The sequence below is a fragment of the Chenopodium album genome, chromosome 6 (genome assembly GCF_948465745.1).
Source record: "Chenopodium album chromosome 6, dcCheAlbu1.1, whole genome shotgun sequence".
Taxonomy (NCBI): domain Eukaryota; kingdom Viridiplantae; phylum Streptophyta; class Magnoliopsida; order Caryophyllales; family Amaranthaceae; genus Chenopodium; species Chenopodium album.
Genome location: NC_137839.1, coordinates 29,191,743 through 29,263,831, shown reverse-complemented (window position 1 = coordinate 29,263,831; position 72,089 = coordinate 29,191,743). Strand labels below are relative to the sequence as shown.

Below are 72,089 nucleotides of genomic sequence, written 5' to 3'. Positions count from 1 at the left end.
TCTGCTCCCCAATATTACAAGTGTAAAAATTGGATCGTCACATGGTCATTGAAAGATGAAGGCTATGACTTAAGAAAGACACACAAAGCACGCAATCAGGAAAGCTGAGTACATACAAGCTGTAAAACATAAAACAAATCCCTAACATGCTATTAATAGTAAATCATCACCCATCATTAGTTTATAGACTCGACACATGACTCAACTATTTATATTACTAAGACTCCATTAATTAATAATAGGTAAATCATTATTTTTATTCATTGGATTACGCAATAGACAAGGTTGTCCAACCCATGTCCCATTTGGAACATCAATATAAGAAAAACCCCATGCCTCCTTTCGGAAACATCAATAAACATCCAAAGACCACGGGCGCAACTCCGTGACCGTAGTTAGTATGAGATCTCACCTAACTCCTAGTTTTAAAAAAAAAATATTTGAAATAGGAGACTCGTAGATCAGACGGCCTCGATAAAAGTACGCGGCTAATACCCCGTGTACCCCAACCCCTGATTGTCATTACTCCAGAAGTGCACCAATCTAGAGTTTTATTGCTAATCCATCTTGCACATTACGTGATTTACAGGTTTAGACTTGGTGATGACTCATATGCAAACAATACAATCAATCCAATATCAATTCAATCAAGTAAAACAACTTTCCAATTTCAATTCTTGATTTATTAGTGACAAGCAACATTTATTATTTATTCCTTTACTACCTCGGTGTATAAACACCTTGAGTGCATAAGGCACCCCAAAACCTTAACCTCGTCTTATAAGACTAAATTCTTCCTTTACTCATCCTGCTTGCATAATCATGAATGAGTAATAAATTAATCATTACACCAATCATATACCTTTGCCTCTAAGCGCACCTTGCATAATTAGAGCACAAATAATACTTGCAATATAAAATAGTGCACGTCATACGAAATTCACTATGTATAACCAAACAATTTAACTCAGTCATCCCTATACATGATACTAAGTTCTCGATCCGTCCTTAAACATGCACCTAAAAGAAAGGTTTCGTAACTTGTACGTACCTTGAGCAAAGGGATTGGTATGCCACTTTACTAACTAGAAATCACCTTCAATAAACTCATCTCCTAAACCAAATAATAACATCTCAATCAATACCCAATCAATCAAATTTACAGCAATACTAACTTACTTTAAAACCTTCAAAATCCAAGTCAAACAACACTTTAAAACCTTCCCTTTAGTTAAAATTAAAAGCTTATATATAGTTATTTAAATTTTCTTCATAAAAACCTTAAAATACACTCTTATACATGAAATTACAGCAAGTTTAAAGTTTAATAAAAATCTTAAAATTATTTAAAAACCCCTAATAATCTCCCTTTTTAATGGGTGATTAAACCCTCTTTATAAAACATCAAAAGTAGTACTTAGAAACTATTTCCAACACTTAAAACTTCAATAAAAACATATATTTATGCTTAATTAACTTTAAACATAATTAATTTTATTAATCAAAGTCAAGGATAATATTTTAAGTATAAAAAAACTTCGTTAAAATCAAAAACTGCCCGAAAATCATATTTAGAGGCAGAATTTGGCCACGAGAGGGTGGTGTTTACTACCAAAGGTGGTGAGTCTTTCTTAAAATGTTGTTTCTGTTTTGGGTGTTTTTGTCCCTTGGGAGAGTTATGTCACGAAGTCTGATCTGGCTGAGCTGTACCTGCAAAATAACGGAAACTCCGGGTGGTTGGAGCTCCGCCTCCGACGGTCAAGTTAGTAACTTGAAACGGAATAAAGAGAACGGAAATTTAGGTGGGTATCTGCTCGGATTCCAAGCTCAGGTCTTTCTCTGATGTGAGAGAATAAATGTGTAATAAATGATTGAATGTGTCCCCAAAATGGGGGAATATCTCCCTATTTATAGGGTCGTTGGAGAATGTGCCCCTATCTAGGTCATTTGACCTAGATTTTAGTGGGCTGCTGATATGTCTATTTTATATAGTGTTTTTACCCCCGTCCCGTGGTCATTATTAGTAGTGTTTTTGGCTCTTTCGAGCCACTTTTATTACTAATATGTGTTTTCTAGTGTTTTCGTAGTTTTGGTTGAGTTTTGCAGGGAATTTCACCTTTGGAGCCTTTTCCCGGGATTTTTATGAAGCGACTACGAGCATTGGAGGAACACGACCACTTTTGGAGCCCAAGGCCGGCTAGAGCCATCGAGCCGGTGATTAAGGGCTCGGTATTTGGAATATCGAGGTTTGACCGAGTATTCACGACCCGAAGAGGAGATCCGGATTGGGCCGGGGAGTCGAGCCCAATCGGAAGTCCAAAGCCTCGAAGAGCCACAAGGCCCGATCGGGCAAGCTTAGCTCGATCGGGCAAGAAGCGCAGCAAGCCAAGGACGAGTGGCCCAAGGCCCGCCCGATCGTGCGAGGGTTAGCACGATCGGGCGGTGCTGCTGAGGAGAATGTGCTAGCAAAAAGGCGCGCCCAATCGGGCGGCCTCGCCCGATCGGGCGCGTGTTTCTGGGAGGGTCTTTTGGACGAGCAATTAATTTCTAATTAGGAGTTGTTTTGGTTTTGTTTTAAATACGTTTTTGTACGGAATAAAAAAGGACTTCTTCTTCTTCTCTTAATCCTTCTCTCTTAGACTTTCTCTCTCTACTTAGTTTTCTCTCTCTTAATCTCTCTCAAAACTTTTGTTCTTAATTCTTTCATTAATTCCAGATTTATTTCGGTAACGATTTCTCTTCCCTTAATCTTAGTTATTTATTTTATTCCTTTAATCATGATTTATTTTATTACTTTGATTAGTTTAGTTTTTATTATGTGTGAGTAGTTTAATTTCTAGGGTTTATGGGGATCTAATAAATAATACGAAGGGGTAAATTATTGTTGTTGATTATCAATGCTAGATTAATTTCCTATTGATTGATTTAATGCTCTGTGACTAGATTAGGCCTATCTTTTATGCATGAGTTTGACAATATTGATTCAAGAATCAAGAGATGAGAATTAATGTTTAGGTCTAGTTTCAATAGGCAAGTTAATTTATAAATGGTTAAGTCAAGATTCGAGAGATGAGATTTAATACCGGTAAATTAATTGTGTGATTGTAATACATAGCGAGAGCCCTTTACAATCTGGTTAATTGATGCATTGATGATTGACTATTATTGATTGTTGGTATTGCATTATAATTTCTTATTGGATTGTTTTAATGTTTTACAATTGCGGCTTGTAAAAGTATAGCAATATTAAATTGATGAATCGAGCAGATGTTAATTTGATATTAAAGGCTATTTTCGATAAGAGCTTAGATCTAGTAAATTGCGAGAGCCTGTTAGATCTATGTTGATTAATAAATTGCAAGAGCCTGTTAATCATGTTATTTATGCAATGTTAATGATTGATTACTATGTTTTTACCCTGGAGTATTATTTATTGGTGAACCTATGCCCTAGATCCCTTTATATATTGTTTTCTTCCTACTCTTATTCTTTGTAGTTTAGTTTCATACTTAATTATAAAAATTGGTTACTTAAATAATTTAGATTATAATAATTAATTAGGAGTAAAAAGACTTGTTTCCCTGTGGAGATCGACCCTACTTCCCTATCTACCTTAGTTAGTGATTTAGGTAATTATTTTTGAATAGGGGATACGACTTTACCCTGTCAAAATTTGGCGTCGTTGCCGGGGAAACGGTTTTATTTTTATTTCTGATTGTTTTTGTAGTTTAGATTATTTCTCTTTTTTGTCTCAGAGAGCGTTAGTTCTCTGAGACAAATCTCATATTTGCTTCTAGTTTTTGTTTATGCCCAGGTGTTCCAGATCAGGTTACATCCCTTTCGATCCTGAGATCGAACGTTCCTTCCATAGACAGAAAAACTTCTACAAGCAAATCCTGGCGGATTCTGGTGATAATAACAATAATCACCGAGATCTTCCAACTGATTCTAGCAATTCAGAGACATCATCAGACACAGAATCAGAGATGGCGGCTCCAAAGAAGCTTAGTGATTATTCACAACCAAAGCTTACGGATTTTCCACATCTCACCCCTACTCCGGCTCTTGACGGAGTTCAATTTGAAATTAAGCCTCAATTTATAACGATGATAGAGAGGAAGCAATTTAGTGGAGCCAAGGGTGAAGACCCAAATCTTCACATTGCCGACTATTGTCAATATTGCAACACCATCAGGCAAGCCGGGGTTACTCAAGACCAAATCAGGGAGATTCTCTTTCCCTTCTCTTTAACTGGAAAAGCTAAATTGTGGTTTAATGGCTTAAATAGAACTACACTTGGTATAACTGACTGGGAAACTCTTGTTTTGAATTTTTATAACAAATATTATCCTGCAGAGAGAACAGCAGTACTACGGAGTGCAATTCAGAACTTCGCTCAAGAAGCCGATGAGTCTTTATATGAGGCTTGGGAGAGGTTCGAGGACTTACAAAGAGAATGCCCCCACCATAATTTAGCACAATGGCAGCTAATCCAAGCCTTTTATAACGGCATTGGAAATTCTTCTAGAATAATTTTAGACTCTGCAGCTAGTGGGAGATTCATGAATCTTAATGTTGATGATGCAGGTCAAGTTATTGAAGATATGGCGATACACAATTCCCAATATGGGAATCCCAGAGGATTTGCTAACAAAGGGAAACATAGTGTCGACTCTGTATCCTTTTTGCAAGCTCAACTGACCTCTATTTGCCAAAAATTAGATAATCTGAGCACTGCTAATGTAGCTAATGTTTCTGCAATTAATAATAATTCTAATGAGGCTTTCTGTGAAAATTGTGGTATTGTAGATCATTGGGAGCAGGATTGCAGGAGTTCCGTGGAGCAAGTTAATGCCTTTCAAGCTTATAGGCAGAATAACCCATACTCCAACACTTACAATCCGGGATATCGGAATCATCCATACCTTTCCTACCGGAGCACTAATGTTCAAAATCCACCACCACAAGAACCACAGGTGCCACAGCAACAGCAGCAAATATACTATCATCCCAATGCTAGCCAGAAGAATCAACCACAACAACCCCCCTCTTCTTCCGACCCTTCTTTGGGGGAAATTAGAGCAATGTTGGTCAATATGCAAAAGCACATGGAGAGCAGAGATGCGACAATTGATCAAATTCTAGCGCATAATAAAATTGTAGATAATCAAATTGCGCAACTCTCCGCTACTCTACAAGCACGCCAACAGGGAGCCCTACCAGCACAGCCGACTAGGCCTACGGATCAAGCATTTGCAATTACTCTAAGGAGTGGTTCAAACTATGAAGGACCCTCTATGCCTAGAGTTGATGAACCTATTTTATTAAATAATGCTAATCTTGATTCCATTAAACCAAACAATGTAGCTGCTAGCCCTGCAGGGCTAGAGAATAATACTAACATATCTAATTCTACATTGCAGGGTAAAACTCCAGAGAAGGTGGCTACTCCGGACAAGGAGAAGAATGCTCAAAAGCCAATTATCAAACATCCTTTCCCCAATCGTCAATTGAAGACAAACTTGGATAAGCAGTTTGGTAAGTTCCTGGAGGTGGTTAAAGATTTGAAGGTAACAGTTCCCTTTACTGAATTGATCACACAAATCCCCTCATATGCAAAATTTATGAAAGAAATTTTGACGAGAAAAAGGCCTATTAGTGAGGTAGAGACAGTAGCTTTCACTGCAGAGTGTAGTGCCGTACTTCAAAATAAGTCTCCACCTAAGTTAAAAGATCCGGGTAGTTTTTCTATCCCTTGTCATATTGGTAATCTCTTGATTGATAATGCATTATGTGATTTGGGTGCTAGTGTTAGCGTCATGCCATTATCTGTGTTTTCTAAGTTGAATATGGGTAAATTAAAAGCTACCAATATAACTCTGCAAATGGCCGACCGTTCTTTCAAATACCCCCTAGGTGTTTTGGAGGATGTTCCCGTCAGAGTAGGTAAATTTTATATACCTGTGGATTTTGTTGTTCTTGATATGGCTGAGGATATGAAAACCCCAATTATTTTGGGTAAACCATTCCTTAACACTGCAGGAGCAGTCATAGATGTTAGAAGTGGTAAGTTAACATTATAAGTAGGGGACGATAAAGTTGTTTTTAATCTGAATAATGCCCCCAAAAGCTCCATGACTGAGGAGAAATGTTTCAGTGTCAATGTGGTTGTAAATTATTCTAATAAGCCCCAAGCTCTTGGAAAAGATCCCTTGGAGGCGGTATCTTGTGTTGCATCCTTTTCAGATGAGATAGACAAATGGCAGAAGGAAGTCGATGCAATAGGAAGAGCACTCTACAATGTTGGCCTTGGTTTCGAGGATGAACAAGTGGAACCGATCGAGCAAGTTGTGCGAATCGAGCCTACGGTAAGTGTTCCGCCAGATCGAGTTGCAAGTGTTGAACGCAATGACAAGTTGAAGCAACATTCGATCGAAGAAGGGTTTTTAGTGCGTAGCATTGAAAATCCCCCTTTCCAAGTCAAGGAGGATCCACTAGATAAGGCGACTTGGCGTCCCATAGGTTATATCAGGAAGCCGCATCGCAGCCTAAACATCGCTAGACCGGGTTAGAAACCACCCGATCAAGCGTTAGGTAAAGGGTCCTAGGAATTATACTTGGTAAGAAGGTCGTGCGGGACCTATATAAACCAGCGCTTTGCGGGAGGCAACCCGTATTTTATGCTTTCTAGATTATTTTTCCTTTTCTCTTATTTTATTTTTATTTTAGAGAGGTGAGGAGAGTGATATTTTACTATTTTTTAGTGTTGTTATACAGGTATGAATTTGACAGGTAAAAAGACTTAGAAAAAAAATTGAAGAAGAAAAGAATTCGGAGAAACTCTAGGGCTTGGTACGGGCCCGATCGGACGAGGCTCGCCCGATCGGGCGCGCAAGTGAGGCAAAAATCGGAGAAAAATTCGCCCGATCGGGCGAATCTTCCCGATCGGGCGCGCACGCATAGCTGATCTCTTGGCTAATTTCGCCCGATCGGGCGCGGCTGCCCGATCGGGCGCGAGAGGAGAGCTGGAAACGAGTTCAACTTTCGCCCGATCGGACGCGGTCGCCCGATCGGACGCGGTCGCCCGATCGGGCGCTCATCGAGTGAGAAGAAAAGAAATATCGGGCGGAGCTCGCCCGATCGGGCGCGCAACTTGTATTTTAGAATTTCACACTTTCGCCCGATCGGGCGAGGCTCGCCCGATCGGGCGCGCCTTCAGGCCGTCCCCCCTTTATTTTCTTTTCTCTTCTTTCTTTCCTCATTTTCTCCTTATTTCATCTCCTTCATTCACTTTCTCTCTCTAAAACCTCCATTTTCAAACCTTCAACTCACACTTCAATCCAAGATCTCTTCCAATTCTTCCATCCAAACTTAAAAATTCTTACATTTTCCAACTCCTCTCATCTTCCTCTACAATCTACACTAAATTTTCAACACTTTCTCTCAATTTCTTCTCAAACCCTAAGAGAGAGAAAGCTTTAATTCCTACTATTTTCACTCTAAAATGGCTTTCAAGAGGTCTAGGACTGTTAGGGGTGAAGGATCGAGGCAACAAGCACCTACCATTGACCCGAAGCTGCAAATTCCGGGGTGGGAGAGGGTGGTCATCACCACCCAAGAGCAAAGGCAAAGGATGCTCAACCTCGTCACACGGCAGGTAATTCCTACCCGTTTTATTCATCACCCTACGCTTTCTAGACTAGGAATTGATAAATATGCTGAAAAATTGTTCAAAGGAATTGGCATGAGTGGTTTGTTCCAATTACATTATGATACATATGATTATTTGACTTTAGAATTCATTTCTAGTTTTAACGTCATAAAATCAAATGCTCTAATCTCTCATGTTCAATTTCGCTTGTTTAACAAAGATATTAGATTGTCCTTGAAGGATTTTGGAATTTTGTTTGAATTGAAAGCCGATAGACCAATTGAACCACCCCAAGACAACATTACTTTTGTCTACCGTGCTCTAACAGGGAATCCTAACTTAAACCTCCAACATGCCAAGGGCACTTGGATTCAACATCCCGTCCCAAAACTTTGGCAACGGTTTGTTGGCCTCACCATCTTTGGGAGGCATGAACCGGCTAATGTGAGGAGAGATGAACTAGAACTATTGGGATCATACATGATTCCTAAGAATGACAAGCTTAACATAGTTCATAGGATGGCCCAACACTTTCATAGGGTGGCCAATGCGGCCGAATCGGGTAGGTCTAGGGTCCCAATTTACTTTGGTGGGTTAGTAACCCACATTGCGGTCAAATACCTTAGTTGGACCCCTAACGATGATGGTAAGGTAGCCGGACCGACCTTAATGGACGCACCCTACTTAGGAGGCCTTAATTGGATAAATGTGATAGGGGGTGAGACTTGGTGGGTGATTCATAGGGAGTCAGGTAGGAAAGACAACGCTTTCACCTTGCCTAACCCGGCCTTGACCAAATTCGAGAAGGGTCTTCCCTCCTATACCTTTGAATTAGGAGACCAAGGGGAGGCCCAAGCACACCACCAAGCACCTCCCTCACCACGACAACATTTCCACCAACCATCACCCCAACACTACACACATAACATTCCCACTTCCTCAACCAACTACAACATCGACCCTAACGCTCCATATGACTTTTCGGCTTTTAGAAGCCAATTGGATAGGATAGAGAGTGGGCAAGGGAGGATGGAGGGTATGGTTAGGAATTTGGACTCTAGGGTAGGAGCCCTAGATGCTAGGGTTGGGGTTGTGGAGAGGAACCTAGGGCGGGGTTTAAACCCCATGTACGATGATTATGCCCGTCGGGGGGCTATTCCCCCCGATTCACTTGCCCCTGATTGGTTCCAATATCCGCAGGGTGGATATACGAACCCAAGTGCTTTTAGTACCTACGTCGACTACTCATCGGTCCATGGTTATGGGACCGATGTACCTTTTGGCGGGCTTGGGGGGAACGTGGACCCTAACTACTATACTGGTGGTTCGGGGTATGGTGGTGGTGGCTCTAGCCATGGAGGAGCCGGTTCTAGCCATGGCGGGGGTTATTCTAGGATGGATGAGGATGAGGAGTAGGCTACTCTCCCAAGTCAATGAGGGCATTGCTTGATTTGGCTTGGGGGGGTGTTCTTTCACTTGGAAATTCTCTTCCTTCTCTATTTTTATTTGCTTTCTAGGATAGATTTCTTTCTTTCCTAGTGTAGTTTTTATTGCTTTCTTATATATGGAAAATACAAAAAAAAAATTGAAAAAATAAAAAATCCAAAAATACGTTCCAATGAATTGTAAATCATGCTTCCCTGTGCCCCATACTTGAGAAAATTTGTTTTGATTCTTGGTATTTGATGATGAATATTGTGGATTTGTTGGTCATGATTTGAAGTCTAATTGTTTGGATACATTTACATGCGTCAATTTTGTCCAACTACTTGTGAATATAGTGCTTGACTAGTTGATTTGGTTAGGAAATGTGTGATAGTTCCATAATTCCTGGTATGTCAATGAATTTGAGTATTGATTTACAACTATGAGTAGTGTTTCATGACTTATTATTATGCACATGAGGAGGACGAAGGCGTTCATTCTTTTAGGTAGCCTTCAGAGTATTTAGGTACATTTGTTCCCTTCTTGTCACCCATGTTGTTGCTTGTGCCCTTTTATTGTTTATAGCTACATTACAAGCCTTAATTGCCCCATTGGTTACTAGTCCCAAGCTTGGCTTGGGGGAGCTATTAGTGAGTGAGGTGAGGGAGTTTGTAGTGTGCACATTATTTGCACAATTTGGGTGGGTTTTGAGAAGTAATTTGTTCTTGATCATATTTTTGTTTTTATGAGTTTGAAAGTTGTATATATTTGAGAGAAAAATAAAAGTGTGATGAAAAAAAAAAAGAAAGTTCAAAAAAAGTGAGAAATTTGAAAAAAAGAAAGTGAACTTCTAAGAAAAAAAAGAGGAAAAATGTTTGATGTTCAAATGTTCTAAGTGAAGGTTAATCAAAAGAAAAGAAAAAAAGTTGAGTTTCAAGGTAAATATTTCAAGTTATGAGTTCAAAGTTTGTTATTCACTCTTGTTCTACATTATCATATTTTTATGAGTGAAATTGTGAGTGTTGGGATTGTTTCTATTGTGGAGTATATATTTGGTGGTTTGTTGTTGGAGTTGGTTATGTTGGAGATGTGTATGATCATTATTTATTTTGATCATGGGTTTATTAGGATTTGGCTCCCTCTTTGCATAGCTTTTCTCTCACATGATCCCAAATTTATCCTACCTTTACCCTAAGCCTTACATTACAAGCTTAAAAGACCTTCCGACCTTGTGCATAGAAGTTATGTAAATGTGAAAGTGTTGTTTTTCAATGCAAGTTATGACTTGACATATTTCGAGTCGACTAGTAGGATGAGCGTTCATTGTTTTATACACACGAGAGTGTGAGTTGGGAGGGCATTGTTCACATTAAAGGGGTTGGGATGGAGAGCGATCGAGTACATTCTTTACTCGCCACATAAATGAGAGTCGAGTGTGTGAGCACTAGTCTTGAATTCTATATGCTCTTGTGGTTTGCTCTACTTGACAATTGTTGGGGAGGAAGGGTGATTAGATGAATAAGATTGATTGATGTTGAAGCATGTTCATTTAATTTTACCTTAAATCGTTGGCTTTTGATTTGTTTAATTTTACCCTGGAGTATTATTTATTGGTGAACCTATGCCCTAGATCCCTTTATATATTGTTTTCTTCCTACTCTTATTCTTTGTAGTTTAGTTTCATAATTAATTATAAAAATTGGTTACTTAAATAATTTAGATTATAATAATTAATTAGGAGTAAAAAGACTTGTTTTCCTGTGGAGATCGACCCTACTTCCCTATCTACCTTAGTTAGTGATTTAGGTAGTTATTTTTTATTAGGGGATACGACTTTACCCTGTCAGCTGCGCCGTTTTACGGCGCTCCTAGGGATTTGGGCCCTTGAAGGCCGCCATTTCAGAGGCATATCTGAGGGCGCCAAGTGTCAAGAGGATGTTGAGCCACATGGGCCATCCTGACCTCGACACGTGGCATCCTCTCATTGGTCCACGTGTCTAGGGTATAAATACCCTAAACATTTGCCCCTCACAGGTCGCACGTGCATGTCACGTGGGGCCTGTGACACGTGTCCACCTTTCATAGGTGAACAGTAACGGATAAAATTTTTGAATTTCAAATCAAAAATTTTCCCCCCACTTTTACTTTCTATAAATAGAAAGTTACCCCCCTCTTTTTCACACCTTACGTTCACATTGACTTTTTAGAGAGAGAAAAAGAGAGATTCTAGAGAGAGATTTCTCTGCTCACACCTGCATCACAGCAAGTTTCAAGCTTCCGAGTGCTAGCAGTACATCACCCGGTTCACCGGCTGTAGCGATTTTCAGATTTCTAGAGTAAAAGCAAGGTAACCGCCTGTACCATTTTAGCTTTTCTCCCTTTCAATTTGTATACCATTTTTTCCGCTTGTATACCCGGCTTTTTTAGAGAATATAAATGAGTTCCCAATCCACCCACTCGGCATTGCCTAGGACACTCAGCCGATCCCCCGGAACGGCTGAGTCTAGAACAGGGGGTGCTTCTTCTGGACTGTCGGAACCAATATGCTCATCTCCGAATTCCTCCCTCTCTGTGTCTGTGCAGGACACAATGGCCAGAACGAAACAGACGGCCAGGCGGTCTAAGAGCCGGCGCACTATGAGAGTGCCAGCCGATGAGGTTTTCCCGGAAGGGGAACAGAGGGATTGGGAGGAGAGCGGATCTGACGAAGAGGCTCCCTCTAACTCCGGGAGCTCTGGAATAAGAGAGGTAGACGGCGAGGGAGCCGCCTCCTCTAATGAAGCCGGCGGTGCTGAGGCCGGCCAAGGATCAAGAGTCGAATCTTCCGGCTCCGATCAAAACAATTTTGCGGCTGACTATCAGCAGCCGCCCAAGGTTGCTGACAATCCCAACCCCAAAAAGACCCGGATGCTGCCAAGCAATATCGCCCTACTTAATAGCGGGTTCAGGGCTTTTAAAGAGAATCACCCCTTTGGAAGGGGTTTGGAGATTATTGTCCCTCCGGCTGATGTTGTAATGGCCTGGAGTGACGACATTGATCATGCAGATGATTACTTCATCTGCTACGAGGCGGTTATCGAAGCCGGCCTCCGGTTCCCCCTCCACCCCGGGATTAGGAAAATCCTCAAGGGGTACGATCTGGGGGTTTGGCAGCTCACCCCTAACTCGTGGGTGAATATATTAAGTTACATCGCCGCCTGCGAGTTTCAGAACTTGAACCCCAGTTTCTCTGCCTTCGCTCACATGCACTATTTGAGCAAGGCTCCAGGCGGTCATGGGGCATGGTATACACTGACTACCTTGCCCCAATACTTAATGACTTTGGACAAGGTGTCCAAATGGTCCGGGTGGAAGGACAAGTTTTATTTGATTTCTTCCCCCACCCTAAGACACAACCGGACACTGCGCCGGTACAATACTGAACCGGCTCTCCTGGGACGTAAATGCCCTCTCCCGGCACTATCTACTAAGGCCCGAGAGCAAATCATGGAGCCGGGATTCTTTGAAACAACAACTGAGCCCATGGGGGATGGGACTCATATTATTGTACCCAAGAACTGGATCCCCCATCCGGACTTCTTCAAGGACGAGTGCTTCTTGTCCGCCTGCGGGCTAAGTACCATGTTTCCAAGGGGTAGAATTCTCTTCATCCGGAATGATTGTTATTTTATTTTAATTGCATACTTGCCTTAATTTTCTCTAACTTTAAATTCTTGTTCTTGCAGACGAAGCCTTGAGGATGGTAGACCAAGAAAAGACTCCGGCTAAGTCCGCGGCGCTGCTGCGCAAGGAGGCGGCACTTGCCAAAAAGGCAGCCGTCGAGGCTAAGGATACGAAGAAAGGCGGGGTAAGACCGCCTGACTTTATGTGTTTGCATTTTTTTTTATATATATACCGGTTGGGTATACTTACATTTTGCTTCTCTCTCAGGAGTCCGTCAAGAGGATTCCACGATCATTCTCCAAGCTGCTCAAAAGGCAAGGAGATGATCTGGAGAAGGCTCCGGCTGCCAAAGCCGCCAAGAAGGACCCTCCTTCCCAGAAACAAACGTCTGCCCAATCCGGTCGTCCAACGACTGGGGGCAAGTCTCCTGCTATACTGAGAAAACTGAGCGAAAGCTCATAACGCTCACAGCAGAAAGCGCCGGATGTCTCTACGGCATCAAAGGGTGGCGAGCCACCTGAGGTTGCAGGCGGTGCGGCAACCACTAGGGAGGAGAGTAAGCCGGAGACCCATCCGTAAGCTCAAGGTAAGGAACGAACTGAAATACCTTGGCCACTTGATTTTATGAGAGTCAAGACCAAGGTTGATCCTTCAAAGGGGTCAGTCAGCAGCCGGCAACGGATGAATGCCGACTACGCTGCTTCTATCTCACAAAGCACTACTTTTGATGCAGATCTGACTTCTGACCAGCCGGATCTTGCAAGCTTCGCAAAGCGGATGGTGAGGACCCTCACCCGGTCTGAGAAGAACTCCATACCTGATCTGCAGGTCGTGGACTTCGACTTGATAATGGGTTCTCTAGCTGAGGTAAAAAAATCCCTTTACCCTGATATCTTTTATCTTTAATTTGGCTAAGTAACTCACAAACCGGTTGTTATTGTCTCAGGCTATGGTGAGAGTGGACAGTCTCTGGGGCCCCTTCAGGCGGAAGCAAGAAGAGGTAAATGACGCCAAACGGAGGGCCCTAGAAAACCTCAACTTTGCTGAACATTCTGATTATATGTGTAATTTAAAGATTAAAGCAGTAGAGTTGAAACAGGAGGAGCTGATCCGGAGTTTGACGGCTGCAAACGATGAAGCTAACAGCCGGGCTGATGACCTTGATAAGAAGCTAAAAGATGCCAAATCAAATCTCAAGGCATTGGAGGATGCTGACAAGGAGAATGCCCAACTCCGGACAGACAATAACCGCCTGAGGGTCGAGCTCATCAATCTGCCCAACAAGCAGTCGGACGAGCTGGCCCAGGAGCAGACCCGGCTGACTGAGGAGAATGAGCGGGACAACTTGGCCCGGCTGAAGATCACCTGGGGCCTCCTTTACCCAGAAATAGACTTTAGGGTCTATAAGCTGAGGTATGATTACGCCACTGCGGTGTATGATGCCCAGCAACTGGGTGATGCTCCACCGCCTCGCTTCAAAGACTGGGCTGCTGAGCAGGGATATGAAGTCTCTGATGATGAGGAGCCGGCGGCGGATGATCATCACGAGGGCCAAGCCAGCCAGACTTAGCCGGAGCAAACTCCACCTCAACCTTAGGCGGGCCTCCCCAATTTCTGCAGCAGTATGCCAATCATGTTCTTTACCGGCTTGTATGTCGTGTTTTGTTGTATCTTTTACCAACCATGGGGTTGGATTAACAACTTCTTTTTTATTTCCTCACCGGATGTAACTCTGGTTAACACAACTTCTGGCCTTTGAGCCATATTAATGAAGTATTCCGACTCAGTCGGTTCTTTTATACCTGTTTGCGTTTCAAAGTTTTGATTTTGAATTTTGCGTTATGTTTGCAATTCATTAATATTTTGCCTCACTTAAAAAAGCATGCGGCAGTTTGTAGTCTGGGTGCTCTTGCCCCTGGACGGCTGTGTGGTTGGTTTTATTTCAAGTTGATTGATTGGCTTGAAAACACTTTGATACTAGGAGAAGTATGGAGTGTTTTTAGGCCAATCAATCACAATGGTGATTGCCCCAAACCAAGTGCACAGCCGGCCATAAAAGCGGGTGCTTTGAGCTTACCCAGGCGGTTATATTCCGTCTGGGGTTAACGCGTAGCCATTACACAATCTTTTGCCCCAATAGGGGAAATGAGTGCAACTTTGGAATAAATAACCCAAGTAAGAATTTCAACCGATGACCGACTGATGCCTTAGGGCATCCGGTACTTGGTTACTTAATTGTTCTTCGTAGATTATTCTGGTCAGACAACTATGAGTTGACCAATTTGGTCGTTCAATTTTCGCCATCTGCATTTGCACCTAGAACCGACGAATAGTCTGTTCTCTGCGACGATTGCACCCGGAGGGGTGTCGCCGGACGCCTTTGTCCATATTGGGACAGGCGGTTTTATAAAATAAGCAACCATCCGGCCGTATTGGCCTTTGGTCTTGTTTGAGACCGGTTGTATAGCCACTAAGCGTTTTTGTGCTTAGTTTTTAATCGGATCATTGGCCGAGTAGTCCGCCTGAGTATTACCCAGGTGGTCAACAAATTTATTAAATTACACTATCAAACGTAATTAATTATATAAAGGGTCAGTCTGATTTACCCAGGCGGACTAGATTGCGCTAAGTATCAAACTTAATTATTCAAACAAAGAGTCCGTCTGAGTTTTACCCAGGCGGACAAACGGTTATAACATTCAACCAAACTAAGTATCAAACTTAGTAAATTAGACATAGGGTCCGTCTGGGTATTGCCTAAGCGGACGAACAATAAAAATGGCAAAATACCTCTGCAAACATAGCCTGAATTTTCATTAATTGACTTACTGTTTACAAAAATTATACATTCTCAGAAGTAGTACTTTTTTAGATTGTCTACATTCCAAGTTCTAAGCAGGCGGTGGCCGTCCGGGGTTTCTAGACGGTAGGTGCCGTTCCTGACTTCTTCATAAATCCGGTAGGGGCCTTCCCAATTAGGGGTTAGCTTCCCAGCCTCATTGGCCCTACCGGTTGCCTCCATTTTTCGTAACACAAAGTCATCCACTTTCAGGGGACGCTTGTGCACTCTCTTGTTATAAGCTCTGGTCATTCTCAGACGATATATCTCATGGCGCAGGGCAGCGTTGCCCCTGCGTTCCGGGAGGGAGTCCAATGCCAGCCGCATGGCCTCCCAATTTGCCTCTTCATCATAGAACATAACTCTGAGAGTCGGCTCATAATGCTCAATGGGCAAGACGGCTTCAGCACCGTATACCATAAGAAATGGGGTTTCTCCGGTTGCCCCTTTAGCAGTGGTCCGAATGGCCCACGGGACATGAATTAATTCTTCTGCCCATAAACCACCGGCTCTTTCAATTTTCTTTTTTATGCCGTTTGAGATGAGTTTGTTGAAGGCTTCAACTTGGCCGTTTGCTTGAGGTCGGCCGACTGATGCAAAACAATGTGAGATACCCTAATCTCCCAACCAAGTATTGAGCTGGGGGGTCTCAAACTGAGGGCCATTATCAAACACCATAGACATAGGTACCCCAAACCGGGTGATGATGTTCTTCCAGATGAAGGAGATGACATCCTTTGTCTTGATGTTCTTAACCGACTCAGCTTCTACCCATTTGGTGAAATAATCCACAGCCACCAAAATGTAGCGCTTTCCGCCTGGTGCAGGCATATATGGACCCAAGATATCCATGCCCCATTTGGCAAATGGGACTGGGCTGTGGATTGCCGTCAGATCAGTAGCCGGGCGGCGAATTAGTGGGCCAAACCTTTGGCACTTGTCGCATCTTTTGACTAACTCTTTGGCATCTGCTTCAAGAGTAGGCCAAAAGTAATGCCGCCTGGCTCTGACGGCTAAAGACCTGCCGCCTATATGAGAGGCGCAGTATCCGGCATGCAATTCTTCAAGAATTTCTTTCCCCTTTTCTAGGGTAACACACTTCAATAAAGGTTTGAGGAAACCTGCCTTGAAGAGTTTTCCATTTCTCAACTCGAAGTTTGATGCTCGCTTTTTCAGGACGGCTGCCTCCTGTGATGAATCAGGAAGTGTGCCGTCTGCTAAATATGCCCGGATGCCATCCATCCAGGTAGAGCTTCGGTCTAAGGTTCCAATGGGCTCTTCATGTATGCTTCTCTTTTCAAGAACTTCCCAAAAGACCGACCGAGGAGTATCACAGCAGGCGGAAGAAGCCAATTTAGACAATGCATCCGCCTGGTTGTTATCTGACCTAGGCACTTGATTTAGACGGAATTCCTCAAGTGCCCCAGTCTCTTCTTTGACTGCATAAAGATATTTGATCATAGCCGGATGAGTTGCCTCATATGCTCCTTCATACTGGCTAACGACCAATTGTGAATCAGAATAGGCGTCAATTTTAGTTTCCCCTGCTGCCTTACACATGCGGATTCCGGTTAGCAGGGCTTCATATTCTGCCTCGTTATTTGAGGCTTGAAACTTAAACCGCAGTGCATTTTCAAATTTGTCCCCCTTGGGGGACTCATATATAATTCCTGCACCGCAACCGTTCTTTGTTGAGCTTCCGTCTACATACACTTTCCAAACCTGGTCAACATTATCCGGTTGCAGCGGTCGTGTCATTTCAACAATGAAGTCGGCAAACGCCTGACCTTTCACTGCCTTTCTAGGTTCAAAAGTGATTTCAAGACTTTGCATTTCAATAGCCCATTTCAACATTCAGCCGAATGACTCCAAAGTAGACATTGGCCGCTTGAGGGGCTGGTCGGTGTAGATTACCACCGGATGAGCCAGGAAGTATGGTCTCAATTTCTTAAAAGCCACATACAGGGCAAGGACAAATTTTTCTACCATGGGGTACCGGAGCTCAGTATTTTTTAAGACATGGCTAATGAAATAAAGGCATTTATCACCTGACCGGCTGAGGAATCTCCCCAGGGCAGCCAGGCAACCGGTTAGTCTATGTGCTTCCTTGATAGTGCGGGGTGACTTCATGTCAATCACTTACTGTATCTTCTCAGGGTTAGCCCCTATCCCCCTTTGATCAATCAGGAATCCGAGAAAATTCCCAGACTCAACACCAAAGACGCATTTCTTAGGATTCAACATGACCTTATGCCGCCTGAGTGTGGTGAAGGTTTCTCGGAGATCAGCAAGGCGATCCGCCTGCTGTTTGGATTTGACTATCATGTAATCAATGTATGCCTCTACATTCCTCCCAATTTGATTAATAAAGACAGTATTAATCATCCATTGGAACGTAGCCGGCGCATTTTTCAAACCAAACGGCATCACCGTGTAACAGAATAGCCCCTGATCAGTGACGAAGGCCAACTTTTCTTGATCTTTCTTCCACAGGGGTATCTGATAGAAGCCGGAATATGCATCCATAAAGCTCATCAAGGCATGCTCGGCTGTTGAATCGACCAGACTGTCGATCTTAGGAAGCGGATAACTGTCCTTGGGACATGCCTTGTTGAGATCTGTGTAATCAACACACATCCGCCAAGTACCATTCGGCTTCTTTCCAAGCACAACATTCGCCACCCAGTCGGGGAAATTACATGGCCGAATGAACCCAGCATCCAACAGCTTTTTTACTTCGGCAACTGCCGCCTGACTTCTTTCCTCGCCGTGATTTCTTTTCTTTTGCCGGATGGGCTTCTTTTTAGGATCCACGGCGAGTTTGTGGACAGCAAGATCCGGGCTGACGCCTGGCATCTCTTCCACTTCAAAGGCAAAAATGTCTTTGAATTCTTTCAGCAGAAGGTGCAAGTCTGCACCTAACTTAGCAAAGGCAACCGTCCTTACCTTCACGGTACGCTCCGGACGGCTGTCGTCCAGAGGTATGTCAATATGTTCACCAGCCGGTTGGGGACGGAGCTCATCTGACCGTTCACCCGTCAGTGATTGCTATTTTTTTCTCCTTCTTCACCTCCACCAGCATAGGTGCCTTTCTTTTCTTTCCGGCTGCTGGTGGGGCAGGCGCTGGGTCAGCATCCTTGACATTGTCAAGGTCTATTGGTTCCTGGCCGCCTGGGGTTACAGTGTCTCTGACGGCTGAGAGATAGCACTCTCGGGCCGTCTTCTGATCCCCATTCAGGGAACCAACAGTGCCGTCATCCCTCTTATACTTGATGAGCATGAGAGATGGGATGATTACTGCCTTGGCTACGTTGAGGGTTGGCCGGCCAAGGATAATGTTGTAGGCGGTCAACTCCTCAACGACCAAGAATCTGACGACAATATGTCGTCCTTGGCCCTTCTCTCCCAGCCGGATGGGTAGACCATCCCGCCCGAAAATCCAACCAAGGGGTGGGTGACCGGATGCATGCTGCTGACATTGTATTTCAGCTTTTGCAAGCACCGGAGGCTGATGATGTCTGATGAGTTGCCGGTGTCAATAAGGATTCTTCCAACCAGTTGGTTGGCAACCTTACATTCAATGACGACCGGGTCATCATGTGGACGGCGGACACTGCCCCTGTCCTTCTCAGTGATCAAGACGTCTGGGAAGGAGGTGCTTGCAGACGCTTGCTCATCATCATCCTTGTCCATCTTTCGAAGATGGCTCTTGGTGCCCCGGATGGTAGGGCCACCACAGGAGAACCCGCCTGCTATTGTGTAGACCGGCTCCTTGTCGGTATCCGAGCTACTAGCAGGCTGGGGGATAGTCTTAGAGGACTGACCCTTATTCTTCCTCTTTGCCCCGGCTGGGGACTTAGAAATATAGGACTTCAGCATTCCTTTGTCAGCCAGACGGTCCAACGCCCTTTGAAGGCTGAAACAGTCGTTGGTGTCATGGCCAACTTCCTCATGGTATTGGCAAAATTTATTTTTGTTCCTTGATTGAATGGAACTTTTCATTGGATTCGGCTTCTCTAGGGACAGCCGGTCCTTAATTTCCATGAGGATGGAATTGCAGTCCTTGTTAAACTCGTACTTGGGGACGTACGGTTTAAACTCTTTCTTCTTCTTCTGGGACGGCTGGTCAGAATCACTAACCGCCCAGATTTCTTTTCTCTTTTTGCTCTCTTCTTTCTTTTTAGCCGGCTGAGCGGGTCGGTTGTCCTTCTGTTTGTCGGACTTCTTAGAGTCCGACTGACTGCCAGGCGAGCAGAGGTCGGTAGTTTGAATGTAGATCTCCGCCTCCCTCAGGGCCGCCTGTAAGGTGAAAGCCCCTTTTCTGACTAGGTCGAACTTAAAGGTCGATCCGTCTCTCAGACCTTTGAAAAAGTCTGTAAAAGCTACCTCATCAGACAGTCCCTGAATCTGAATTCTGATCAGATTGAACCGCCTGACATATGAGCGCAGCCCTTCTCTCTCTCCCTGCTTAACAGTGCTCAAATCAAGGCTTGTTTTCTTAGCAGGGATGTTCATTGAGAAGTTGGAAGCAAACAAGAAGGCGAGCTTCCTGAAACTATCGATGGACCCGGTTGGCAGATTACCAAACCATTGTTTGTGTAATGCCCTTCAATGTAGCCGAGAAGCACCGACACCAAGTGGCATCATCCAACCCCTACAGATACATAAGGTTGGTGTAAGCAATGAGGTGGTCTTTCGGATTGGTGGTACCAACCAATACATTCTTAACCTTGGCCGGTTGGGCCACCTCAGTTATCTCCCGGGTGAACGCAAAAGGTTGTTCACCCAGGCGCAGCAGACGAAGCTGCCAGTCCAATGGCTGGACATTTGGATATGCCGCCTGACCTCCAAAGAGGGTCGGCTGCATGAAGTGAGGGGAATACTGTCCGTAAGCCTGAGTAGGCACATACTGGACAGCCCCAATTATGTGAGGGCCAGAATGGACGGTATTACCGCCCGTCTGGCTCTCATGCAAGGAGGGTGCACTCCCAGCAGAAATGTTGTTGAAGTTGTCTGGAAAGTTCGACGTTGAATCCGACTCAGACAGCGATTGGTTTCTCTTCCGGTTGATGATCTCCCGGGCATCAAGAGCTGATTTTTTGCATCCCACCGGCTGTTGAATCCGGCGGGTGTTGTTGTTGTTCCTCTTAGGAAGGAGAATTTTTTACCAATCAATGGTCCCGGCTGCCTTCTCCTTTGGATGAGGAGTGGGCTGCCGGTCTCTGACTGACTTCCCCTTCTCCAGAGGAGTCTTCTTTGCCGACTGACCTTTACTTGGGCCAGCCCGGCTTTGGGTGATCAGCTCTTTAATTTCACCCTTGAAACTTGTCATGAATCTCATGAGTTCGTCCCGGGTGACAGGGGCTGATCCAGCGGCCGTTTGGGTTTCCCCTTCCGGCTGCCCAGAGGGTCGGCTTGGACCCGCCTGGGAGGCACCCGCTCCAGAGTGTCTCTGGGCCGGATGCGCTTGATTCTGAGTGAGCCGTCTTCGGCTGTAAAGGTTTCGACCTGAGGATCTTCATCCTCATGGTCTGTAAAGACTTCTGGGTCTTCGTCCAGACGGTTAGGGGGTGGTACAGACTCTTGAACCATCTTCGAGGTACTCTCCCCACAGACGGAGCCAAATGTTTTGGGTGTTTTTGTCCCTTGGAAGAGTTACGTCACGAAGTCTAATCCGGCTGAGCTGTACCTGCAAAATAACGGAGACTCCGGGTGGTTGGAGCTCCGCCTCCGACGGTCAAGTTAGTAACTTGAAACGGAATAAAGAGAACGGAAATTTAGGTGGGTATCTGCTCGGATTCCAAGCTCAGGTCTTTCTCTGATGTGAGAGAATAAATGTGTAATAAATGATTGAATGTGTCCCCAAAATGGGGGAATATCTCCCTATTTATAGGGTCGTTGGAGAATGTGCCCCTATCTAGGTCATTTGACCTAGATTTTAGTGGGCTGCGCCGTTTTACGGCGCTCCTAGGGATTTGGGCCCTTGAAGGCCGCCATTTCAGAGGCATATCTGAGGGCGCCAAGTGTCAAGAGGATGTTGAGCCACATGGGCCATCCTGACCTCGACACGTGGCATCCTCTCATTGGTCCAAGTGTCTAAGGTATAAATACCCTAAACAGTTTCCACATGGAAAACACTACTTTTTCATTAAAATCGGATGAGTTCAAAATCTGATCAGGATTAAAACGGGATTAATATTAATGAACGGAAATCTTAAAATTAAAACACGAATTTAAGTGTTTAAAATAATCTGGAATTAAGTTAAACTAATCAGTAGTTATAATCACCAAAATTTCAAAACATCATTACTATAAAAGCCCTAAATCAATTGTTCATAAAAACCCTAAAATCATGATTTTCAATAAATTGAAACCCTAGGTTTATAATTCATAAAATACGAAAATTTATAACATAAATATAATCTGAAATTTATAATCTTTATACCATCAAAATATAATTTGATACTAAAAATATAATCTTTATACTAAAATCATGAAAATAAGACTAACCTTTTTGTGTGGGAAATTTTTGGAGATTCATGGGGTATTTATAGGAGAGAATTATTATAGGGTAAAAAGGAAGATTGGTCCTCATAAAAATAATGGGTCAATTAAGTAAACAAATGGGTTAGGCTTGTTTGATTGGACATAAATTGTAGAATAAAGGTGCATAAAATAATTTGTTCAAATAATTTTCGACCCAGATTAATAATTTGAAACTTTTGAAATTAAATTCCGGAAAATAACAAATAAATATTATGAATAAAATAAAATTTCATTTATAAAATATTTTAAAAATACGGGGGATTACAGTTATGTTCATTGTTCACTTCTTTTATAACTCATTCACCTTCCTCGTTGATACTAGCATATATCGTAGCGCCATATTGACACTTTTTGGAGGTCTTTTCCCCTGCTTTAGCTCATCTTGTCCTATAACCCCATTCACCTTACCACCACACCCGGACACTTCCATCGCCTTAGCCCTCTTCTTAGCCTCCCTTAGCGCCCTCATATTAGGAGCACCCCAGCATTCACATCGCCATCTTGACCCCCTACGCTTAGTTTTCTTTGAAAAATTTCCTTGAATACGAGTAACCCCAAACCCTTTTTGATCAGCGTACTGTTTATAATATATCTCAATATCCTGCCAGATTCTAAAAACCAGACCAATCCTCGGTGATTCTACAACGGTAACAACATTTACTAGTAGAAAAAAACATAAAGGCAACCCCCAAAAGCCACCGGTTCAGTCCAAACCGGTGGCAAAAACCGGCTAAAAATTTGGGGGATTTTTAAACCAGGCACAATGGCACCGGTTCAGTGCAAACCGATGGCAAAAATGTAAAGGCCACCAGTTTGAACTGGTGCCACTGAACCGGTGATATATTCAACAAAAAAAAAAAAAAAAATCCGCTACACCCCAGGCAACCGCTACCAAGGCTGCTGCAGCCTCGGCAGGCGGCTGCCTAGGCTGTCGTGGCCTCGCCGGGGGCTGCCAGGGCGGCCTCGACCTCGGCCTCGGCGGCGGCTCCCTCGGCTGTTCCGGCCTCGGCGGAATGTGCTTTTTTTTTGGGGGAATATTTTGAGCCTTTTTTTTTTTATTAACTCACTCAGTCGTTGAATTTTCAGATTTTGCATGGAAGCAAAAATTCAAAGAGAAAGAGGGTAGGTGGAGAAGCCTAAAAGCATTGATCAACCTAATAAGAAGCTGAGTAAACAACGGTCCAAGAGTGAACAAGCGTCGAAGTTGCACTCTTCAAGAAGTTCACCCATGCAACCTACTCCACTTGTTGAAGACATTGTTCTTCAATTGCTCTATGCTGATTTGACCTTTCTTCACAACCGTGCTTATCATTTGGTCGATCCCATGGAAGTTTCACTTCCTAAGGCAATGTTCCACTATGATGAGGATGCAGTTTCATGGATCAGCAAAGAAGATGTGAAGGAATTTCTACGTTGTGCAAAGCTTAACATTTCCCTCATTCAAACATTCATGAGGTACTTCAATGCCCACATAATCTACACTTTTGTAAAGTTATTCAAATTTGTGGTGATTATCCTTCATTTGATTAATTATTCAATGATCGTGCACGCAGAGCACTATAGGAGCACTTAACTGAAACTGATTCTCCTTGTAAAGTTGGGTGGTTATGCCCCAAGCATTTATCCACCACTAGAATCATAGGCAACCCCCGTGACGTGTTGTACTATGTTGAACAGAGTATCAGGGAATCAGTGCGTGTGGGAGACATGTTCATATTCGCCCCATGTTATAGAGAGTAAGTCTAACCATGTCAAATTCAATCGATTTGGCCTCATTATATGTGACTCCTAAATATTAATTTGCTTGTCTATTGTGAACTTATGTAGGGAGCATTGGAGCCTCGTGGTTATTTGTAATTCCAATAACACAATTTATCACCTTGATTCAGCTCGATCATCGGAGAATTGGCTCGTTAAGTCTATATTGCAAAAGTAAATATATATAGCTACCTAGTGATGATTATTGCTAATAATAACTAATTTAGTAGTCAGACGACTAATAAAATTTGAATGTACTTTATTTACTACAGTGTTATGAAGAAGCTACATTGTCGTGCTCCTCAGGGTCCAACATGAAAGTCACCGTTCTTAATTTACATGTTATTGTGATTATCTTCAAAATCTATGTTAGTAAATATTTGCTTATTTCTTTTGCATGTTTCACTGATGTGATTTGTTCGTCATATGCTAGTGCGCACAAAAAGAAAATGGACTTGATTGTGCTTTGTATGTGATGAGATTCATGCTTGACATAGTGACTCATTGTACGGAGAGTCAACAGCTTGATGAGGTAAGTCCTAAAACTTAAAGAAATGCTACTTTGATGTGATTTCTAGCCTTAGACACCTAATATTACCCAACATTGACATGTTATGAGAAATAAATAGTTCATTTGATAAGAAAGGTAGAAAATGGGCTAAATAGAAGTCATATATGCCATACTTGGGCTATTTTTTGTTAATATGCTCTTTTGATGTGATTTCTTTCCTTATACACCTATAACTAGATAATATTGACATATTATGAAATAAATAAAGTTCATTTGATAAGAAATGTAGGAAATGGGCAAAGTAAAGTCATATAGGCCATATTTGGGACATTTTGAGTAAAAAGCGTCTTAATCCTTAATAAAATGTTCTTTTGATTCAATTTTAGGGCTTAGACACATAAAACTAGGTAAAATTGACATGTTATGAGAAAGAAATAGTTCATTTGATAAGAAATGTAGGAAATGGGCTAAACAGAAGTCATATAGGCCATATTTGGGCCATTTTGAGTAAAACTTAATGAAATGCTATTTTGATGTGATTTCTAGCCTTAGACACCTAATATTACCCAACATTGACATGTTATGAGAAAGAAATAGCTCATTTGATAAGAAAGGTAGAAAATGGGCTGAATAGAAGTCATATAGGCCATATTTGGGCCATTTTGTGTTAATATGCTCTTTTGATGTGATTTCTTTCCTTATACACCTACAACTAGATAATATTGACATGTTATGAAATAAATAAAGTTCATTTGATAAGAAATGTAGGAAATGGGCAAAGTAAAGTCATATAGTCCATATTTGGGACATTTTGAGTAAAAAGTGTCTTAATCCTTAATAAAATGCTACTACCTCCGGTCCAATTTACTCGCAACAAAGGGGTATTATTTGTGAGACATAAAATATTCCTTTGTTGCAAGTAAATTGGACCAGAGGTAGTATTTTGATTCAATTTTAAGGCTTAGACACATAAAACTAGGTAACATTGACATTTTATGAGAAAGAAATAGTTCATTTGAGAAGAAATAATGTAGGAAATGGGCTAAATAGAAGTCAAATAGGCCATATTTGATACAATACATATTGTTTAGCCTAATTAATTAATTCTAACATAATTTGTTTTGAATTTCAAGTTTTGCAAGGTACAAAAGGATGGTCCGTTGACAATCAAGGAACTTAATGAAGTTCGTGACATGTTGGCGTCTTTTATCACCTTCAACATGTAAATGTCTTTTTAATTGTAAATTTATGTTAACTTTTTAACTATATATTATTATTCATTAATTACTTACTATCCTTTGTGTGTGTGTATATGTATATTAATTACTTACTATCCTTTGTGTGTGTGTATATATATATACATATATACATATACATATATATATATATATATATATATATATATATATATAACACTTTTTTTTTATTGTATTGCATTTGGGAATATTTATATCTATACATATATTAATTCTTGTTTTTAATATTATTTGTATCTTATTATAATATTTAATAATATTATTATTATTAGTAATTATAATAATAATATTATTAATTATTTTATTTAATATTATTGCTGGAATTACAGGTTATTATTGCTAGAATAACAGGGTTTTTTTTTTAATATTATTGCAAGAAAAAAGGAAAAAATATAAATATTATTGAAATGGCACTGGTTAACCGATGCCAAAAACTGCTGCCACCAAAAAAAAATTTGCGCGGGACTATTTATGGCACTGGTTAACCGGTGGACAAAATAAATAAAGGCACAAGTTAACCGGTGCCAAAATCGGTTTATGGCACCAGTTTTGAACCAGTGGCAAAGTGGGGTGTAATTGGCACCCCCCACATTGTAACCGGTTCAAACCGGTGCCTTAAGCCGGGTTTGAACCGGTGCCCTTTACTGTTTTTCTACTAGTGATTAACCCGGTTGTTAGAGACAATAGTCTCAATTGTTTGGATCGGAGATGAGTATACAACAGGGATACTACTTGGAATTTCACTCACAGCACGATCAGGGGTTTGCAACAACGACTAACCAACAACAGAATCAACCGTATTATTGTCAGGCTCGATACTGACAGGAACACAAGTCATCGATTCGAAACATATTAATTTGGGGTTATTATCATCACCCAAACTAATTCCACGAACAAAAGTAACATCTTCCTCTATTATCGCTTCATCCATAATCATATCCATATACTACCTCCGTTGTAGGTTATGTGCAACGATCAGACATTTTCCCTCTCTGCTTTATGTCAAATCGTTGCACATAACCTGTAACGGAGGTAGTATATAGTTCAACACATATCTACCTACAATTTGAATTGAGTAATTTTGTTTTAATAAACTTACAGCATAAATCAACTTATTATACATCAAACCATATTATAATCAATAAAGGAGATAGGAAGTTAAACTTACTTGAAGCTTGCTAATCACTACCGCGGCTTTACCATTTCAGCCTACAATCAAAATTGAGTAACTTATAATCAACTTACAACATAAATCAACTCACAATACATGAAAATATAATAAAATCAAGGAAGAAACTCACTTAGAGCTTGATAACCGCAAAGGGGGATACATTTCCATTCTCTTATTGTTGGGCACCTCAGGGCAATAATGCATGTTCGTTTCAAATTTGCTACAGTGTAGTGTACAGTAACTAACCATAGTTAACAAGCGTTAACATGCAACAAACGGCTATTGTACTTGTCGTAAAGTTGGCGTCCAAAATCCAATCTAACGGAGTTTTCGTGAGCTATCAGCAAGCTTGAACTAAGGGGCACGCATTTGCATGTTATTTACAATTCATGCCATCAGATTAACAATTTTTTGCAAATTTGGGGCATGAACTTGTATTTGCCGGTAATTTATAACTTCTACGCATACACATAAAATTGTAATTTTGACATAGTAAAGTTTGCATTCAAAACTATCTAACGGAAGATCCTGGAACCACACTGCTGCCGCTGTCCTTCGGGGATGCCTCCTACGCTTACCACTTACCTACGCTCCGAAGGGGGGCGAGAAACTTATTGAAAGGGGGGGCGCTAAATTTGGCGCTTGAGTGGGGTCTGGGGGGTCCCTTCGAAACGTAAGTGTTCGGAGGTACCAGGATCCAGCCTCGAGAGGGTACATTCCCCTTTCTTCTATCGTGTCTTTTGGGGCCGAATTCGGATTTTCGAAGGACGCGACCCCCAACCCACGGGGGGGAGCACAGACACAGCGGAGGATCATATGTGCTATATGAAAAATAAGTAACTTCTTTCAGTTTAACTGTTATAGAAAAATAAGGATTTATTTATATTCTCAAGACTAACTTTTTTGTAACTACTCCGTACATATGAAAAATTAGTATATTTATACACGTAAGTGTAAAACCTTAAAACATTTATATATATATATATATATATATATATATATATATATATATATATATATATATATATATATATATATATATATATATATATATATTTATATATATTAATGCATTCACAATGCATGACTAATTATTAAGTAGTACTTAAAGGACCTGTTCGCTTTAGCTTAATTTCAGTTTAGTTCAATTCAGCTCCAATCAGTTTAGTTTAGTTCAGCTCCTAATTTTCTTCTCATAAAATATTTATTTCAGCTCCAATCAATTCAGTTTAGTTCAGCTCCAATCAGTTCCGTTCAATTCAACTCCAATTAGTTCAGTTCAGTTCAGCTCAATAAATGTTCACAAGCATAAAATGTAAAGACATTTTAGGTATTTTCAATCGACATAAAGTAGGCAAAAAATTAATAGATCAAAATACATTGAAAGACTATTAATAAAAATGATACAGCATGTAAAATTAAAAGGTCCAGTGATGTTTACGACCAAGACAATCAATTAGGTCGGTCAACACCAGTAACACTAGACCATCAATCTAACGTTCTATCTATCAGTCTATCACCCTCCATTGCACATCTTCGTGTACATATTTATACAATGTACAAAACACAAATTCCTGAGATTCTCTAGCCTTCAAAAACTATGAGACAAAAAGTTAATATTTTGTACTGTAAGAAATTATGCTGATCTTATACCCCCTACCCCCATCACTTCGGGGCGATTTAAGTAGAACTGAAATAACTACAGTGAGGTCGTGATAAGCTGAAGGTGTTTCACGAGGTTCTATATCGACGACAATAGAATTGATCCATTATTGTTGACCGTGCATCATCATCAACATGTAATGACATCTTCATGGGTCTAAAGCAGGCACATCACCATCCAGGCTTCGACGTTTTTTCTTTCCCTCACCATGTCTTGACCTCCTAGGAGCCTCATCCTCACTTTCACTGTCATCATTTGTTAGATTGTTTCGAGAGACAAATTTTTCAGCACCTTGATTTGATGAGTCATCACCACGTCCACTCATATCCTGCAACTTCCCTTGATCTGGAACTGATCCAAATGTCTCACCCCAATCACTACCTGATCCTCTAATATCCCTCTTAGGACCCCAATTGCCACCTTGAGGTGGTCCAGGCTGGGAAGGAAAGATAGGAGGCATACCCATTGGTCGACCACCTCTCCCACCAATACCCATTCCTCCAGGCATGAATGGAGCACGCCCAGGGCCCATCATCATCCCAAACCCACCACCAGGATGGACCCCTCCAGGTTGTGAAGGCCGACCAGGAAACATCATACCAGGTGAAGGATTTGTAAATTCACCGGAGAACCTTGGGCTGTAGGGCACGAAAGGACGAGGACCCATGCCAAAAGGATCAGGCATTGGAAAGTTGTCAGGTCCAGGTCCATAATTGAAACCATCCACCCCCATCATGCCAGGAGGAAAGCCCCGCATCCCAGGCATAGGACGCATTCCTCCTCGACCCATAGGAAAATTTGGTGGCCACATCATCCCTCTTCCCCTTCCTCTGCCCTGAATAGCAAGACTCCCAGGTGCCAGACCAAAACTCTCGTCTTCTTCTTCACTTTCTTCCTCCTCTTCCTCCTCTTCATTGTCCTCAAATGGAACTATGTCTGGATTCTCAGCTCCATTTTCTATGTCAACTCCTTTCGCTTTCTCTTCTTCACGTTTGGATTCAGCTGCAACTAGAGTCGCCTAACAAATTTTACAAGAATATGAGAAAACTGTGAGTTTATGCAAAGAGAGAACAAATAAACAATTTTAAAAAACCTTATTAAATAATTAGATAAGCCGAAGAAACATGGTACTGAAACAAACTGCAAGTAAATACAGATTAAAATAAGTAAAGGACCGTTCCAATTTTATTATACGTCTCCGAAGACTCTCCTCTGTATTACACATGATATTTTTTTTGGAAAAATTAGAAAATAACACCCCAAAATTAGGGAATTTTGACTTTTACCACCTTCAAATAACCACTTAATTGAATTTACCACCTCCAAAAAAAAAAAAATTTACTTTACCACCAACAAAAATTCCGAAACTTTGATTTTACCACCAACTAACGGATTCCGTCCATGAATCCGTTAGTAGGGCCCACCTTTTTTATGTTTCTTCTTCATCTTCCCCGATTTCCATATCAACCCAGCTGGCAACGAAATTAACTCACCGTGGTTGGTCGGAATTTCGTGTGGGGGCAAGGGAGGGGTCGGAATTTGGTTTAGACTAGGGATGTGGTCGGAATTAGGTGGTGGTTAGGGTTTTAGGAGTGCGGATTGGTGGTGGCTAGGGTTTTAAGAGTTGTTGGAATTAGGGGGGGGGGGGGGGGGGGCTATATGGGTGGTCAGAATTTGGTGGCTAGGGTTTTGAGGTCGGAAATTGGTGGAGAGGGGGGTCGAAATCGATGCGGTGGCTGTGGCTGTGCGGTGCGGTTGGGGGGTTTCGGGGGTCCATTGGCAGGTTCGGTGCGGTGCGGTGGTAGTGGTTAGGTGGTGGGTTGGTCGTAGCGGTTAGGTGGTGGCTAGGGTTTGGACGTCGGAAATAGTGGAAAGGGGGTCGAAATTGGTGCGATGGTTGTGGATGTGCGGTGCGGTGGTAGCTGTTAGGTGGTGGGGTTGGTCGTAGCGGTTAGGTGGTGGGGGCCGGTAGCGGTTAGGTGGTGGGGGCTGGTCGTAGCGGTTAGGTGGTGGGGCTGGTCGTAGCCGGTCCGGTGGTGGGGGTCCCGACGGTGGCAGCAACCACCGGTTGATGGATGAGGATTTGTTTTTTTTTTTGTTTTTTTTTTAATTTTTGTTTAAAACTTACCCAATAATATGGCGACACGTGTGCAAGGTAGGCCCCACTAACGGATTTATGGAAGGAATCCGTTAGTTGGAGGTGATTGGTGGGAAAATTGATGTTTTATTTTTTTATGAGGTGGTAAAGTAAATCTTTTTTTTTTGGAGGTGGTAAATTCAATAAAGTCGTTATTTGAAGGTGGTAAAAATCAAAATTTCCCCAAAATTATCACAATTTTGATTATAACACCACATAAAAATAAACTTTGTTTATAACATCACATAAAAAAATAAATAAATAAATAAAAAATAATAAAAAAAAATTGGTTTTACCACCGCTTAACTTTTCCATCCAAGAAAACCGTTAAGTGGGCCCCACACAGCACACGTGTCAATCAACTATTGCCTTTAAAAAAAAAATTAAATAAAAAAAACCCTATAACCCTAACCCAACCACCACCCCCACCACTGTCATCAACCCTACCCTACCACGGCCGTCAACCCAACCCAGCCTCCATCGCCATCTCCCCGGCCTGAAACCGTCGCCGAATCACCCAGGCCCCAACCCAAACCAGCCAGCCCCTATTATTGTCTCCCGACCTGGATTCATCGCCGAGCCACCCAAACCAGCCAGCCGCCGTCGCCAAACTCCTCTACCCTACCCAACTTCGCCGAGCTCCTCCCTAACCAAAGTCGTCGCCGAACCAGGCCACACCAGCACACCCGTACCCAAACCCACAAACCACCCTACTCCTCTCACCCTCACCTAAAACCAAATCGGAGCTGGTTTCGTGGGTATGGTTTGGCTGATTTCGACGAATCGACATGGTGGTTGGTTGGCTAGCTGGTTTTGGGGGTCGAGGGTGGTCAGTTGGGATTGGATGACGGCGGTGGGGGCTGGGTTGGGGTAGCGACGGTGGAAACCGGCACCATCGATGGTGGCTGGGTAATTTTAGAGGTTTTTCCTTTTTAAAAAATTATTTTAAATTTTTTTTAAAAAATCCAATAAATAATTGACACGTGTACAATGTGGGAACCACTAACGGTTTTTGGATGGAAAAGTTAAGTGGTGGCGAAATCAAAATTTTGGGGTTTTGGTGGTGTTATAATAAAAGTTTTAAAATTTGTGGTGTTATGATCAAAATTGTGACAATTTTGTGGTGTTATTTTCTAATTTTTCCTTTTTTTTTTAATTTTTTTAATAACAATTTGATTTTTAAACTTGAAAAATGTAATATCAATATCCAAATCAGATATCATATTTCATTGTTCTTGTGAGTTTAGAGTGTAGTTATTCCATATTCTACTGCAGTCTTGCAGCATATTTTATTCCTTTGTCTACAATTAAGTGAATCTAATCAAGACCAAGATCAAAACTAAAAGTTGATGAACTCCCTCAAGGAAAATTACACAATACGAAAGAGGGTAGGAAAATTTGTCAAAATTAATCTACAATGGACATTGTTTTTCTAGTAGAAGATTTAATACTGTAAAAAAAGATATTCGCTAATTAGATATTTGAACTGTCTTCCTTATACATTTCAATAAATGAACTACCATTAATAAAAAATAATATAAATTAAAAAGCCAAAGAGTTCCATTAATATTCAATGCACTTCTAATGTGCCCAAAGAGAATTTTAAACCATATAGAGTTGCAAAACCGTTATTTCGGAGTAATTTTTTATTGCAAACAATATCTTCATCAATGAAAATGATACTGCAGTAATTTGGCAAGAAGGGATGGAATAAGGAAGAATAAGAGAACAGGAGTGGGATAAAACAGATGTACTGCTTGAAAAAGTGCAGTTGAGGCACAGCTGTCTTTAAGATTAAAAAGGTATAGGTAAAGCACGTTCAATGGGACGCACTAAGGGCATGTTCTCTTCCGTTGAAATTCAGTTCAGTTCAGTTGAGTTCAGTTGAGTTCAGCTTAGCTTAGCTTAGCTTAGCTTAGCTCAGTTCAGCTCTTAATTTACGTCTAATGATATTGCTAATGACGACAACAACAACAATAATAATAATAATAATAATAATAACAACAACAACAACAACAACAACAACAACAACAACAACAACAATAATAATAATAATAATAATAATCAATAAGTAATAAATAATAATAATAATAATAATAATAATCAATAAATAATAATAATAATAATAATAATATTAATAATAATTGAAATACTAATACTAATAATAATAATCAATAAATAATAATAATAATCATCAATAAATAATAATAACAATAATAATAATAATAATACTAATAATAATAATCAATAAATAATAATAATAATAATCATCAATAATTAATAATAATAATAATAATAATAATAATAATAATAATAATAATAATAATAATAATATGTACATATGTATATACACATATGTATAGTAATAAATAATCAATAAATAATCAAAGATCACTAATCCGTAGTTAAAAATCACTAATTAATAATTTCAGTTCAGTTCAGTTCAGTTCAATTCAATTCAGCTGAGTTGAGTTCAGTCAATCGGAACAGGCCCTAAGGCACTGTAGCTGCATTATATTACCAGAGCTCATCATATGCGCCTGTTTTAACATGTATGATACCATCTATAATACCCTACGTCAACATGTGCCCACTCTGATAAGAGTGACAGTTATTATTGTATTAGGGGAACTCCTGAAGTTGTTCTGACCACCCTCTAGGTTGCCAAAACTCGTTCCAACTTCCATTCCCTAGTACTACTACTAGCTAAATTTCTCCTTGTTTCTAAATTTTAATTTAAATTTAGCATCATGCACAAAAGATTAATTAGCAAAATTTAGCATCATGCACAAAAGATTAATCAGCTAAATCACTTAAAATGTGGCACATTAAACACTTAAGTTAATTATAGGATTTATCCAAGAGTTACTTGTTGTGATGGTAGTTGCATGATTAAGGGAGACCTTGAAAAGGCTCTTTATCATAGGAATATAGGATTTATCTTTTCCCTAGTTTGAACTGACCATAAGTGACAGGTTGAAAGCTGAATTATTTTCATCTTTTCAGCAAAATTTAAATATAACACACAAGGCACAACTAGGGATAGAAATGGTCTGGAAAAGAGGGATTGGAACACCATAGATAGTACCAATGATAAATTTTATGTTCTGCAGTTTCTGCTTCATCATAGGAGCCGAAGTACAAGATAGAAAACCTTTGGTTCTCTTTCAATGGATACAAAAAGTGTTACAGCAGCAGGAATTATTAGTATTTGTCACTCTATTTTCAATAACAGCATGTCACATTTTCTCCAAACTTTTACCTAATCAACAGGGCAATAATATAATGCTCTGTCTTAGATAATTCGCTGAAAAAGATCTTTGATTAGTATCATGTATATCATTCTGGATCAGAAACCTGGGTCTGAAAACACTGAATCCTGACTAAACCCACTGACAAAACTGGGTTCCCGTGTCCATATATCTCCTATAAATTAATTCTCTATATATCATTAATGTTCTCCCACAGCCATTTCAGCATTTAATAATACCCATATGAAAATAAGAAATAAAATTGTTTGAGAAAATTCTGCTTCCAGCATCAGAAAAGAAATATACAGTATGGAAGGTTCCGAGTCAACCCACAGCTGATATGGAAAATTAAGGTCTCAAATAAGACAATATCAGAAACTCCATCAGCTCACATTAATTCATTCCAGACTATAACGTTGTATTAATTGGGTTCATGTGTCCATCTAGGCTTCTATTATCAGTTTTCTGTACATCTAATATGGTCTTCCCAGCTGAGATTACAGGATCCACAGATCATATGACATGAGATTCACAATAGAGAAGAGATGCAATATTTTCAGGTGCTTAAGTAATTCTACGTTGAAATTTTAAAAAATTAAAATAACAATTTCATGGTAAAACCATATAAACAAACATACCATAAGTTCACCGTCAGGTTCAAGATAAAGCAAGGAAGCCAGCTGCTCCCCAACAGAAGGCTCAAGCTCCTGGCAATCTCTACTAATCTGAAACAACGATTTAAAACCGAAAATAAAGAATTTTAGAAATTTCCACAATCCAAAACCATATATACAAAGATTTCAAAGAAAAGATTAAAGTTTGACCCTTTTGTTCAAAGTTTAGTAATTAATTAAAGGCAAAATTGGTAAAAACCATCTTTTTTGTCCCACTTTTTTTAAAAAAAAACCACCTTTTATGTTGTTTTTATTTACTAAACCACCTTTTAAGTACCTAAATTCTTGATAGCACAAACCCTTATTTCAAATTTTGACGAAAAATTTAACTGAGACGTCAAAGGGGCCCATAACTTGTGCCTTTCGCTCCTAAATCATGTATTTTTTCACCCCCAAAAACATTTAAACCTTCCGTCTATATAAATGCATGACTAAATTGAGTAAAGATCTAAAAAACCAAACCTAATTTTGCTACAAAAATTAAATTGTAGTATTTGTTTATTCTCAACCCATAAATTGAGGTAATAGAAGTGATGGTTAAGATAGAAGGGAAGGTTTTGCTATGGTTGATGATTTGGAAGTGGATGGTTGAGATGCAATTTGTTAGATTTGAAATAGGGGTGGTGCAATAAAAAATTTAGGTACTCAAAAGGTGGTTTAGCAAATAAAAAAAAATAATAAAAGGTGGTTTTTTAAAAAAAGTTGGACAAAAAAGGTGATTTATACCAATTTTACCTTAATTAAATCAATAAGATTGCATTTGCCTTCTTGTAACTTTAAATTTTTGTTTGCTTTCAGAATTTGGTTAATTCCCCATAATGTTATATTTTGTGATTCCAAAGGAGTAAATTAGTTTGTTGAGAGATAATAAAAACTGTTGAGTTATTACTTGAAACAATCCGAATAAAACAAAATTTAATACGTTAGATTAGTGACAATGTAACAGATCATTGCTCCCTCCATCCCATACAGCTTTAAGCACTTTGTTGCGCACATAGTTGTAGGAATTTTTGGAGTGGGCTACTTAAAATATTTTTGGAAACCTCAACTTTCACATATTCGCTTTAAATAATGCCAAGATTATTTTAAAATAATCCGAACTTTGGGGCGTATTCGCTTTTATTGGTCCCGAGTGACTAATAACCTGTTAAATAGGGTTTTTTTTTTATTGACACGTCCCACCACGTAATTGGTCAAAAATGAAATGAAATTTATAAAAAAAAAATAAAAATAAAAATAAATAAATAAATAAACAAAAACACCCCAGCCACGCCACTTCCCCCAACCACATCTCCAGCAGTCCCCACCCCCACTAAAACCGCCCCATTTCCCACCACCGAAACCACCCACACCACCCAAAACCGTCCCCCTTTCCAACCAACAAGACCACCCAAATTCCCACCCCCAGTCCCAAAAAAAAAAAAAACTACCCCTCCCCCTTTCTCTCTTTCTTTCCGACTCTCTCTCCTGTTTGTTGTTTCTTTTATGGATAATCGCCGTGGATACAAACTTCGACGAGATGTAACGGTATTTCTAGCCGAATTTTGTTTGATGGTTCATGTGGATAACCCTAAAATATAGAGAAACAGTTTATTTAAGTGGTAAAAGAGGGAGAGAGAGAGTGAGAGAGAGAGAGTTATAATTGGGTAAATGTTGGCTGCAGCGGGTAGCGCAGGGAAACGACAAGGGAGGAGGCGACAATGGGGAAGGGGAAGTGGAAGGGAAGGGGTTTTGTGGCTAGGAAAGGGAGGGGGTGGCAATAAAATACCGGAAATGCAACCTGAGTGGAGATTAAGCCTCAAAATTTCTGAGGGAGACAGTTTTGTAGTGGTAGGCTGAGGGGCGGCGGTTTCGGGGGGTCGAGGTGGGGAGAGGTGGCCATTTCGGGGGGTTGGGCTGCTGGAAGTGGCCGTTTCAGGGGGTTGGGGTTCCGGAGGTGGTGACACATGTCTCTATTATAATCGGTTGGAACCAATAAAAGTGAATAAACCAAAAGTTGAGATTAAATAAACCGATTTTTCCATGAGAAAGGTGGAGGAGATATGAGATAGTGGAATACTTTTATCTGAAAGAAAAAAAGTGGACCAACCTTTAATTGTAGATATTAGAAATATTTGTTGGTACAACCCTTTACTTACTCCATTTCTTTAGTTGATATGTTTAGATTTTAGCACTATTCACACAGTCCCCTTTTATTGTCTTTTATAATTTAAATGTAACAAAAAATATAGACATGTTGTGTTTTGTTAAAATTGTCTTCACATATATATTCAAAATATAAACTAATAATTTTTCCTTAAAGATCATTAAAGATGATCATAGTTCAATATTTGCAAGAGAAAATGTGCCTACAGAAATGGAAGAAGTAAGGGACAACTTTCAATGGATAATGTGTTAAAACTCAAGCTTTTAAATAAAATTCCATTCTCTTCCTACATCTCAAATCATAAAGAATGTTAAAGCATTACATAGATTATTAGATTCCTAAACGTGGAGGCTAAAACACTATTGGATTATACCATTTTGCAACACATTTTTTAAGATCAGACTAACATTCTCAGGGGCCGTTTGGTTGGGGGTAATCATCAAAGGGAAAGGGAATCAACCACCCTGATTCCCTTTGTTGGTGTTTGTTAATCATTTTTTCCCATTCCCTTTACCCCCTCCATTCCCCCAAATCCTTCTAAGACCATTACCCACCCCCCTAGGTATTTCCATTCCCATTCCCTACCACCCCCACATCACCACCTTCCTACCTACTCACACCACCGGAGCCCCTCCCTCGACCCTCGCCGCCCCTTCCTTGACCCTCGTCGCCCCTTCTACGTCCCCGCAAAAGCATTCCTCTGGCCGTCGTGTCCCTCCTCCACCACTCGCCGACCTTGAAAAACTTCCTAAACCCCTTGTCGGGATTCGCCGCCCATGTTCGCACCTCCCTCAACCCTCGTCGGAGGTTGTCGTACTTCCCCCATCCCTCAAAAACCTTCACCACCACCCTTGTTTCGATTAAGTGATTAATTTCAATTTCGATGAGGAAGGTTTTGCGAGGAGCGGGGATGGTCGGAGAAGGGTGGCGAAGGGTGAGGGAGGTGCAGCGAGTGGTTCGGTGGTGTTTTAGTGGTGGGAACGTTGGGTAGTTGTGTGGTGGTGGTGTGGTGGTGGGAGTGGTGGGTCTCATTCCCTTTGTTTTTAAAACAAACAACACCCCAAATTTTAGGCATTTTCATTCCATTCCTTGTCTTTCCCTTTGTTCATTCCATTCTGATTACCCCGTGCGAACCAAACGACCCCTCATTAAGTTAAATCAGCTAAAGAAGGCATTGAACATATGAATTAAATATACTAATTTATAAAACTATAGATTTAAACACTATTCTAACCTAGGTTGAACCATATCATTAACTTTAAAAAACCAAATGTCTTTACATAAGATAAAAAGAAAATGCTAGTTAAAAGACAAAAGAATATGTGGTGCATAATCTGAAAAAACATTTTATAGAGCATTTGAATTTGCTAGTCAAAATACAGCACTGTTGTTGTCTAAACAAAGCCATAAAATACCTTCACTGGCAAATTCTCATTGTAAGGATTCCTCAAATGTCGTGTTTTGTTGAAAGACAGCTCACACAACTGCCACAATGAAGCAAATAGTGTCATTAAATGTGTATATGGACCTTTAAAACAGTATAATTCATTTGGGAAAGTAAGACAGCATCACATAAAGAGTTACAACCTATGTTACATGGACTCGGGTACGTGTGTCGGACACTGACACGTGTCCGAGTGTCCAATTCGTCAATTTCCAAAATTTTAGGACACGGGGACTCTGTCCTATATTTGGACACCAGTGCGGGGACACGGCACTTTCATTTTTTGCAAAAAAAATATAGTTTTATAATTTTATATGTTTTTATCATTAGTGAACAAAAAATAAAAATAATTCGTAGTATAATCGGACACAAGGAATACAAGTATTACAATGAGTGAATGAGGGAGTACATTAAAAATAAAAAATTGAATTGAGATAGTGGAGTGTGGGTCCACACGGTAAAGAAAAAAAAAGAAAGAAAGTTATTTGGGGTCTAGTGTCAGTCAAACATTTAATTTCAACCATGAATTTCTTATTTCTCTCTCCTCTCTCCTCTCTCCTCTCTTATCTTCTCTTAAATGGAGTAAATTTGAACGGTCTTCTTGCTCAAGCTTGCTGCCATTTTTGAAGCTTAAAGAACATGAAGCTCTAGTTGTCACTGAAACTGCCGTCTCGTACCCGAATTTCACAACCGTGTCCGTGTCATGTCGTGTCGACACGGGTACGTGATGATTTTTGCGGAGTCCATGTAACAGAGATTACAACAACAACAACATTGCCGTTTCCCATAATGATTTGAAGTCAGGTAAAATGAATCAACATAGGGAACTGTCCATGAGAAATGAAACAAGAAAAATAAAAAAGTTAAAGAAACTAAACAACAATATGTGAGGAAAAAAAGGATGGTGTTAAGTGGAAACCCAATTCAAAAGGACCTGTAATTTTACTGCTAGGTCCAATAACACTCATCACACGGACGTTCCACCTTTGAAGTGGGTGATTAAGTGGAAACCCAATTCAAAAGGACCTGTAATTTTACTGCTAGGTCCAATAACACTCATCACACGGACATTCCACCTTTGAAGTGGGTGAGTCCACCAAACCCTATCGCTTACTCATACCATCAAGAAAATACTGCATGATTTAGTCGAACTGACGAAACCGTAAAAATTTTATGTGTTTTTCTCAGAGATAAATGTCTTTCCACTAGAAAAAGAAAAAACGAGCCGAGCCACTACTTGTGTGTGTGTAATTCATGGCAGTTTTCTATTATAGGGCTATTATCTTTCTTAGATTTTCTTATATTTATATTATAGTAGAGAGCGGTGCATCGCTGGGAAGTTAGCTAAATTAGCTGGAAATTGATTCCCTATCCTACATATAGAATGCTCCTACCTCTACGAGCTAGGTTTACGGGACCCCCTTAGCCAGAAAAGAGTACACCTCTCCTCAGCCCATTGCTCTAGGCTAGTGTGCCAATTGGTGACGGGCGGGCAAGGGGTGGCCTTTGGACACCAAGAAACTTGCCTAGGTTAGATGTAAGACAGAACCCAAACTCCCTTCTTGGGGGATTTAAACGCAAAGTTTATGGTTAACTGCTAAACATAAACTACATGAGAGCCCATTGACAGATTAAAGCAGTCTTATGGAAAAAAACATCACATTATTTCTTTGATTCCGCCTGTAAGCGGCTAAGCGCAGTACTTCTAGATATTGTACTTAAAGCATTTGTTTAAACTCTCCCAATTTATCCCTCTTATTTTCCCTCGGAGTCGGGTAACGCGGGGTCAGATTAGCTCAAAATCTCGTGCTAAAGAGCGTGGAGGTTTGAGTCTACAATACGAGACTAATTCGATCCAACTATTTTTTTGAACCAGTTCGGGACCTCCGGCTAGACTAAATCCTAGTGAGAGCACTCTATAAAAGAGCTCGGACAATTAAGCCCTATTTCGACTATGTATTTATAGATTGAGTATGTACTTTGGTAGTTATTCTACCTGTTCACCCTAAATTTTCCATTCTTCTTCTTCTTTCAAACATCTACGTAGTGTGATAGGTTTTTTTTTTTTAAAAAAAATAGCCTTTTCTTTCATTCTACTCCCGCATCCTAATCAATGTGCTCACTTAACATGGCACATAATTTTAAGAAATATGTTGCTTGATCATCTAAAGCCAAAACCATGGGCCCTTGCCATTTTTAGACATGGGCAATCAAATTTGAGAAAAATGAAAAAGGAAGTGAGCATACCAAGTCTATGGAGTACATTGGTTTTATATGTTCTCATAAATCTAATATATATATATAAAGGGGAGTTTTTCCCCGAGTTTTTAGAGAGCCACGTAGGATTTAATTTTCTTAGCGCGCCACGTAGGATTATGAATTTAAGTAGTAGTCAATTAAGTAAGAGATTATTAATTTCTTTTACAATTAAATAATTCAACTGCCACGTAAGCAAAATTAGCAAATGAAATTTTAAAGTTTAAATTAATTAAATACAAAATATTATCTTTTAATATTAGGAATTTTATCTAATATTCTAAAACTAATATAATAGCAATTTTAATCACATAAATATGAAAAATAAATTTTTTTTAAAAAAATACTGACAAGCACGGGCTTCATCTAGTTATTCTTATAGAAGCCAGTTACTGTATGCAACAAATTACAATGTCCATCAACTAAAAACCTTATAAAACAAAACAAAAAAAAAAAAAAAAAAAAAAAAAAAAAAAAAAAAAGAAGTGTTGACTTTAGCACTGTTCACATACTCTTCTTTGACTATTATTGGTAAATTTTACACAAGGCAAATCGTAATCAAGTGGGATATGTCTCAATGTATAACTGTCAAATATCAACTTTCCACATTTTTTACTGTCATACTGATAATTACATAAATTAATGGTTGAAATCATGTATTAACATGTGCGAAATTTAATATGTTCCAACCTTAAAACAACGGAAGAAGTATATACTAAATTATTCCACATTTGGCTCTTCACAAAAAAAGATAAAATTAAAATAATTGTAAATTGCAATTACAACTTATTTCATAATGAACATACCTTTAACCATTTGACTGAGAAATTTCTCCCATAATGCGCTGTCCCATGTGCATGCTTCCAGTTACCACCACTAGCAGTCTCACCAATTTTCGATGTCATCTTTGCACAGCCCTAGCAGTAGAAAATAAGCATTCTATCAGTGGTGTCTATAAACTTGGCAAACCCATCATCATCTAAATTGCCAGAAAGAATTACGAAACCCCACCTGAAAATGTCGAGTACGGTTAACAGAAAAAACTAAGATTACATGCTCAACAGTATCAAAAGCTTCATTCAGTTTGGCTTCGTTGCTTCTTTGGGTAGCCCATACACCTTGTTGAACAGATAACTCCAAGTTTTCACGATTGCAGCTCTTCACAATAAAATACCTGTATTTCAACAAATTGAAATGAAGGAAGAATATCCAAGAAAGTTTTTTATAAAAATCCCCAACCAGAAAAATGAATGAAATTGTTTGCAAAGAGTCAACTTGGTTTCAAAGGGATGAAACTGATATGATAAGCATGGCATCATTATATACATGATCTGGTAATTTTTATATACCCTTCCCTTCCGCTCCCCATTTTTCCCATTTTCCTCTTTACCCACATTAAATATGCTAATCTGTGCTGCAAGATACGGTTTTTGGAAGACATGTGAAGCTAGATGGTTTGCATTGGTGCAGGTATATCAGAGCATGCGTTTATATTGAATAATCTAAATGAAATAATTATAGCAGCTTTAGTGTGCCTGAATATCATCAAGTTCTTTCAAAGAGTTATTATTTGACAACAAAATCAACTCACATAGAAATGTAGCAAGTGAGTAAACTAAACAACAATACTCTACAACTACAACGTTCCTGTTGATAGAGCAAGAGAACATCAATACAGCACATGAATTAAGGATTACAGCAAAAAACAAATTTCCTTAACCATCCCATGAAACACTGAACAACACTAGAAAATAGAACAAGTTGCTACCAGTTCCATATCCTCTACCCTCCTTGTCCTGAACCTCCATATAATGCAACTGTATGCAAACTTCATCTGAATAGAACTTCTAATCTCCAAACAGTGTGGGTGCATAAGTTCAATATAACACTTTATGTCAACAACTTCCGCTTTAACAATTTTAACAAGAAAAAAAAAAAAGCCAACAGGACCTTCACCTTCTCAGATCCTATATAGAATATAGAACGGTCCAGCAAGTACATATTGTTAAAATAACACTGAATCTTCAATAACAATAGAGGTAAAAGATGAATAGACAAGGAACACTATACCCTAAGTGCCCTCATAAATTCAAAAGAACTGGTCCATGATGTATTTACAAAGAAAAGCACAATGAATTCAGACAGAAACACTATTCCCCAAGTAATTCATGGTATTCAACGGTTAATTTACTGCATTGATGCCAAGGTAGAAATTTGTTTAAAAAGAATAAGTGTTTGCAAAACAAAACTAATTAAAATTAATATAAGTTTGTGAGCTAAACCTTATTCTCTTTGGACCAAATATTAAATGAAACAAGGTAAGTGTAGCTTTCTAGGAGCCTGCCAACAGTAAATTTCAAAGTTCTCAATACACATACTCCTCCAACCCCCCCCCCCCCCCCCCCCCCCGGGGGGCCTTAATGATCCAGTGGTAAGGTAAATAAGAGAAGGAAAAAAAAGGAGAAATTTCTAGTACAAATTACTCTCTTAATTTCTTTTAAGGATCTTCAAATTACTGGTTCTCCATATTTACACATGAGATTTGCCCCTTCCAAGCCCATTAAAATAACTCTTATCATTTATTGAAGTTTATAGAGAAATATACAATTATGGGAACAGTAATATACCAATTAGTTTCACTTTCATCTAAAAAACCTAAAAAAATTAGTGGTCCAATGCAATAACAAAGAGGAAAGTGTACCCCTTATCTAACACCAATCAGTTCCTCATACAGCAATATAAGTATGTTGGTCCGCAGAAGGTGTCACACTTAAAGGAAACTAGGGATTTTTTATATATCACAATAAGAAATTATGGTCATTGTACCAACACCCCTTGACCAAACAAAAATGCAGAAAGCCAAGATCTCTATAAAAAGGATAAAGTAGGTATCAACAATAAAAAAAAATGAAACATATTTCACCATTTCTGTATAGCCACTGTAGAAATATTTTATATATATATATATAGGGGAGGGATCTGGTGAGAATAGGTTCATATGTGAGAATTCATACTTATATGAGAACTGATTTAAAATTTAGAACATGTGAATTACAATTTAGAACATGCGAGTTAAAATTTAGAACATGTGATTCAAATTAAAAATTTGAACATATGAGTAATAATTTAGAACATTTGTGTGAGTAATATGTTTAGAACATCAAATTTAAGAATTAGAACAAGTGATTAAAAATTTATAAAATTTGCTTTATGAAATTTTAAACATATGAGTAAAATTTAGACATATGATTTAAGATTATGAACATCTGAATTAAAATTTAGAACAAACTGATATACAATATATTAAGTGTGAGTAAAGAATTTAGAACATACGAGTAATAAAATAGAACATACAATTTAAAATCTGGAACATATAATTAAAAATCTTAAAACACACGTTTTAAAATTTAGAACCAGTTAAAATTTTGGAACAAGTTATTTAAAATTTATGACATCGAACTTAACTAATTTATGGTTTAGAACATGTGAGTACTAAATTAGAACATTTGATTTAATTTAGAACACCTAAGGAAAAATTTAGAACATCAGATTTAAAATTTAGAACATACGAGTAAAAATTTAGAACATAAAGAGTGTTCTCACGTAAGAAAAATTCTCACATAAGAAAATTTCTCACAAGAGCCTTCCCCTATATATATATATGTATGTATATGTATATGTCTAGGTTCCAGATATACTTTTTATATGTGCAAAGGCAAAGATACAGCTTGTACAAGAATATTATCCCTGAAATAAAACATCATATACAATAATTTGAATCATAAACCTTATAGAAAACTTAAGCACTCTGGACACACCTAGTTATCCCTTGAGGAAGTGGAGTAGCTGTCCTGCCTGTTTGACTAGATGAATTACTGGGAAGATTTTGTATGTTGTCCTGACCAGCCAGATGAGGCTGCTGTAATTGTTGCTGTATGTTGGAAGACTCTGTTGCTGTAGATTTTGGGACTGAACCTTGATTTGCAGTGTTAGCACCTTGTGGAAACTGCGATCTGTCTGCTTGCTGAGAATAATTTGTATTCCGTTGTTGAGAAAATCTATTTGAGACACCATAACTGTATGAGGTGAGTTGCTGGATCTTCTGAAGTACTTCGTCAACAGCAGGCGGAGGTCCAGGCTGCTTTGCATGTCGGTAACGACAGTCTGGCCCATTAGGACAGAAACCCAATTTGTACCTACAGTCAGTGATCCAACTTAAAATTAGAACCACAAATGCAGACTATCATTATACTAAAATACTCTTGCAATGCAATAATTTAACATCCAGTAAATGCCTATAAGAGCACTCTCAGTGATGGCCAAAAAAGTGCCCATGAGGAGATATAATGGTGGGGGGAAGAAAAAAAGCAGCAACACTCATGGATGAAACAAGAAATGCCCATGAGAAATTTCCAAACGCCATAAGGAAATTCCAAATGCTACAGTACTTCGTTAATGGCGGGCTGCTGAAATGTGGCAGCTCTGCCCCCCCCCCCCCCCCCCACCACCACCAAAAAAAAAAACGCATGTTACATTTTATTAATTTTTATAACTTAAAAAAAAAAACCATCGATCATAAATTTTATTTTTAATTATAAATAGACACCCATTTTACCATATTTTGACATCCTTTAAAAAATCTCTATTTTCGACGTAAGTACTTTTTTTCCAATTCCACTTACTATTATTGTCATTATTATTAATAATTAACTTACAGTTGTTATTATTATTAATATTATAAGCACTTAAACTATAAGTTGATTAATGGAAAAAAAATAGCCAATGAGATAGAAAAAAAAAATAACTGATTAAAAAAATAATCGAGAGTTTATCAAGTAAACTAATCTTAATAACCAAATAATATAACGCGAGTAAACACAATAAACTTTTGATTGTAATGTTTAAATATCTTAAATAATATTTAAAACTTAAATAAATAGATTAACATTAAATGGTAGGATTGAGAAAATATGGAGGGGTATAGTTATAATAGGAGAGAGTGGTGGGTGAGAAGCTTTTATTTTCTTTTCTTTTTTTCTCTCTCACTGCTCTGCACCACCATTTACCTCTGATTTTCTGAAGCATAATCCATCTATAATCTAATCGCTAAGAGGTTTCAAAACAAAAAGGACGCTTTTTAGAAGCATTACAATTATTAGCCTAACGCCTCAGACGAGACTCCAAAAGTGAGTAGGATAAAGAACAGTTTAAATGTGTGCAGCATAGCCTTATCCTAGCTACCACAGATGATGTTTTGTTGAGCCCATTTTATATAAACTACCAAATCACAATCAACGCAAAAAGGCAGCTTAGAACTCCTCTAATTCTGTTGAAAATAAACATGTCCCAAAATGACAAGTTAGAGATAAGGATATGATAGACCGTGATATCCACAGAATTAATTTTGTCACTTTACCTCAATAATAAAAAGAAGAGCAATAAGGAATATTTGTCCAAAAGCACCATTCAATAAAATTAGTGAGAAATACCTTCTACACTACTGTAATATATTATTAAAATGTCTTTAACGATTTTTTTACAAATATAATTAAAGATGTTCAAAGTCAAAGTAGTGCATTGGCAAACCGGTATGCTAAATAAAAAAACACAACTACAATGAAATGAAATAAATATTCAGCAAGATGTGGTATTTTATTATATTTAGTAGGTAGTGGAGCCAGAGTGAAGTAAGAGAATACTGCAGGGATAAACACGTGGTGATACAACATGACACCAAATACTAGTACAAATCCATCTCAAACCTGACATTGTGCACTTGAATACGTCAACTACGATAAGATACCACAAGTTCCCGTCAAAAGGAAAAAAAAAAAAAAAAAAAGGATACCACAAGTTATACACTTGGGGAATCTCCGAACATATACAAAGCCCACATATATAGGGGTTTTTGTCGCAAGGGAGATGCAAGTCCATCACCTTCGATCGCCTACATGGTCTAGTGGTAAAGGTCTAGTGGTAAGCATTAGAGAGAGAGAGAGAGAATTTACCCATTTGTAAAAAATTACATGGTACTACTTTGTGAGTTACCTAACCCGACAATCAATCAAAGCCTTACTCGAAGTGCGACACTTCAAATTAAAACATTAAATAGCACCATCTAAAACATGAAGTTGTCACCTTCTTTTTCTTTTTGACACTCTTCTACATTTAGGCGCGTTTTGGTTTGAAGTAAACATTTTCGATGAAAATTTAGTTTTCATAGAAAAACACATTTTCAAGGAAAACCTCATTTGCCATAAAAGAAAAATTATAGAGAAAAAAAAAATAGAAGTGGAAATGTGACAATTAATGAGAGGAAAGTAAAAAAGGGATGAGGAGGAGGAAGGAATACGTGGCTTCCCTTTTCTAGTAAAGGAAAATATTTTCCACCAATAAGGTGTAATTTTCTACCATTGGGAAAAATGTTTTCCCCCGTTCAAAAAACAAACAAAGGAAAATAAGGATAAATGGAAAAATCATTTTCTATGAAAACATTTTACATCGAAGCAAATGAAGTCTTAAGGTTTGCTCTAGAACTTTTTTGTTATTCTTTTGCTTTTCTAACACCCTCTTTTTATTTATAAAATATATTGTATTATGTAAATGTCATGTTGTCCAAATTTAAACCCGATTTACATAAATTGTCATATCATGTCATAATTGTACCCATACCCATGCCCATATCACAACACTCCTAAACAAATCTAAGTTGTAGGTTACAAGTAATCTAAGATGGCCTAACAAGGAAAGTTATGCAAGAAATCAAGGATAGATGGAGTAGTATAAAAGAAAGTTCACATGAAGAAAATAAACAATTAGACTAATTCAATTAAAAGTGTACATGAATACTCCCTCTATTCCTAAATAATTTACTCGTTTGACTTTTATTTACTATTATATACTAAATTCGAACATTGTTTTGTAGTAACGTGTCACTAACCCAAGTAGTCAAGGTGTCCAAGCAATACAACCACCTAGGAGAAAAAGCAGCAGTAAACAGTCTTATGAATTATAGAAGCTCCAATTGAGAAGAGGACAACATTAATTAAGAAGAAGAGAAGGAAAGAAAGCAACTTAGTTTCTTTGTTGTTTAATTATGTTTTTCTAATTCAGCTAAGTATCACATGTTATGCTTCATGGTCATCCATGACCATCGTAGTATAAGTAGAGTAATCTCGGTAGCAGAGAAGATATCCAGAAATTGAGTGTAAACACATTGTGAGATTAGTAGCCTCAAGCTACTTAGAGAGAGTAATAGCGAAAAAGGCGCTGAGGCGCAAGGCGATGCAAGGCGCACGAGGTTTGGCAAGGCGTTTCGGGTAAGGTGCACGAGGCGCACATGAGGCAAACTTCAGCCAAAAATTTTTAACAGCCCATATATTGCGCCTCACTTCAAAGAGGCACGCCTTAGGAGCAGCGGAACCCCTCTCGCCTTAGTGCACCTTGAGCTTTTTTATACATTGGTAATAGCCTCAAGCTAATAACTTGTAATCCTCCTTCTATGATTAATCAAGCCCCGTCTCAAGCCTCAGTGTGGTGCAACCCAATATAGCTTTGACCGTAAGGCGGTAGGGTCCACTCGACGATTGACGAAATAAGAGTTACAAGATCGAAGGGCAAAAGGGTTGTGCTTTAGGTGTGACAAAAGATGAGGGGTGCACCACCGTTATAAACGGAAGGAGCTCACCCTCATGGTCGCCGATGAAAAGGAAAACGATGGAGGATAAGGGGATGAAGGAGAAGAAACGTGGGCAACTAATGAACCCGCCATTGAAGTGTCGTTGTGTTCGGTGGTGGGACTTTCAAACTCAAAGACCATGAAGCTTGGTGGTGAAGTAAAAGAGCGACGGGTAGTGGTAATGATTGACCCAAGCAATGTATAAAAAGCTCAAGGCGCACTAAGGCGATAAGGGTTTTGCATCGCCTAGGTGCGCCTCATGCGCCTCTTTGAAGTGAGGCGCACTGTATAAACAGTTAAAAAATTGACAGAAAATTGCTTCAAAAGCGCCTCTTGTGCGCCTTGTGCGCTTTTGGTGCGCCTCGGGCGCCCAAGGTGCGCCTAATTGAAAACGCCTCGCCGAGACCCAAAAAAGCTCTTACCCCCTATCGCCTTGCGCCTCAATGCCTAGGCGCGCTTTTTCAATCACTGAGGGCAACCCATAATTTCATTTCGACACAACTAGTGTCGGAGTTGCCGCTAGAAGTGTACGGGAAGGGTGAGTACCGTGAGTTCGATGTGGCTCTCGGGAATGGAGATTCGGTGAAAGGTCAAGGAGTGTGCAAGAAATTGGTGGTCAAGCCAGTGTTTGAAAAAGCGCGCCTAAGGCGCGCCTAGGCGTTAAGGCGATAGGCGTTTAGGGGTAGGGGCTTTTTTTGTTGTTGGGCGAAGCGTTTTGAATGAGGCGCAACTAGGCGCATCGAGGCGCGTGAAGCCAGTAGGCGCAGAAAGCGTGCTTAGTTGTGCCTTTTTAAAAAAAGTTACTTTTTTCTTTTTACTGTTATGCTTTATATTAAAATAATGTATGTAGTGCTATGCTAGAAAGTTCTACTATATTTTATCTGGTTTATTTTGTGGTCCACAATATCCTTAACACTAGAAAAAAAAAAAAAAAAAAAAAAAAAGAGTAGAAGACAGAAGATTGTTGTAGCCGGCCCTAGCTGTTTGTTGAAGATTTCTTCGGCCATCTCCATCTCCAGGTATGTAATCTTCAACCAAATTTCTTCTTTTTTTTTTTCTTTTTCTTTTTCTTTTTCTATTTCTTCTCTTCTCTATTTCTTTTTCTTTTTCTTCCATGCTTCTTCTCTGTCTCTTCTGATTTTCCTTCCGTTTTTTTTTTCAATTTGTTTGCCAGATTTTTTATCATCTCTCTAACTTGAAAAAGACCCAACCTTTATGTCCTTTGTAGAGATTAGAACCTTTATAACTTCTCTTTTCTGTAAATTTTTGCATGCAAATAAAATCTATATAAACAATAAATGCAAATATCAACTATCAACCACTTGTCACATTCTACCTAAAAAGCCACATGGTCTACATTAATTTAATAAACTGACATCACCACTAACCAACAACATTTATATGAAAATACTTTATTTAATCAATTGCTTTTAATATAATATGTGGTTATTTAATTTGTTGACTACTTTATTCATCATCTACTGTCATTTAAATATTATATTCCATTAATAATATATAGTAATATAATTTAGGAAAATTTGTCAAAAATAAGCCAACCTTTTAGTGGTTAACTCAAAATAAGCCAACCTTTTAATTAACTAAGAATAAGTCAACTTTTATATGACATTATTTTTAATTAGGCCAAATTACCTACAACCTTCACAACAAGTCACTTTATTTATTTTATTTAATTTTATTGAAAAATCCTCCACCCAAAAACCACTGTCTACACAGCCACCATCTTCAAGCCACCCAACCACCATTGTCGTCTGCCAACCAATTATCCCATTACCCCAACCGCATCATAGCAACATGCCCCCTTGAAGCGCAGCCTTGCCTCCACCGCCGCCCACCGTCTCACCATTTTTCTCTGCAACCACCACAAAACAACTACTTTCCCCCCACACACACACACACACAAAAGTACAAAACAAATCATCAATCAACCACTAGAAATCCATTAACTCTTCCAACTGTTCATCGCACGCGTCACCCTCAAACTCCGAGATAATCAATACAATACTTCTCCTGGACATCATCTTCATCATTGGACTATTCTAAAACCTCATACGCTGCCGCCTCCGCCTCCGCCTCCCTCACTACAACTTTGTCATGGACCTACCTGTCTTTCCACTCCACACTTCCAACTTTTTAATTTGGGTTTGTTGAAGAGGGAAGGTGGGGCACGAATTGGGTAATAAAAAAATTAAAATTAAATAAAAAATAAAAACTAAAGGCTAACATTTTTACATACCATGGATTATGGTCAATATTGGCGTTAAGTAGGAGAGAGAATAGAGTGGTGTTGGGAGAGGAGAGAGAAGGGGACGGTGGAAGGTGGGAGGAGGAAGGAGGAAGGAGGCAGAGATTGGGGTAAAAAAATTAAAAAATTAAACTAAAATTGAATTGAAAGTAAGTAAAAAATCAAAATTAAAATCTTAAAATCCAAACCAATAAAATCAAAACACATGTCATTTTAACTTGTTTTACCAGTTTTAAACAGGTTAATACTCAATCAAAGAAAATACCTCCAAAAGGTTGACTTATTCTTAGTTAATTAAAAGGTTGACTTATTTTGAGCTAACCGCTTAAAGGTTGGCTTATTTTTGACAAATTTTCCTATAATTTATTACAAATATAATTTGTATTTAAGTCTTGTTCTTTTATAATGACAGATATGGAGGAGGATGGCACCAAACGAACTGATATAGGCTGGACACATGGATATTTAGCTAATCCAAATAATAAGACCAATGTCACTTGCAAGTATTGTATGAAAGTGGCCAAAGGAGGAATATTCAGACTTAAACAACATTTGGCTAGTGGTTACAGAAACATAAAATCTTGTCCAAAGTGTCCTGATCATGTGAGAGAAGAAATAATAGAATACATGTTAAAGAGAAAGAGTAATAGAGAGCAAGTTAATTTGATGCATGAGTTTGACCTGACCTTGATGATGAAGATAATGAATTGCAAATGTTGGGATCTAACTCAAAAGGAAAAAGGCCAATGAATGTCAGAGCATCAAGCAATGATAAAAGAGCAAAACAAGTTGGTCCAATGGATGCTTTTTTTAAATCTCGTACACAAACACCGGGTACACAAAAAACCCTTAATGAATCTTACAAGAAAGAACAAAGGGAGAAGGCATGTGCAGATTTTTCAAAATGGATGTTTGATGTTGGAATTGTATTCAATGCTCTTAATTATCCTAGCTTCAAAATTGCTATTGATTCTATCACTAGAGTCGGAATTGGAATGAAGCCTCCAAGTGCATATGATGTCAGGGTTCCTTTTCTAAAAAGGAAGTTCAGAATGTCGATGAGATCATGAAAAGTCACAAAGAAGAATGGGCCAAATCAGGATGTTCTATTATGTCGGATGGGTGGACTGATAAATGTGGTAGGACAATCATCAACTTTCTAGTCAATTGTACGAAAGGAAGTATGTTCCTTGAATCTGTTGATGCCTCAAGCTATATAAAGACGGGGAACAAACTATATAACCTGCTAAGTGCTATTGTTGACTTGGAGAAAACAATGTTGTGCAAGTTATCACAGACAATGGAAGCAATTATGTTGCTGCTGGTAAGAAATTTACAAAAAAAAAATTGTTTCAAATTTATTTTATTATTTCACTAGTTTCTTATATAACTTTATTTTGATTAGGTACCCTCTTAATGGCAAATTATCCACACTTGTATTGGACTCTGTGTGCAACTCACTGTATTGATCTTATCCTTGAAGATATTGGACGACTTCCTATCATTGAAAGAGTCCTAAAGAGGGCAATTCAAATGAATAGCTTCATTTATCAACGCCCTGGTCTTCTAAATTTGATGAGACAATTCACTAACCAAAAGAACTTGTTAAGGCCAGCAACGACAAGGTTTGCTACTGCATTTATTACATTATCATCAATACACAAGCAACAACACAATCTAAGAAAAATGTTTACTTCTCAACAATGGAGAAGTAGCAAATGGGCTAAGGAACCAGGAGACAAAAAAGAAGCAGCTGAAACGGTTATGATGCCTTCCTTTTGGAATGGTACAGTGTATGCATTGAAGCTAACAGGTCCATTAGTTCGTGCACTAAGGTTGTGGTGAAAATAAACCTCCTATGGGCTACATATATAAGGCAATGGACCGTGCCAAAGAAGCAATTTCAACATCATTCAATCAAAATGAGTCCAAATACAAAGAAGTCTTTGAGATGATTGATAAGAGATGGGAATGTCAACTACACCGTCCTTTAAACGCTGTTGGACACTTGTTGAACCCTGAATTTTTTATGATAATCCCGAAACTGAGCAATGTGAAGAGGTAGTAAATGGATTATATGAGTGCATCCAAAGGTTGGTCCCTCGACTTGACAAGCAAGCAAGATTATGACTGAGCTCACTTCTTACAAGCAAGCAAATGGTCTCTTTGGAAATCAAATGGCTATAAAGCATAGGAAAACTAAAGCTCCATGTAAGCAACTTATATCAATTCAATTAATTGTAACTATTCACCTAATTACATACTAATCTCTATAATGTAAATTTTAATTTTGTAGGTGGTGGTCTTGTTATGGTTCTTCTACACCTACTTTACAGCAATTTTCCATAAAGATTTTAAGTCTTACATGTAGTGCATCAGGTTGTGAAAGAAATTAAAGTACCTTTGAACATGTAAGTGGTGTTTCCTTCTAATTATTTATTAAAATTGATTTGTCAATTTCTTGGTGGTTATAGCTAAATATATTCTGTTTTGACAGATTCATTCAAAAAAGAGGAATCGACTCACACAATCTCGTTTAAATGACTTGGTGTGTGTTAAGTATAATCGGGCATTGGTTCAAAAATACAAGTTTCGTGATAAGATTGATCCCATAGCTTTGAAAGATATTGATGATAGCAATGAGTGGTTAACCGGAAGGATAGAAGAAGATGCTGAAAATGATCATGTGTTTGATGATGATGATGATCTTACATGAGGCCAAGTTGCTGGTGCGGCCGGAATTTTGGAAGAAAGATTCAACTTGAGATCAAGAGGAGGTAGACTTGGAGAAAATATTGGTAGTTCAAGCAAAGGAACCATACAAAGGCAGCCATTAGGACAAGCAAATGAAGAAGAAGATGAAGATGATGATGAAGGCTACTTATCACTTAATGGAGATGATATGGGAGATGTTTGATGCTTTGATGATTAAATAGGATACTAGGAGCAAAGGAGGACAGATTTACATATCCTTTTAAAACTACTATATTTGTTTCCTAATTGCTAGTGGCCTAGTGCATAATATACACTATTTTGTAGGCGATGTTTTTGGAAAACTATGTGCAATGAGAAATCAATGTTTTTCTTATATATTTATGTGTTTTAATATTATATTTCAATCACATATATATATGCATAAGTGAAGGGACCTCTAAATGTAGAAAAGTGCGCCTTACTTAGATAAGGCGCGCGCCTTGCGCTTGTGCCTATCGCCTAGGCTCTGGAACCCCTATCGCCTTAGTGCGCCTTCACTTTTTTATACCCAAGGTCAAGCTAGATGGAGGAGTTACCATCACCGAGGAGTTCTTACCCTTGTCTTTGGGAAATGCCGAGGTGATACTCGGGGGTTCAATGATCGAAGAAATTGGGATCCATGATCACAAATTGGAAAACTCATGTCATGAAATTCGCCATCGCCATAGTTCCGGTGACCTTGGGGGGCGACCCCGCACTTGAGAAATCATGTCTCGTTGAAGGCTATGGTGAGAAGCATGGGTAAAGAAAAGGTTAGGCTCTTAGTGGAGATCAACAAAATTGAGGAGGTACAGGCCTAAGCCACTAGGCCCATACCAGAATACATGGAAGGCCTTCTTGAAAAATATTAGAAGGTGTTCAATATACCAATGGGACTTCCTCCTCAACGTGAGCATGAACATGCAATCACACTCAAGGAGGGGAGCAACCCCAAGGTCACCGGACCCAAGTAGTCAAGGTGTCCAAGCAAGTCAACCACCCATACGGGTCCATGCAAGAAGAAGGCAAGTCAACCAAGGAGGTGAAAAAGCAACAGCAGCAAACACTCTTATGAATTATGGAAGCTCTAATTGAGAAGAGGACAAAATTAATTAAGAAGAAGAGAAGGAAAGAAAGCATCAAAGCAATATATATTTTTTTGTTGTTTAACTGTATTTTTCTAATTTAGCTAAGTATCACATGTTAAGCTTCAACGAAATCCTTGACCATCTTAAGTATAAGTAGAGTAGGTGAGAGTAATAGCCTCATGCTACTTGGTGAGAGTAATAGCCTCAAGCTACTTGGAGAGTAATAGCCTCAAGCTATTAACTTGTAATCCTCCTTCTATTATTAATCAAGCATTCAACTTTGTTGCTTTAATTCGCCATAATTTCCGGCAACCTAAGTCAGTCCATACATAACGTATAAAAAGCAATTTTATCATGAAATATATAGTTATATAGGTATTAATGATCTAACTTTTTAATATTTATTTTACTAATATTTAATCATATATATTGTTAAATATCCAAACTAATGTAGTGACATGTGTGTCAATTATTTAGGGACGAAGGGCGTACTTTAACTTACACATAATTAGTTAAGATACTTGTCAAAGTTGGTATATATGAATAGTACAACACTAAAAGTGCTGCCATTTTTTTTAAAATGATTTCGGGAAGCATTTTATAAGCCAAAGGATTTTGAAGTGGAGTTTACTATCCAACAAGATACAATTTTTCAACCGTAAAACCTTTTCTTATTCTTCTTTACCAAACCCTGCCCCTCTCCATCACCCCAACCGCCGTCTTAGAAAGATTTTGAAACCAAACATAAAGAAGTATCCTCTTTTGAAGACATTCATGATAGGCTCAAAGGCTACCATGTGATGCCTTAGAGTTTGCTTTACAAACTGAAGTCTTGAAGGGATTCTATTACAGCTTGAAATGTCCAATATTTATGAGGGGAACTCTCATTAATGGCCCTATGAAATTGCACTCTACATTTGGTAGCTAAAAAAGTTTGCAAATCTAATAAATGGCCTTATGCTTTGGCATTTTTGTATAAACAATCATTAATAATGGTTTTTGGTTTAAAAAAAAAATACATTATCATGCTTAACAAAAAAGAGTGTTTAGGTTAAATTTAAAGGAAAAGGAAATGAATAAAGAAATGACTATGATATGAATCAATTAACCTACCCATAAAACAGCCCAAACTATCAAACTCCATGTTACAAGTAAAACTCTAGATCAGGATCTTCTATTATCTAATTCAACCTTGAAAGGAAGAAAGATATATAAATCCACCCTCTCTCACACACATCTTCATTCTTCATTGTTAAGCAAGATAGGTATATAAATCCCCCTCTCTCACACATCTGCATTCTTCGCTATTCAGCAAAATAGGTGTATATCCCCCCTCTCACAAACATCTGATGAGCACGATAGGTATATATACCCCCTCTCTCACACCCATCTGGAGGCAACTAGATGAGATTGACTCATGCGGTGGATGGTGGCAGTTATTGAGTTGTGGCTTGGTGGTAAAATCAATGCCCTGCTGATGGTGGTGATGGTGGCTCCCTGGGTGAGTTGATTGCATAGCTGCTTAGTTGGTGATAGTTTTTTTTTCTTTTTCTTTTTCTTTTTTATTTTCATTTTTTTGAAGCAATAAATATCAACAAATATTATCCACTCGAGTGATAAAATAACCAAATACACTCATTAATGCCACCCTTGAATATAAATCAGAAATATTGGGTTATTCATGAAAATTGCAATTTCTTTTGGCAATCAAACAAAATATACAATGACACAAGATCACCAATGAAAACTCCCCCTTTTCTCAAAGGTAGGAAGTGAAGGAAAATATAGACACCAAATATGCTACAAGGTAGGACTTTGTGCTACAAAAGTTAAAAATTGTAGATTGAAACTAAAGCCAGTCTTTTACTCTTATGTTCCATGGCTTTTTATGTGTAGTGTAGAATTTTCATGTGGTGAGATTTGTGAGATATATATACATGCTTAAATTGAGGATGTGAATTTTAATTCTAGAAACCAAATTATTTTTAGTTCTAAAACAAAGTATTTGTTGCATTAAAATTTTTTAAAATAAAAAAAAAATGAAAAAACGATAGTAAAAGCAACCTCTTAACCCATTGAATTTTTGTTGAAGTAGGATGCCAAGGTGTTCTTAGAGAAGGCAAAGTCGACACAAAGAAGCATGGCAAAGATGAGTTTGTCGGAGAAAGAGATGGATCATAAAAAAAAATTAAAAAAAAAAAAGAAAGAAAAAAGAATGGCAAAGATGAGTTTGTCGGAGAAGAAGAGATGGATCATAAAAAAAAAAAAAAAAAAAAATTTAAAAAAAAAAAAAAAAAAAAAAAAAAAAAAAAAAAAAGAAGCATGGCAAAGATGAGTTTGTTGGAGAAGAAGAGATGGATCATAAAAAAAATGGTGATGATAGAAGATAGAAAATAAGTACAAGGGAGAAAGGTATTATGTTATTATGTAGCAAGCAAACACTTAATTAGGTATAGGTTTCATGTATCAAAATTAGAGATCAGATATTAACCCCATACCTCATAACTTAAAGTTATTTGGCCCCTTAAGGTTGTGGTAACAACAAAAATGAGCTCCCTATATCTTAGTCCTTGTGCTTAACATTCTTCAATAAAAGTATACGTCATTTTCTTTATAAGAAAAAGAGCATGGCAACGGGTTTTCCCTTATGTGTTTGATCTTATAAATACCTTTTAAATTTGTTGAACCATCTTTAGCTCTTTACATACTAGCCACTCACTATGTACCATTGGTATACACTTCTTTTATTGCTCATTGAACTTCCTCTTCTAAATATTAGCTTACCGACTACCATTCTAAACAAAGGCTGTTATTGGCTAGAGAATACAATTATATATTAAACAAAGTTTAGTCAGACTAAGTAACCGCTACGGTGCTGCCAGGTTTATATCATAAAATATAATGTTCAATAAAACCCCTACTCTCCTTTCCTTCACACAATCAATACTAAGGAAAATAATTAACAACTATCTGAGCTAAGGAGGATGTATACTACGGATGTTTAAAATTAGCCCCCCAAAAAACAAGAATTTTATTAATTAAGAATTCTCTTAATAAAAATAAATTTAGATAAAATCTTATAGTTCCTCTGTTCCACAAATTTTGAGTCTACGAGTCACATGGGCAAGGCATGCCTAGAAATTCTGATCCGGACAGCTGCAACACCTTGGTCACTCTCAAAAAATTCTTCTTCAATCTATTTCTGATGTGAAAATGGAAAACCGGCTACACTATAACCGGCACAATCATCATAAATCTAATGGGAGTGGTTTAGTAATCTACTGGTATATATTTATTTAGGAGTCAGTTTTAAGATGAAAGCTTCAAAAGCCTAATCCATTAATTCTAACACTTTATCTTTTGAGAAAAAAAATCTCAATAACTATCCAGTACCTACACCAATAGGCAATAGCCTCGCCAATGCACTTCCATATAATCCCGTATGGACAGGTACACTCTAGTCTACTAAAATAAAGAAGACACATCAAATATAAGAATACATAAGGTGTTTTCTCACCACATCTCCTATCCCAGCCGTTACTTAACCCAAATAAATCTAATTAATCGAGCCTTCACAGAGCAAATTCTGCTAAAGAATCAATAATTCACTAAATAGTATTTGGCAACACCTACCCGCTCACCTTATTTCTATTAGCGGGGAGTTTGGCAATAGGGATAGGGATAATAAGGATAAGAAGGTAGGATAAGGATAGGGAATTAATAGGTGGGATAAGGATAAAAATTATGTTATCCATTGTTTGGTAAGATTTGGGAATTAAATTGGAATAAATAGTAAAATTAAATAACTATCCTTACTAACATTTCTCCTCTCCCCTCTTCCTTCCCTTTCATTAAGGGTAAAATTGTTTTTACATTTCAAAATTAATCCCTACACCTTGTACATGCCCCCCCCCCCCCTCCTCTTGTTACAAAAATCTAACTATTTTTTATCCCTATCCCTTTCATATGGGATAGAACAATTCCCATTAAACAAACAAGGGATTATAGGATACAAGGGATTATTAATCCCTATCCCACCTACAATCCCTACAAACAAACACCCCCTAGAAGTACAGCACAAACGCATATACCAATAACTACAGGCCTTGATATCACTTTTAATCATGTTAAACATGGCATTGTTAAAGAATACTTCCATTCTCCTACTACAATTGCAGGCCAACCAATTCAACACTAACAACGGTCTGACAAGCTCGGCTATCAGTCAATCGGGAAAGCAATAAAATTCAACACTAACAACAGTCCGACAAGCTCCGCTATCAATCTACTAGAAAGCAATACAATTCAGCACTAACAGCGGTCCGACAAGCTCCGCTATCAATCTACTAGAAAGCAATACAATTCAGCACTAACAGCGGTCCGACAAGCTCAACTATCAATCTACGGGAAAGCAATACAATTCAACACTAACAGCGGTCCGACAAGCTCAGCTGTCAATCCACGGGAAAGCAATACAATTCAACACTAACTCGGCTATCAATCTACGGGAAAGCAATACAATTCATAACTACTCACCTTAAAAACAAGTAAAATCACAAACAAACAAATTGATTAAAAAAAATTAGAGACATACATGTTGCACTCTTTAATATCTTCATTGGTGTGCTTGTAAACACAATCCTGCTCACGACACTCGCCATACAATCTGAAGAACCGGCAGACGGGCATCCGAGACTTGTCGTATTGGTGAAGGAAGCCGCAAGAATCCCCCTTCATACACAGGCTGCGAAGCCAATGGCGGCAAACGGTTTGCCGGAAGCTGCGGCGATTGCCTTGCCCTGAAGACTGGTCAGCAGGGGCAGAACCGCCAGTTGCGACGGCGGCTCCGGCGAAAGGGGCGGCATTTGGATCAGGTTGGATGACGGGATTAGAAGCAGTGGGGATGTTAGGGATAGTGTCGAGGTTGCCTTCAAAATCGAAGCTCAAACTTCCATCAGTGTCTTCCATTGATGGTGTTATGGTAGATGGGTTAGGGTTTTAGAAGCATTGGAATGGAATTGGAAAATGGTTTTTTTTTTTTGGAGAAAGAGTGTTACTCCCTCCGTATTTTTTTAAATGTTACACCTAATGGGGTGAAAGTTCGGTTTACGGATTGGATTATAGCCAAAACCGAATTCAATCCGAATTAATTCGATTTCGGAAATCTCAATCCGAATCCAAATCGAATTCAGATTCGATCCAATCCAATCTGAACCGAATTAATTCGGTTTTTCAAATTAGAATCCAATCCAAACCGAAATTTGTTCCCTTCTTTTGCAACATTCAAACCCGAAACTCGAACTTCACCCAGAAAATTCCTACAATCATTTCTTGTTAGCTACATTCTTTGTGAGAGAGTAAAATATTGAGAAAAGGAGAATTGAGAATTAGGTTTAATTTTAAAGTTTATATATGAAAAGGGAAAGTGGTTGGATAATTTGAAAAAGAAAATGGGCTACAAGTATTGGGTTGAAATTCGGTTTGTAATTCGGTTTTCGGTTTTTAAAACCCCAAACAGAATCCAATCTGTAATCCATATTCTTTAATTTTTCCAATTGGATCCAATCCGAATTAAAAAAAAAAATCCAAACCGAATTACTAATTCGGTTTGGTTTTCAGTTCGGTTCGGTTTTAATCCAAATTACTTTCACCCTTAGTTACACCTATCAAATCCGGTCGTATTTTAATAAGTGTTGCACTTCTATTTTTGGCACAAAGCTACATTATGATATTATATCTTTTTCCACTCATGATCCCCATCCAAACCCACTACTACTTTTTTATTATATCCTTCCTCTCACATTCATTACTTTTCAATAAACTATTAATTCCACTATCTTTCTTTTACAATTTTTTAATACTCCAACTACCCCACTTACCTCTTATTTTATTTAACTCAATTAGATTGTCTAAAACTATGTGCCGGTCAAACTGTAACACTTAAAAAAACACGGAGGGAGCATTGATTTTTGGGGATTGGACAGCATACTACCAAGGGAGCGAATCGAGAATTCAAAGTAGAGGTGTCAAAACCGAACCAAACCACGGAAAATTATCCATTTTGAACTATAAGTGATCTGATTTGTTTTGAGAGACTTTACACCCAAACTCGATCTGTAATCGAGCTAAACTCAATCCGAATCTGAATTGGATCAGATTTGAACTTAATTCGGCACCGATTTGACCCGACATGGACTCAACCCGAAACTATTTGACCCGAATTGAACTCAAACTGAACCAATTTGAACCGACCTGAACTCAATCTGAACCGAAATTGATTCGACAAATACCCGATTCAATCCAATTTGTTTTTTATCCAAACTGCTATTAACCCAACCCAATTTTACGACTTGATTTTGACTTGACTTGGCATCTCTAAAGTTATATGTGATAGACTGAGACAGGTGCTCCCTTATATAATTGCTGAGGATCAAAGTGTCTTTGTGCACAGCAGATACATAGTGCATAGCATCACGGTCTGTCAAGACTTGGTTAGGCAATATAGCAGAACAAATGCAAATGATGGGTGTTAAATTAAGCTGGATTTGAAGAAGGCATATGATACAGGTGAATGGAATTTCATAAAAGAGATGTGTGGAAGCTCTGAAATTTCCTCAAAGTTTCATTGAAATGATCATAATATGTGTAAGAACTCTTCTAATGATATTGGGGGTCTGCATGGATTATTTAAGCCAAAAAGAGGTTTGAGACAGGGTGATCCCCTCTCTCCTCCTATTTTTTGTTCTTTGTATTGAATACCTTTCTAGAATATTGGAGATTATGACTTGTGAGTTGCATGGAGAAGTTCAATTTTCACCAAAGGTGTAAGGCTATGGGTTTGACTCATTTGTGTTTTGTTGATAACCTAATTATTTGCTGTAAAGGGGATGTGGAGTCTATTAAGCTGATGATGAAAGGGTTTGAAGTCTTTTCTAAAGCAACTATTCTGAAGGCTAATCTTAAAAAAAAAAAAAAAAAAAAAAAAAAAAAAAAAAAAACCTCAGTATACTACATTGGGATGAATAAAAGCCTTGTTAATGAGGTGTTGAGTATTACTGAGTTTGTAAGAGTAACTCCAATGGCAAGCTAATTATCAAATTAACTTGTCATGCCACATAAGCTTTCAAGCTAATTATGTTTGTAGCTAGTTTGATCCCCAATGGCTAGCTTTTAGCTTACTATTTAAATTATCAATTTATTATTTTTATCTTAATTACTAATTGACTTTTAACATTTTCTTTTTGACAAGTTTTTATCAAGCAAATTTAGCTTGGCAAAGCTAATTTGCTTGACTAAGCTAATTACGTATTTTTACTCCAATGGTCAAGCTAGTAGCTAGGGAATATTTAAAATTGCAAGCAAGTCCCTATAACCATTGGAGTTTCTCCATGAGGTCATCTATCTTTTAGATACTTAGGGGTGTCAACCAACTAAAAAAGATTTTCTATAGTCGAATGTGAGAACATGATAGACAAAATTTGTGCAAGGATTAAGATTTGGAGCTCTAAAAACCTTTATATTGCTGCTAGACTTAACCTGCTAGGGATGGCAAATGTAAACGCATATCCGCCAACCCGATCCACCCGATTTAATTTAATGGACGAATATCCCTATTAATTGGATGAAGAGTAAGTGACGTATGTGGGTGACAAATCGGGTCGGATTCGAGTTTAGCTCCGCGTCATCCGTCACCCGATCCGTCATCCACCCGAAATTATTATTATTATTATTATTATTATTATTATTATTATTATTATTATTATTATTATTATTATTATTATTATTATTATTATGATATATATATATATATATATATATATATATATATATATATATATATATATATATATATATATTACGTGCGATTACACTCTTACCCCTCGTTATGCAATTGTTCTTGCGTAACGGGAATCCCTTTAAACAAGGCTCATTATATATTGTTGTGTTTTATTCATTGTTCATGCATTCACTCAATTAGTCCACTTATATTTGGTATACAAATATACAATGACGATTGATGTGGATGATGTTGGATCTAATTATGATGATTCTAAATAGAATGGTGTCCTTCAAACAAGTGTATTATTCCGATAGACGGTTCGGAATTATTAGAAAACTAATTATTCAGTGAGGTCAAATGATCGGAATGCCTAGCTAGAGGCCACTTTTGATCAGTAATATTAATATATATTAATATTACAGCTTACTCTTGACTGAACCCTACGGGTCACACCCAATCAAGTAACCAATCCATGACGACAAATTAATTCGAAAGGAACTAATGAGTCATTAGAGTATTATGATCATAGACGTCGAATATCGAGCTAAGAGCATCGATACCGAGTGTTTTGGGTGTTTTTGTCCCTTAGGAGAGTTACGTCACGAAGTCTGATCCGGCTGAGTTGTACCTGCAAAACAACGGAGACTCCGGGTGGTAGGAGCTCCGCCTCCGACGATCAAGTTAGTAACTTGAAAGGGAATAAAGAGTACAGAAATTTAGGTGGGTGACAGGGTAAAGTCGTATCCCCTAATCAAAAATAATTACCTAAATCACTAACTAAAGTAGATAGGGAAGTAGGGTCGAACTCCACAGGGAAACAGGTCTTTTTAATTCTAATTAATTATTATAATCTAAATTATCTAAGTAACCAATATTTTTAGGTATGAATTCTATACTACGAAGAATAAGTTTAGGGAGAAAAGAATCAATAATAAGGAAACCTAGGGTCATAGGTTCACCAATAATTAATATTCCGGGATAGAACGAAGTAATTAATAATTAACAATGCACAGATAACATGATTAACAGGCTCTCGCAATTTATTAATCAACATAGACCTAACAGGCTCTCGCAATTTACTAGACCTAAGTTTCTATTAAAATTAGCCTTTAATATTAAATCAACATCTGCTCGATTCATCAATTCAATATTGCTAAACATTCACAATCAAATTACATCTGCTCGATTCATAATCTAATTGCAAAGAATTAAAACAATTCAATAGGAAATTATCATGCAATATCAATAATCAATAATAACAAACTATCCCTTCATATTAATTATGGATCCCCATAAACCCTAGAATGAAACTACTCACTAATCATCATAACTAAGCCAATCAAGTAAATAATTAAAAGCATAATCAAGAAAACAATTAAAATAGCTGAAATTAAAAAGGGAAGAAATTGTACCAAAAATAAATCTGGAATTAAAGGAAGTATTAAGAACAAAGGTTTTGAGAGAGAATTCTAAGAGAATAATTAAGAGAGTAAAGAAAAATGAAAAAAGAGATAAGAAGAGATGATCAAAACGTATTACGGAGGAGTATTTATACTCCGTACAAAAAAATCCTAAACTAAAACAAATTAAAACTACGTTAATCGTCTACTAAGAAAACACGCGCCCGATCGGGCAAGGCACCGCCCGATCGGGCGCGCCTTTTTGTCTCTAATACTAATCTCGCGCCCGGCCGGGCGCGTCACCGGGCGCCAGACTAAGCTTCTCCCGCCCGGCCGGGCGCGCCTCCGGGCGCCAGCCTTTTTGGCAGGGCGGCTCATTGGGCCACTATTTGGACTTCGATTGGGCTCCAATTCTTCGGGCCAATCTGGGTTTCCTCTTTGGGTCTTGAATACTCGGTCCAAATGCCCCGGTATCACCTATACCGAGCCCTTAATCACCGGTTCGATGGCTCTAACCGGCCCTGGGCTATAAACTCTGGTCGTGCTTCTCCAATGTTCGTGATTGCTCCAAAATATCTCGGGAAAATACTCCAAAAGCATAAATCCCTGCAAAAGTCAACCAAATCTACGAAAACACTAGAAAACACCAATTAGTAATAAAAGTGGCTCTAAAGAGCCAAAAACACTACTAATTATGACCAAGGGACGGGGGTAAAATACTATATAAAATGGACACATCAAACTCCCCCAAGCCAAACCTTTGCTTGCCCCTAAGCAAAGATCTCATCAATGAATCAATAAATATGCTTCACCCCAAAAGTAAAAATCAAGCACAAACGATCCAGGGTAAATCAAATAAACATGCTTCAGAATCAACCAATCAAATCCCTCTAATTACCAATCTTCCCTAACATTTGTCAAACAGAGCAAACCACAAGAGCATATAGAATTCAAGACTAGTGCTCACACACTCAAGTCTCATTTATGTAGCGAGTAAAAGATGTACTCGATCGCTCTCCATCCAACCCCTTTATGTGAACAATGCCCTCTCAACTCACACTCTCGTGTGTGTAAAAACAATATACGCTCAATCCTACTAGTCGACTCGAAATATGTCAAATCATAACTTGCATTGATAAGCAACACTTTCACATTCATACAATTATATGCACAAAGGTCAGAAGGTCTTTAAAGCTTGTAATGTAAGGCTAGGGTAAAGGGTTGGATAAATTTGGGAATAAGTGAGAGAAAAGCTATGCTTAAAGGAGCCATATCCTAATAAAACTCATGATAAAAATAAATAATGATCATACATCTCCTACATAACCAACTCTAACATCAACCAAATATACTCCAATCATAATAAACAATCCCAACACTTACAATTTCACTCATAAAAATATAATAATGAAGAAATAGAGTGAATAAACAAACTTTACTTTCCAAACTTGAATTTTTCAATGAAGCTCTTTTTTTTCCTTTGATCAACCTCCAAATAGAACATTTGAACATTTTTTTTTTCTTTCGAAGTTCACTTATTTTTTCACATTTGTTTTTTTTCTTGAACTTCTCTTTTTCTCATAATATCATGCTTTATTTTTTCAAGAAAATATAACTCTCAAACTCATCAAAAATAAACATGAATAACAACAAAACAACTTCTCAAAACCTCACCCAAATTGTGCTAATAATAAGCACACTACAAACTCCCTCACCTCACTCACTAATAGCTCCCCCAAGCCGAGCTTGGGACTAGTAACCAATGGGGCAAAATAGGCTTGTAATGCGGCTAATAAACAACAAAAAGTCAAGGCAACAACATGGGTAGCAAGAAGGGAACAAATGTATCTACAATATCTGGAGGCTACCTAAAAGAACAAATGCCTTCGTCCTCCTCAATGTGCATAATAATGAATCATATAAATATTACTAATAGTTGCAAACCAATACTCAAATTCATTGACATACCAGGAATTATGGAACTATCACACATTCCTTACCAAATCAACTAGTCAAGCACTATATTCACAAGTAGTTGGACAAAATTGACGCATGTTAAGGTTTCAGGGCAATCAAACATCAAATCATGATCAACTAATCCACAATGCCTATCATCAAATACCAGGAATCAAAACAATTTTCTCAAGTAAGGGGCACAGGGAAGCATAATTTATAATTCATTGGAACGTATTTTTTTTTGGATTTTTTTATTTTTCAATTTTTTTATATAAAGAAAGCAATAAAACTAACCTAGAAAGCAAGAAAACTAACCTAAGAAAACACACCAAAAATAAAAGAAAAGAGAAAAAGAAAAATACCAAACCAAAATCTCCCCCAAGCCAAAATCAGACAATGTCCTCAGTGGCTCGGAAACTAGCCCAGCATAGCTAGTCCTCATCATCCTCGTCCATCAAGCCGAAGCCCGCACCTCCACTGCCACCTGCACCACCTGCACCAGAAGAGCTACCACCAAAATAATCAGCGTGAAAACTCCCCCCCACCGGTCCCCCGAAAGGAATGTCCTGCCCGTACCCGAAAAAGGAAGAATAGTCAATGTAAATACCACGGGCAGTGGGATCCCTATCATATCCCTGGGGTGGAGGATGAAACCAGTCAGGGTGAATAGCGTCGTCGGGAATGTTGCCCCGACGAGCATAATCATCGTACATAGGGTAGAGAGCTCTACCCTTGTTCCTCTCTAGATACCCTAACCTCTGGTCTAAGGAGCCTACCATCCTCCTAAGGTTAGTAAGTGAATGCTCGATACGTCCTAGGGATTGACCTATACTCTGAAGATCCCAAACTGGGTTAGAGTCAACATGAGGGACGAAATGGGACATACGAGGTGGAGAGAAAGCCACCTCGGGCTGAGGCTGGGGTGGTGGAACTGGTGGTGGTGGTGCCTGCCCCCTAGCGTTGGCAACTAAAGCATCGTAAGTGTAAGAAAGTTGCCCTGGGGGAAAGGCAGTCAAGTCTGGACTGGGTAGGGGAAAAATGGGCAAAGGTTGCTCATTCCCAGTCCGAATACACCAAAAGGGTGTCTGCTCGCTATCTAGCATTGATAATTAACAACAATAAATTACCCCTTCATATTAATTATGGATCCCCATAAACCCTAGAATGAAACTACTCACTAATCATCATAACTAAGCCAATCAAGTAAATAATTAAAAGCATAATCAAGAAAACAATTAAAATAGCTGAAATTAAAAAGGGAAGAAATTGTACCAAAAATAAATCTGGAATTAAAGGAAGTATTAAGAACAAAGGTTTTGAGAGAGAATTCTAAGAGAATAATTAAGATAGTAAGGAAAAATGAAAAAAGAGAGAAGAAGAGATGATCAAAACGTATTACGGAGGAGTATTTATACTCCGTACAAAAAAATCCTAAACTAAAACAAATTAAAACTACGTTAATCGTCTACTAAGAAAACACGCGCCCGATCGGGCGAGGCACCGCCCGATCGGGCGCACCTTTTTGTCTCTAATACTAATCTCGCGCCCGGCCGGGCGCGTCACCGGGCGCGTCACCGGGCGTCAGACTAAGCTTCTCCCGCCCGGCCGGGCGCGCCTCCGGGCGCCAGCCTTTTTGGCAGGGCGGCTCATTGGGCCACTATTTGGACTTCGATTGGGCTCCAATTCTTCGGGCCAATCTGGGTTTCCTCTTTGGGTCTTGAATACTCGGTCCAAATGCCCCGGTATCACCTATACCGAGTCCTTAATCACCGGTTCGATGGCTCTAACCGGCCCTGGGCTATAAACTCTGGTCGTGCTTCTCCAATGTTCGTGATTGCTCCAAAATATCTCGGGAAAATACTCCAAAAGCATAAATCCCTGCAAAAGTCAACCAAATCTACGAAAACACTAGAAAACACCAATTAGTAATAAAAGTGGCTCTAAAGAGCCAAAAACACTACTAATTATAACCAAGGGACGGGGGTAAAATACTATATAAAATGGACACATCAGTGGGGATCTGTTTGGATTCCAAGCTCAGGTGTTTTTCTGATGTGAGAGAAATGTAGGTGTAATAAATGATTGAATGTGTCCCCAAAATGGGGAAATATTTCCCTATTTATAGGGTAATTGGAGAACGTGCTCCTATCTAGGTCATTTGACCTAAATTTCAGTGGGTTGCGCCGTTTTACGGCGCTTCTTGGGATTTGGGCCCTTGAAGGCCGCCATTTCAGAGATGTATCTAAGGGGGCCACGTGCCAAGAGGATATTAAGCCATGTGGGCCATCCTTAACTCGACACGTGGCCTCCTCTCATTGGTCCACGTGTCTAGGGTATTTTTACCCTAAACATTTGCCCCTCACAGGGCGCACGTGCATATCACGTGGGGCCTGTGACACGTGTCCACCTTTCAAAGGTGAACAATAACGGGTAGTAAAATTTAAATTTCAAATCAAAGTTTCTGACAGGGGAATAAACGCGTCGTCAATTGTCTATCCCTAGATCAAATACAATTTATACAACCTAAACAAACCTAATACGAGTATAAGGCAAGCATAGGGGTCGAACCACAGAGAACGGTAAACACCACCAAATGTTATCAACAATTAAGCTAGTCCGGAATAGGGGATAAATAAACTAAAGTCTAAAAATGCTAAAACAAGAAATAAAACATTAAGGGAAATGGTTTAGGTATAGCATTCACTTGAACATAAACAAAGGCATAGAAATTGAATTAATTATGAACTAAACATGCTCGAATATCGAAATTAAAATCCAATCTAGCCGCCTTCCGGGGTCAATTGGCTTCCCCTAACATAGCCTCTATGTTTCCACATTAGAACCATATACTAGGAGGTACTATTAAATAACAATCGATAGTAATGAACCTTAACTAAGTCAACTTCCGTTTCTTGTTAGCAAAGATTCACCTTTAATCAACCAACAATGTGCACTTGCAAGAAGATTAAAGAATATCAAGCATATAAAGACTTTAATCACAAATAAATCAATTCTAAACCCTAGAACATGCTCAAGGTCCAACTACACCACAACCATCCCCTTAATGGGGAAATTACTCACTAATCATGATAATAACAAGATTAATCAACAAATAATCAAGAATCAACATGATCAACAAGCAATACCAACAACTAAAATAATAATCAAAATAAACAAATAAAAATAGAGGAGAGAGAGTAAGAAATTGCTCATTAATTGAAGATGAAGGTCTACAAAGGATTGAACAAGCTCCTTCTTCAAAATCCAAGTTCATTAATGAAGAAAACCTCACTTTCTCTCTCTACCAAAGAAGACTAATCCTAATCTAACTTAAAACTAAAACTAACTAGAGAGAGGAATAGATAGTTATTCCATCCCCCCCCCCCCCAAAAAACGTTCTAAAAAAGGGACTTATATAGTCCGTATAGAGTCAGCTGAGAAAAGGAGAGGTCCGACCGAACAAATGGGAAGGTTCGGCCGGACTACAGGGTAGGTTCGGCCGGACTACAGGGTAGGTTCGGCCGAACCATGGGTAGGTTCGGTCGAACCTCCCTGATCCTGGTCTGGTCGAACTCCTGTGGTTCGGCCACTCCTGCAAAACTGCCAATTTTCATCTTGCCCCTGCCTCGAAGTTCGGCCGAACCACTGAGCAGGTTCGGCCACACCTTGGTTCGGCCACACCATCAGGAGGTTCGGCCGAACCTCTTCTGAATCATGCTTCCTCTAGCTTCCTTTGAGCTTAGCTTCCTCCTCTTGAAAATCTCGATGGTTCCTACAAAGCATAAGCATGAAAAGCACAATAAGAACAAAGCGGGAAGACTAAGAAAAGGTAGGATAAAGGAGAAAGAAAAGAGAAAGCAAAGCTAAGTAAAAATGCTTAGAAAGAGGGCCAAACAAGTGCAAACGAGGGGAGAATCCTTAGAGAAAAAGGATAAAAGAGTGGCATAAATGCCACTCATCAAAATAAAGAACGAAATATAACAAATCAAAAGCAAATAAAATACGAAAATAAACTAAAAACTACGAAAAGAATTAAAACACGACAAAATTACCAAAATAAACTAGAAACTTTATTAAAGAGAAAGAAAGGAAAATAAGATAAAATAAACACGAAAATGACTCTAAAACTACTCCCTAAGAGTGACATAAATGTCACTCATCAAATTCCCCCAAGCTAGACCTTTGCTCGTCCTCGAGCAAAGCTAAGGCAAAAGAGAACAAGATGGAATTATTAAAGGCAAAAGAAACAAAATAGAAACAAAGAGAAAGAATGTACACTAACTCACTATCGTAGGAATCACGGATGCATTTAGCATATGCATCAAGCCCTTTAAACCCCTATGTCGCCAAAGAGGACGAGTAAGCTCTCGTGAGGGTTTCCTAAGAGCTTACCCCACAACTCTTGACAAAACATAACATTCAAGGCAAAGGTGAAATCAAGAAAACTCGAGTTTTGATATTTCAAACCAAACACAAACAATGGGCTAAATGCACAAGAATACAAACCTTAACGTAGCCAAGCAAAAGAATAGTTAAGGTTGGTACACATATAAAGCATGCAAAGGGTAGAGAACTTAGAGGGACTTACACTCCTCCTTATCTCCAACCAAACTTCCGCATCCTCACTAGTTTTGCATCCACTTTTAAGGTGATATCTCGAGATTCCTCGAAGGAATCGGAAGAAATAATCAATGAAAAACATTTAGGCTACCCGACATCTTGGCATTGATAGCTCGCTCAATAGGCTTGGCTTGATTACCCTCCATCGGTAGTAACTAAACCTCACTAAGGTCAAAAGGTCTTAAAAGGGTTGAAACGTTTAGGCTAGGGTAAAGGGTGTGGAAATAAATTTGGAAAATTGGTGGTAAACTTAGAAGTGAAGCAAGGTTGATCATTCCTCAATTTCAAACTCAATAAACTACCAACTTTCAAATCAAAAATTCTAGCAACTCTTCCCCCAAGCTTATTCTTTTTCAACCAAACAACAAATATTTTTGTATTTTCTCGATATTTTCTTCCTTTTTTTTTTCATTTCTTTTTATTCTTTGCTCTCGCCTCTTTTAACTTTGAGCGGCTTTTTCTTTCATTTCCTTTATTTTCTTTTCATTTACTCAAACCATTCAACATAACAAAAATAATCTCAAGTACCAAAATTTGAGTTTTTTCACTTCTTTTTCATTCTTTTTCTCACTTTCATTAACCAAAAATACAAATCAAGTCCCAAGAATGCTTCACAAAAACTAATAAAGGTGAAAATAAAGCAAAGGTCCATTGGTTTGTAATGTGGTTATGCCAAAGAAGTGAAATGGCTCAAATTGGGTTACTAAATGAGCAAATGCAAAAGAAAAATAAAAGAAAAGAAAATAATAAAACAAAACAAAAATCCTAATTGCCTTCGTCTTCGCCTAGGTTGGTTCGGTCTCGATCTTGGGTAGGTTAAGCCAAGTTCTCGATATAAGCTAGCAATGCCAAGGATCCAAACGCCACACATGCAAGAAATGTAGAAGGCTAGAACAAAATAGACACATTCTCACAAAAATGACGGTAGTGGAGTAGCAAAATCACCTTTAAAGCTTCAACTAGCTAGAGAGCGACAACCATCTTAGCACAAACCAAGTGAGCTAAGGTCTCATAGCCCTTAAGTTCTACTACCTTGGCAATGTTATATGTGTGAACCAACCTCGACATTCAAGTGCACGGAAACCTCTAACAACTAGCAAAGAGGGTATTCTAGGTGCTAAAGCCCAATTATGTCCAAGTTTAAAACAAAACATTTTGAAACTTGCCTTGAATGCCATGGAAAGACACTATACACACAAATATTCACAAAACCAACAATACTCAAGAATGCATATACAATAGTGCAATATGAAAGCATGATCAATCAAAACTACATATACCAAAAGTCAACTCAATAAGGCGCACATGGCCATCCAAACATAGAAAACCAATCTCAATAATAGACTTTGGCAAGTATGAGAGAAATAAATCAAGCAATCATGAGACTATGGATTAAGAAACCACCAAGAGATATAGATAACCCCCAAAGCTAGCGAATAGCTACTCCCCCAAGCTAGAATGGAGCATTGTCCTCAATGCTCAAAATAAAGGCACAAAGGGTGGGTGGGAGGGGAAGGAAGAAAACTAATTCACACAACAATTCATAATCATACAATCCAAATGCAATTAAGAAAGCAAATCCAAGATGAGGGAAGAAGGAAAGAGTAAACCAAATGTGAGGTGGGTGTTGAAACCCGCAATTGAGCATATTGTCCACAATTTCATCTAATTCCTCGTCTTTGTTGCTTTTCCAAATGCAAGCAATCATTAGTGTGCTTCGTCTCAAGGAGCTCAATCCAAAATCTTTGCACATGAGTATATGCATCGAGTACCTATACACATAGACAAGAGAGTAAACAAAAATGAGAAACACAAAAGAAAGAAAAAGAAAGCAATAAAACACGGGTTACTTCCCGCAAAGGCTTGCTTAACGTCCAAGCATGACCAATCTAGTAAATAACTCGACAAAGAACGCAATAACTTGTCATATGCACCGGCAAACATATCAAGAAATAGAGCATACGCGATGCTCATATGACTAGCAAACATAAAGTACAAGGAGACTTTATGCTTGAGAGAAGGGAGAAAAGAAAAAGTAAAAGAATCAAAAGAAAAATCAAGAAAATAAGAAGAAAAAGTAGAAAAAGAAAAAGAAAAATCTTCACAAAAATCTTTTTGGTTGGCATTATAACTCTTTTCCTCATCAACAATGAAAGGGTTAGGGGCTTTGGAAGCTTGAA

At 38.7% G+C, this 72,089-nt stretch overlaps 1 protein-coding gene and 1 non-coding gene across 2 annotated transcripts; both read right to left on the bottom strand.

The window, feature by feature from the left end:
• Positions 1 to 4,367: 4,367 nt before the first annotated feature.
• Positions 4,368 to 4,474, bottom strand: LOC145637621 (small nucleolar RNA R71). The gene has a single exon (XR_014114384.1). It is a non-coding gene; the product is annotated as a small nucleolar RNA R71 (small nucleolar RNA).
• A 23,697-nt stretch (positions 4,475 to 28,171) lies between these two features.
• LOC145635993 (30-kDa cleavage and polyadenylation specificity factor 30-like) lies at positions 28,172 to 59,176 on the bottom strand. The gene is made up of 7 exons (XM_081687423.1): positions 58,748 to 59,176; positions 44,210 to 44,587; positions 41,403 to 41,565; positions 41,198 to 41,308; positions 38,107 to 38,175; positions 34,510 to 34,596; positions 28,172 to 29,501 (listed from the first exon to the last, which is right to left on the bottom strand). Exons 1-7 carry the CDS (start codon positions 59,119 to 59,121, stop codon positions 28,632 to 28,634), a joined length of 2,052 nt encoding a protein of 683 aa, XP_081543549.1. The 5' UTR covers positions 59,122 to 59,176; the 3' UTR covers positions 28,172 to 28,631.
• Positions 59,177 to 72,089: the final 12,913 nt, after the last annotated feature.

What these genes read in the sequence shown, in the direction of transcription:
- LOC145635993 (XM_081687423.1), bottom strand. Translation starts at nt 59,121, where the DNA reads ATGGAAGACACTGATGGAAGTTTGAGCTTCGATTTTGAAGGCAACCTC. An exon ending in CTTCCTCAAGGGATAACTAG is followed by an intron (nt 41,566 to 44,209) that starts GTGTGTCCAGAG and finishes GTTGAAATACAG; the next exon opens with GTATTTTATTGTGAAGAGCT. An exon ending in ACCGTACTCGACATTTTCAG is followed by an intron (nt 41,309 to 41,402) that starts GTGGGGTTTCGT and finishes TTCTACTGCTAG; the next exon opens with GGCTGTGCAAAGATGACATC.